Genomic DNA, 53,192 nt, shown 5'->3' with positions numbered 1-53,192 from the left:
TCTTTAAGCCACATGTCACAGCCTCGCTATGGGTTTCACAGGAGGTTCAAGAGACACTTCCGAGACAATCGTGTTCATTATGGCTAGATCAGTCGTTGCTATTTGTGTACAGTGGGCGCTTACTGTAAAGGAGGAAGGTGAATAAATCTTCTTTAGTATAGGTGATGTTTTCTGTAGGTTTCTATGTTTCTTTGGTTCTTGCACTAAAAGCTTTTTGAACAAAAAAATAACAGCATTGTTTGTCATGATTCGGTTTACGTAGGCTTGATTATACACTGCGTGCTGATACGATCCCCTGATTTAATCAAATGCAGATTTCAAAGCACTGATTGCCTACTTATGAAAGAAATATCTGTCATTCACCATATTCTTCACTTTTTCAAACGACAAGTGGAACATTTTTTCTAAGCTCGCAGACACTTCACACAGATTTTATCAGCGGACTTGAAGCGCGTGCTCTTTGCTTTGGCCTAGATTTTAGTTTCATGTAAAAGAACAAGACTCCCACCAGTGTGAAAGGTAACCGCCCTCCCTCCTGCTGTCTGTTTGAATATGGTTATTCCTAAACTCTGATTTGGTATTCAACCACAAATACCAGCGGCCAGGTAACGCTGATCCGAGGTGACGTCAGAGACACGGGAGTAGCCGTGTGAATCAGCGGTGTTTTCACCGGGTGACACCAACATGTCTCGTTTTGCTGTAAAAGGTCAGACGCCTGAGCAGTGAAAATAACTGAGGTTCAATCAGGTATTCGTTTTCTATCACCACCCAGGAGCCTTCTCTCAAACTTTCCCCTGCTAACAATAGAGTGTCGGGAAGCGTAACTACAACGATGTGTCTAAACCTCGTGGATGTGTAGAGTTTATAACAAGGTTCATTATTCCTTTTTATCCCTTTTTTCTTCCCCACTAGAATATAGGGTCTATTGCAGTCCACAGGACTAACGCATGAAATTTTAATGAACACTGTCACATTAATTGGAACTTTAATAAAGGTCAAACCGCAGTATAATGCAACAACTTCTTGTAATGACATCTTCAGTCCAAAGTTCAGTTCACATTTTGGACTGTAACCCTTAAAACGTTTTATGATACAGAGGTGGAAGCTAAAATAATGTGGTCACTTTAAGCCAACTCGTCTGGCTACTGAATAATTTAATTAAATTTAAGCAGCCTTTTGGTTTCTCCTTCCACACTCGAGCCCAGTCCTCACATCATTAAGGCGTCTTAGGGAATTTTAATTTTTGGCGGCTACAATGTGCAAGAAAGATTAAAAATCATGCTTTACGAAACATTAGCTGGATCTCGACTGTATTTGCAAAACCAGATCTAAATTGTTTAATAGATGCATTAATCTTCAGTTTGCCAGTGTAATGTCATAACCTGAAAGAGTGTATAAGTGGGGCGCCACATCAGGCACATTTCAGTTGGTATGCAAGGCATCTTAATCTTTTTTTGCACAACTTCAAATGGCATGTGAAAAGGTTGGGGTTTAAGAGTAAGGTCAGGGGTGGGCGGTCCATCATCTAGGCTACAAGGTGCGAAATGACACCGGAAACCCCAAAGAAAACGTTTCTGATAATTCTTGAGATGACTTGCCACTCACACGCTGTCTCACGCACAATCCCTAGCAGAAAAAGCATCGCCCCACAGTTGATATATCAGTTTGCTTGTACTGGAAATAATATTCCTGAAATAATTTGGGATGAAGGCAGCTGAATATGCAGGGTGTAGGCTTGGTTTTATTTTAAGGCTTTTGCCAGATGGCCAGTATTTGAACACTAAAAATAATTTTCGGAAGTCGCACCTGACTGATGTAAAATAAAAATGTTTCAGACAAATTGAGCCAATAAAAAATAAAAATAAAAAAAGTTTAACCTTGCACTGACTAGCTCTCACCGTTGGCTCATGGTGGCTGTTGATTAACATATCTTGTGTTATGGCATGGTGGAGGTGTGGGTGGGGGTGAGCTCCTGATTTCACTTCAGTTATTCAGTTTGCATTATTTAAGTTTCATTTCACCCCTCTCCCACTTGACATTTGTAGTGTGGGCTGGGGGTGGTCTCTTTCACGTCTGCCTTCAATTACTGTCACTGGCCACAAGGATCCATCAGAGTCATCGCATTCAAAATTTTACATGAGCTGGCAGGTTTCCATAAAAATGTAGTGGAACTACTGAGCAGTCAAGAACGTCGCAGTTGTGTAAGTCATGTCAAGCACATCTAAATATTCAAAACATACTTCTAAATTCAAGGCTGTTTTCTCTTCCTTTTTTTTCCCCCCACCGAGACGGAGCATGCGACTGTCATTGTGCACAGCAGCTGAGTGAGCCTCTCTCTCTCTCTGCCTGTGTCACTCTGTTTCATGTTTCATAATTGTATACTTCACGTCGAACCTACAGCACAAAGCTCTCTAAAATTAGCTTGTCTGTGAGTCATCTTTGAAACCATCCCATAAAGGTTGCATGCTTCTCAACAGCAGCAACTGCTTACTGCTTGCTGTGATGGAGGACTCAAACCACAGAGACCCAAGTACAGTCTTGTTCTTGCACATGCTTTCAGTCAAACCTCACCAGTCTCAGTGAATGGACTCAGGTACTTTGAATGAAATGCTGAAGGTGTGTGAGTCAGTGAACTGCTTTATCTGTCACCAGGTGTTATTGTTGTGGTAAGAGGAAAACACTCATTCTATAGTTATGCTCGTTGAATGGCAATGCCAGCGTGTTGATCCAGACTGAAACATCTCAGAAAATATTCAGTTGTCTTTTGCTCTGACTTGGTCTCGTGCTACAGTGATGACTCATGGTGTGCCCTTTGTACCTGAGGCATGAAGCTAACATGTTGGTTGCACAACTGCAGTTCCTGAAAGGACCACTTGAAGTCGGCTCCTGAGTACATGTTCATTTGTTTTGAGTGAATGATCGCATCGGCTGTTAGACGTATCACCATGAAATCTGGTTCAGACATTTGTGTCACTTCAGGTGAAATTGCAATCCGTCTTGGATCCATCTATCTTAGCTAACTCCACTATCATAGAATAGAATGGCCTTTATAGAGGGTGTGCGTTGACTTCACTGCAGCCCGGGGCCACGTCCCCCTGAGTGGCAAGATCATGGTAAAATATGACAGTAAATACAGCGAGACTGGGAAAAATTACGATTATCAGATCAAATCAATTAATATTAGTTGGTTTAAGTCAGTTTTAGTTCATTTCGGTTATGAGAAATGTAGCTAAATAAGAAGTGCTAAGAGCTTCACTGAGAAGTAATGTTAGACATACAATATTGTAGCATCTGACCGGATGTTAAAAGGATGACAAGGAGTGATCACAAAAAATACAGCGTAAATTAATATTACCTGACACTAAATGTGAACCACAACACCAGGTCTCAGTACCTGGATTCCAGTTGTTTCTTCATGATGCAGGGATCCATTTACTTCTCCTTTCTTTGGGAGTTGGAGATATCGATCTTCACCTTTTAGACCAATTTGGACGGCGTTAAAGCCTACGGTTCAAACTACTGTGGCTAATCTCTATGCTCAACTGTCACTTTTTACCACTCACTGCCCGTTACCATGGAGACTTCAGCTGACTGTGACGTCACGTGCATACCCTCTATTGTCATTATACAGTGTACAATGAGACTGGACAGCATACCGCTCAGACAGCAGCAGACATGTGCAAAGAAGACACAAAACAAATGCATAATCTCATTTTTGAATGTTAACTTTAAAATGGCACCATGTACTAACTGCTACACATCAGCATGCTAGGACTGTGTTGCTGTGCACCATGCTAGCAGCGGTGTAGGCCAGTGCTGTTCATTACGATAAAAAGCAATTATTTTACACTAATTGTTGCCTCCCTTTGTCTTTTAAACGATCAGCTGACAATAGAAAAGAGATTTCAGGAAGATGTGATTCACATTTAAATAACTGTAAAGAACTCTTGTTCATGTTCAATGAACTCAATAAGTCACTGACGCCTTCTAAACCTACTAATAGACTAGTTCTCCATGCATTCTACAAAGAGCACGTTTACCATTAGGACAGTGGAAACAAGTCCCTGTATCATGTTTTATGTTCAGTTTGTGCAGTGCTGTTTTGGTTACGCATTAGTTTGTGTCCTAGGTTTGGATTTTCATCGCTGATGAGACCGACAAGTTTTCCTTTCTAAAGAAAACATCAGAAAGAAAAGAAAGAATGTGAACACATTTCCTCAAACTGCAATGACGTCAGGCATGTCCCGTCGCAGCACAAACACAAGCAGGGCTCTTAACATTAAAGAGGCAGGATTTGGTCCCTCCACGCAGCTCTAATTTTCGATGCAAAGTCTTTCATTACTCTTGTTACTTTGGCAGCTGCACGCCATTTAACACCTTTCTGAAAGCACTGTAACACCTTTAAAGCTCCTGCAACTATCGCAGCATTGCTGTTCACTTTACAATTCCTGTGGTTTTTTATCTGTTGCCCCATGCCTTTGATTTTACTAAAAATGAGGACCCTGACTGCATGAAGGTGATTCTTATGTATTATTCATCTCTGCCTCTTCCACTTATATTTACAGTTGGCTGGAGTTGTATACAGTGAAAAACCTGGTGCGTACTTGATGTGAGACAGCTTGCGGCACACATACTGTTTTTCCATGTTTTGTGTTACGGGTGCTTTATGTTTTGTTATTCGACACTCTAATGGATTATTAATGTTTCGCAAGACACATTCGTTGCATTTCCTTCTATTAAATTCCTTCTATTAAAATTTGAACTTTGCAGTGCTCATAATTTATGATTCAAACGTTTTAAAGAAATATTCGACTCTGAAGAGAAGAACGCACCAGGTGAATCGAAAGTCTTACATGACATGTCTGCCGCTGTCTGAGCGGTGTGCGTCCATGTTCCTTGATAGATTTACAGCGAAATATGTCGAAATGCTGCTCTGTGGCCTCTGAGCCTGTCATGGAGGAAGTCATTTTTCTGCGGCACCATTGCTTTCAGATGTGGTCAAACGGCATGGTCTCCTGATGCAAAAAAGAACACACATTTTCTGAAAATGAAGTGTTTTGAGAGAAATGAGTTGCGGAGGGAGAGTCCCTTAATGGAGACAAGTAATGTAAACTCACAGAGAGAAAGCAGTGTGGGAGACAAGAACCAGTTTCATAAAGTTTGAAGTTTTCCATCAGCAGGGACCACCAAATGCAGAGTTGACAAACGACCAGTCAGATAGCATGTGCACATACAGTACTCCAAGCAAACGCTATCACTCAGTAAAATGACAGCGCATCTAAATATCTGCTGACATCCAGCAGGCCCAATTAAAATTTGTGTGTGAAGTAATGAAATAATGTAATCGCCCCAAACTAAAACTCTACAGCACATTGTTTAATAAATCTTCCTGATAAAGCCTCATTTGTTTAAACAGTCAACTTTGCGGGCAATCTGACTGAGAGAACGGTAGGTATTTTCGAGCCTTAAAGAGCAGCCTCTTAAGTAATAATGAGAGTGAGAAATGCAGTGCATTTAAGTGAAAACCCCAATTAATTATGTATGATTAGAGGACTCTTAAAAGCTTTGGGGAGAGAAAAGAAAGAAACTACATAAACAGAACATGGAGTCCAGAATGGCTGGATGGATACCAGATGTGAAATTGTAAATGAACCTTAAGTATACAGGTGACTGCAGAATGATGAGGGATATTGCTTCTGCATGGCTGGACACTGGCTGGCCGTGTACAGGTTGTGCTGCACTCTGTGCTCAGATACCCTCCATTGTTTGCGATGCCGTGTTTTCTATTTGCAGTTTAGAAAACTGTACTTTTGTCTTCTGTTCCGAGTGAACGTCTCAATGCAACCTTTTTAATAAAATATGTGATTATGGTGCATTTGCGAATTCTGCAGTAAATATTTCATTTCACTGCTGTTGATATTTAACCGTATAACTGAGAAGAAGATGATACGTCTTTACTGTCGTTGAAGCTACTTGTTTTTACCCGTGAATGAGTCACAGAGCAGAGGATATTTAAAAAATACAATTTCACCCCGAAAATGCATTCAGACTCTCAGGTCAAGCTACGCACACGTAAAACTTCTGCAAACCTGCCCTGTTCTTCTTCCCCCCCCCCCCACTCTCCCTCCCTGTCAGTGGCATCATGCATGTTTTCACCTCTAAAGTGATTGTACCTGATTTATATGACAGGCCTTTAACCCTGCGTGTTCTTGTCCATCAGCATCAGGCAGAAAACACCCAAGGGCATGTGTAAGTAGGTCCAAATCTGGTTCTCTGTCATTCAGTGGCTGTAACCTCCAACAGGAATGCACTCCAACAAATCACATTTATTCCTGCTTGGTTAGGAGATGTGAGTCAATCACACAAGGTGAGAAGTGCTGCAGGAACTGCACATACAAAAACATAATATTCTAATACTTTATGAAAACAGTATCTGTGAACGGTTTATGTTTGTGTATATACCTCTTTTGGGTGTGTGAATTAGAGACCATATACTGACTTGACATGACTGGTTGTTTTAACACAGTTGCAACGTTTGATATATGCATTTCAGCTTATAACTAATGATTATGAAACAAATTCTCTAAATGTATTATGTGGAAGAATTAAACGAGTACAATCAAATGATAGAGCAGATCGATTTTTAAAATGCTGTGATGAAATCAAATGTTACAAGGAGGCAAACATTAACAGAATATTGTCTCCACCTGCAGTTAGTATACGAAAACAAAAGTGAATGTTTTTTTTTTAATGGTATAATGGCGTCACCTTGTGGGCGCAGAGAGGAGTACAGGCTACAATGGGTAGAGATAGGGAAATTAGCTGGTGGAAGATCCTGGCTGAGGTTTTCCCACATTTGTGGCTGAGGTGATTAATGTCAGCAAATAGTACCAGGAGCTGGAGGGCCACATCTGTCAAGCTGGCAGTTTACAAATTCCCGGGAAGTGGAATCACTGTACTGAATTATAGTTTTAAAGATATAGGGGTTATTTACATCTCAAAATACCATGTTAAATGTTGCTAAGTGGCGACTCAAACTACTACTTCACTTTCTGCATTTCATAATCTTAGCAATAATATTATATTACAAGTCAATTTTAACTACTATTCCACACAGTAGCCTATACACAGAATATCTCTATATTTCTATTTTCCTCTATGTGCTTTGTATGTTATTTATACTTATTTACAGATACGGTTTTATATGTTTTTTATCTAATTCCGCGCTATTGTGAAATTTCTCATACATGGCATTAACAGACAATGTCTTATATTTATCGAATAGTCTATATTTTACGGTTTTAAATTAGCCACTGGAAAAAAAATATGAACCTAGATATTTCTGGCATTTGTCAAAACAAATCAGATCATGACTTGATTAATGAATAATAATAATGGTTAGATTGCTGGATTGAGTCCTTATAGTCAGTCATTGTTCATTTGTGTTGTGGTCATTTTGCTCATCCGACACTAATATCGCAATACAGACGCTGAGATTTATGCTAAACTCAATTGCGAGACGGTCAAATGAACCCATTTGTTTATGATGTTGACATTTCGTTCGTTTTAAAATGCGGATCAAACACAGCGTGGGCCAAAAATACAAACGCGGCATTTTTTTTTTCCGTAGCCTCCGGAAACGAAGCGCTCTGCAGTCACGTGACTCCTCTGTTTACAGACATCCGGAAGAACATGGAGGACACCACTGGCACTAATCCTCAGTCTCTCGGATTTACAGAGAAACTGAAGTCCTGGCTCTCCTGGTCATGGACCTACGTGTGCGTCATCTGGTTGGGCATGGTGCTGATCATGATCTACGTCCTGTGGAGTCCGCTGAAACTGCAGGAAACTCTAACCTCAGGTGAATTCAGGCTGCTGCTACCTTAGCTGTTGGTAGCCTCCGGGCTACAGATCTTTGACTGGCTGCTAACGGGAGCTGCTGGTCTTGACAGCTCGTTGTCTGAGCCACTGAGACGCAAGGAGAGTGGGATGTATGGTGGGCTTTACGTCGAGGATGTGAACATCTATCGGCAGATGCTAACTGCACTTTCTTTCAACCCGTAGCGCGTACTACAAAGACTCTGTAGTTCATTTTTGTTGCCATGTTTGCTACTTGTGGGTAAAACATGCCATGCTCTGCAGAATGTTGCTCTGGTTTTATGGGACTGCTTACAGCTGCCCTGAATCCACTGCACTACAGTATTTATTCATTCACAGAGTATATGGTGTTTGTTTAGGGTATTGCTAATTGGCTTTTTATCAAGGTACTAACTGTTTTATTTTATTCTTAGTGCTGCTTATGACTTATTTTATACACATCGAATGTCAATAAAGTAACGTTAACCTTGACATGTGACTTAGCCAAGTTCAATCTGCTCAACATCACCCGTCTCCTGGTACGTTAGCTGTTATTGTAGATAAGGTTTCTGCTTAATCTGAGGCACTAATCTTAAACGTTTGTTTTCTTGTGTTTCTTTCAGCCTCAGTGTTTCTAAATACCCTGACCCCCAAATTCTATGTGGCTCTCACTGGAACCTCCTCTCTCATCTCTGGACTCATCCTTGTGAGTTATTGTCGTGTTTCTTTTATTTCTCACTCTATAGGTCAGAGTCTGATGCTCCACTTTTGCACATGTAGTAGATTAGGTCATTACATGGGTGCAACTAATACATGTCCTGCTGTAATCGATGAGCTGTTCCTGTAAACCCAGGATCAGAAAAAACTGTGCCGTTGCAAGCGGGCAAATGCACTGACTTGCCAGTTTCATTAGGTGCACTAGTGAAAACAAATTCGCCATAATATAACGGTTGCGCACTAAATCTTCACTTCATAAAGGCTATGGTGTTCAGCATTTGTAAAATAACTGAGTGCGCTGTTGATTCATCTGTGTTTTAAGTTTGGAGGCTGTCCCTTTTAGAACTATTTAATTTATCATGTAGCCCCATTTTATTCAGTGAGCTAGGCTAAATAACAGAAAAACGTTTGGGTTTATTTCAGTACAGTCTAAAAGCACTGCAACCTACATCCCCCAAAGAGATCATTTAGTTGGATTAAAACCTTCCTGACACAGTCTCAACATGAACTGAACAGTATAACGGACGTGAACGTGGATGAAGGACTGTTTTACATTTACATTTTTCATTTTCACCAGTGTACCTAACAAACTGGTGTGTGTGTTAATAAATTAATCTGAATCGTTTGAGAATCACACAGATTTATTCTGGCAAGATTTGTTCAGACAGGAACGTGGGCAACATTTTTTCCAGACATAAGAGGAAATGAGCACAGAATAAAAACGTCATCCCATCGTCATCTAGATTACAGACTTTCATGGCTCTTTACAGACAGAAGTTACATCATGTGTAAACACGTATCCTCCCTACAGATATTTGAGTGGTGGTATTTCCGTAAATATGGGACCTCGTTCATTGAACAAGTGTCCGTGAGCCACCTGCGTCCCCTGCTGGGTGGCGTGGAGAGCAGCTCCACCACTGGCCTGTTCTCGTCAGTGAACGGAGAGGCGGAGCCTAGACCCAGCGTCTCAGGTAAACATGTCTTCAATGCAAACTGTAACAGCAATACCACAAATAATGCTATGAGCACTAACGACAATGTCTCCGTTTTGGTAGAATGCAAGGTCTGGAGGAATCCTTTGAATCTTTTCAGAGGAGCAGAATATAACAGGTATGTGCAGCGTTCAGAGGTCAGATTTGCATATTGTGCTGTTTTTTTTAAAATGCAAATGTTTAATTGTAAAGATGTGTTGAATATACTGTTTTGTTTTTGTTTTGTCTTTTTCTGGAGACCATAAAACTGTAGCTTATATTTTTACTCTGTGTGCTGCAGATACACCTGGGTGACCGGGAAGGAACCCTTAACATACTATGATATGAACCTGTCTGCTCAAGACCATCAGACCTTCTTCACAGGAGACACTCAGCAGTTAAGGCCAGAGGATGCTGGTGAGTTATAATGATGCAGTGGTACAAAAAAAAAAAGAAAAAAATGGATGACTTTATATGTCAAGGCTCTGAGCCTACAAGTGTACTAAGCCTGAGTACGTCATCTTCTTACAGTGATGCAGAAGGCCTGGAGAGAGAGAAATCCTCAAGCCAGGATCAGAGCAGCTTACCAGGCCATAGAAATGAACCACGAGTGAGTTCCACTCTCACTCCAAACAAATCTCCTTCCATCCTGAAGTTCAGACACAGAAAGATGAAAGTTGTTCAGTTAAGAGTCTGATCTAAACTTGTATTTTTGTATTGCTTATTAATAATTTGGAGAGCAGTGCTGATATATGGGCCGATGTATTGGATAGATTCACGTGTGCACACAGGTGTTATGTAAAAAACATGTAGTAAAAACATAGTACAGCCAAGTTATAAATTCTAGAGACACACGTCCACGTTAATAGAAAGTTTCTTGATTGTGCTATCTGTAGTTAAAAGCATACATTTCTGGGCATTGCCATAGTCGGTTTATCGCCTTGATTACATTATTATGCAAAGAAACATTGTCTTCTTCTGCATCACAAAGACTCTAAGTCTGCGCCGCTCACATTTCTGTCTCCGTGTGTGCAGATGTGCTGCAGCTTATGTGCTTCTAGCAGAGGAGGAAGCCACAACTATAACAGAAGCTGAACGCCTCTTCAAAAAAGCATTAAGTATAGGTAAGGATAGATACGAATGTACAGTATTTGCTTGCGTTCTTGTGTGGTGCTTCCTTGGACTGCAGCGTCACGTCGGAGGTGGGTGTGGTTACAAGTAAAGCAGATGTCTAATTATTATTTATGCAAAGTGGGAAAAGAATAAACCTTCATTTCACTAAAATCCAACTTGGACCATCTGTTATTAGTCACATCCCTTATCAGTGGTCACTGATACAAATAGGTTTTGCTTTCTTAACACCTCACATGTTCTCTTTGTGATCCACAGCTGGAAAAGATATCAACTTACTCGTGTACATTAAACGCAGACTGGCGATGTGTGCGCGCAAGTTGGGAAGGATCAAAGAAGCTGTGAAAATGATGAGAGATGTGAGTTTCTGTCAAAAAAAAAATGTGTCGGGGCATCGACCCGTGGCTTAAGGCGAGAGATGTAGTTGTGTTATGTTATCTCTTCACAGTTAATGAAGGAGTTCCCATTGTTGGGAATGTTAAATATACACGAAAACCTCTTGGAAGCACTTCTGGAGCTTCAGGCATATGCTGATGTCCAAGCAGTCCTTGCGAAATACGATGGTGAGACTTTTATCATCACTCCATGACTGAATGTACAGAACAAGTGCGTCACGTTTGTCGTGTAAACACAACGTCCGTCTCCCTCTTAGATATCAGCTTGCCAAAATCAGCCACTATATGCTATACATCTGCACTGTTGAAAGCTCGGGCTGTTTCAGATAAGTACGTTACCTTTTCTTCTATATCATCTTTTCTCTGGGATTTATCTGCGGCAGTCTTTCACGTGAGGTGTGTTGTCTCAGGTTCTCTCCAGAAGCAGCGTCGAGGCGAGGGCTAAGCACAGCGGAGATGAACGCTGTGGAGGCCATACACAGAGCCGTTGAGTTCAATCCACACGTGCCAAAGGTCAGTCTTACGTCTCCATAGCGGCTGTGGATGTTTAAGAGCTGCTGACTGTCGTGTGACTTCGGCCTATAAAGGAATAATATACTTGGAGTATGTTATTTTAAGACTCTCCAACTCTGAGTGTTTTTATTTTATTTTTCATTAGTTTGGAACAACAAAAAAAAGCCTCTGCTGTTGTAATAGAAAATGGAAAGCAGGAGGCAGGTATTTTGTTTACAATTGTCAAGAACATAGGCCTACATTGGATCTATTCTGAATTTTATTTGTTTAGTTTTGTTATTAAACACAGTTCCGCACACTAAATAAAACTAAAAAGTACCTTATGAATCACCGGGGGTGGAAATTTAGGTCATTTAAAAAATATGTGCACAAAGAAAATATGTTGGGAATCGGATCACTGAGGCATCCATAATTTAGATTATCGTACTTTGTGTATTTTTAGTGACTGGTGTGACTGCCATCTGCATATAGTCAAAGCGTGTTAACAGGTAATTAATCGTTCACACAATCCAACACAAGGTCCGTTGGCTCTATGAGGTTATACAAGCAGAGCAGCCGTTGTTCCAACAGTTCTGCCGGCCGACCAGGAGATGTCAGTGTAGGTCTTCATAAATAAACACTATCATAGCAACTCAAAGTCATACTGTAGCTTGTGTCAGTGTTCATAACTTTTTCTCTTGAGTCATTTAGTTTAAAGTATATATATATATACAGTTGGTATTTTATATGGGACATCTATATATTTGATGGTCATTTTACACCACTTAACTGACAGCCCTCTTATAGCACAGGGTTTTTATATAACAGCTTTTTATTTTGTCTGTTTTTACTGGCAGTTTAGTTTGATTTTATCTTAGGGAAATTCAGCGTCACGATTATGAGACTGGCCGCAGTGTCGCATAGAACTGTCTCTGCGGCCAAACCACAAGAGGACCACATCTCTCTGGGCTTTCACATCAGTTCCCACAGGATTAGATGTCACACATGCAACAGGACTGTTTTGGCCCAGTTCAGCCTTTGTAGTGTGACTCGTCTTCTGAGCAAGAGAAGAGAAAGAGAGTCGGTGTGTTTGTGTGCACGGAGGTGGAAGACGTCGGCCAGCGCTCTGATCCAGCCTTTGATTTTGAAACGAGGGCCCTCATCTTCATTGTCTTTCCAACCGCTCGGAGGCAGCCGTCCTCTCTCCTCTCATCACGTACCCTCATCCCGTTTCTTATCCTCTCATGTTGCCTTATCCCCCCTCTTATCCCCGTTTGAGCCGAAACAGACGGCCCGAATGTAACCACCGCTGCCAACTTTGTCAGAGTTGCCTCTTTGAATTTAGGTGAATGGTTAAATGACATTATGAAATTTTAACAGACCTTTCATGGAGGATTAGCGGAAGGCTCGTCTTTCAACGTTCGACTCTGGAATCTGGTACATGCCCGAGCGCTGGGTATGAAAATGTAACGGTGGGGTGGGAGGGGGCGTCGCTTTGTGTTGTCTGGTATGTCTTGAATGATGAGTGCACCTGTGGCTCTGGCCTTTTTTTTACGTGGGCTGGCCTGTTGTCACCGCATGCAGATTTGGTCCGTTGGGCCTTTCTCACGTGTAGGTCTTGGTCTAGTTTTCTGAACAGTGGGGAGATTTTAGGAGCGTTTCTAATGCAGGAAATGCATCTGGAAGTGAACTAATGAATGCTTTAATTACAAGTATATCTTAAAATAACACGCATCTCCATCATATGAACACAGAAACTAAATCTGGTTGCTGTAATAATTCCTCCTGTTCACAGTACGCCCCATGAAATCCCCTCTTAAAGCACTTCCAGTGTAATCAGCCATAGAAAAACTCCTTGTCCTGCGCGCAAAGAGCTAATATGATGCTTCAGAAGCCTGTTTAAGTGAAATTGGTGTCTTAGAAGGTTTATTCTATCTTTAGTCTATTCTATATTTTCGATACTAATTCACACAAAAAGCTGCAACTTTCAAATACTCTTCAGTAGACCTCACTGTCCAATAGAACAAGTGGTTTATGCAAGAACTGTAGCTTCACTGACAGTGAGAGGGAAGTAAAGATTCGGGCACAGGTTTGCACCTATTGGAAGTTATCACTGAAGTTACTAAATAACTCACCTAATCTCATGTGTTTGTGTTGCTGTAGGGAATCCTTGACAAATACTAGTGCCGCTCTTAGCTGAACCACACAGAGTATAGATCTTTCATTATACTGACTGAGTGTTTTTTTTCTTTTTTTTTTTTTCATCTCTCAGTCATTGTGAGCTCATCAGAGGACAGTTGTGTACCAATTTACAGAAATGTGCTCGCGAAAGAAAGAGTTCGAACTGCCGGTTAAACCTGAGAGAAAGAGCAGCGGCCGACCCTCCCTCATTACCAGCGCCGAGGTGCCCTTAAACAACAGCATTAACCTCCGACTGCTCAAGTGGAACTGCTCAACAGATCAGGCGCTGCTTGTCCTGGGCAGCCTCCAGGTGTGAATGTGTGTAACTGTGTGAGAATTGAGTTTTTTTTTTTAACTTCATGTAGAAGCAAAAAAACAAAACAAACACAGGCTCTGTTTAAAGGCCTGTTTCGAGCTAAATGCTAATAATTAACTATGTGACATACCCAAAAACACTGAAGAAGAGCAACTGGACTTGTAGCGTTTATTGAAGGCATTTCACCACTTGGGAATGTAGCTTCTCCACCACTAAAACCCTGATGGAGTTTTGGGGTTTCACTAGGGGCCAGTAGATGAGTGGCGAAACGTCTTCAAGAAACGCTGCAACTCCAGTGGTTCAGTGTTTTTAGATGTACCACGACTTGGAAAACCGAGAACAGGCATCACTGTCTGTTAATCATTTAATGATACGAAACAAACGTTTAGATGAATGAAGTGTAGACCTAATTATGAAATATGTTCTTTACTATGTTCTGCCATTAGGTGACAGAGTTTTGAATGTGATTTAACTTCAGTAGTTTGTGCTGATTGTAACCGGAAAGGCGCATGTGTTACTTATTTTTTAAAAGGTTGCTTGCACAGGCCTTTTGTTTCATACGTAGGTCCATGTGGGCAAAACCTTATCGCTTGCAAAGGGCCTGGAAAGCTGCGCGGCCATCGTAGCCATCAGCATCTACCTACAAAATATGCGCAATGCTTTGTGGTAAATGCCAGTGGTAATATGTAGAAAAAGCTGCGCTGAATCGGATGAGAATCATTTTTGAGAAATGGTGAGTTTGGTAAAAAGGAAAAGTACAATTTTGACCTGGTGGTGGGACGAGGTACTGTAGATCTCTGCATTTATTAGGACAGAGAAGGACGGGACGGCTTGTCAGGAATTTTAGGGCCATCCGTCGATTTCTGGGTGAAAATTGCGAAGTGACTACTGATAGACTGAAATTATCATCCCTCCAGAGCCGACCCAGTCACCTCGGTCTCCCTTGAACAGGTGGAGAACTGAAGGAGCATTGTTCGGTGGAGCATTAAATGGTGCATTAAATGGTGGGTGTGTTATCAAGCATGCCAAGCAGATTATATATGAATATCATGCTAGGCTGCATCACATGAGTTCATTTAGACCGCTCAATAGGCTACACACACACACACACACACACACACACACTTCAGTCCCGCAGCTGTTTCAGTGCACACCATCCTCCTCCCACACGACCCCATTCCTTTTTCCAGCTCTCCATCTTGCCTCTAATTTCCTCCTCTTTTGCTCCCTTCTATTTTCCTCTCCTCCTCATCTTCTTGTCCTCCTCTATTTATCCTCCACCCATTCCTACGCCTGTCTGTCTATTCCAATTAGCATCTCTATCAGCCAGCGGTTAGGAAACTGACAGCTTCCCAGATGCTTGGAGAGCTGATCGAGTATCCCTGCTACCTAAATCTGCTTTACATTTACATTTACAACCATTTTGGTTAATATGCGTTCGTTTTAAAGCAGTCGGCCAGGCCGGATCCCATTTACTCTGCCCCGTTTGCTCCACTTTGGACGGCAGTTCCTTATCTCACCCCATTCTGGTTGACGTTCTCTCATCTAGATTGCCTGTCAGGGCTCAGAAAGGCAGTTTCTTTTCTTTAGCGTACCTCTGAAATTGGCTATTTGGTTTGTAAATTGAGACAGAAAGGCAGTGTTGGGTTTTCTCTGAATTAAGATGGATGAGGCTTGATACAGACAACAAAAAGGGGGTAGTTAGAGGAATCGCTGCACATTTCGGGATCGGCCCACTTAGGGAGAAGTATTGTGAGTTTTTCTCTGCGTTCCCTTCCAGCTGCAGAACACATCCAAAACCTACTATCTGCGTTTACTTAAATGTTGACATCCATCTTTGCATTTTTGCAGCCAGCGCCTGTTTTTTTTCTTTCTCCATGATCATTCCCTGTACACGTGTGTTTGTTCAACAATTACACAGCTACTACAAGGCTGATGTCATTGTTGCCCGTGTGACCCATTGTGAAGAGCAAAGTGCTGCAGATTAGAATCAGGAGGAAGCTTATGAGTTATGCTCTGGGTTATGACTGGCCAGGGATAAAAGGAGAACACATGAAACTCGATCCCTTCATCAAAGAGGCGACAGGGAGTGGAGGCGCAGACCGCAGAGTGGGGAGGTGGTGGTGGCAGGGGGGTGTGATGGAGGTGTCACCAGGTCTAATGCAGTGGCATGCGAGGAAGGACAGCTGAGCAGCCAGCCTCTCTAAATGGTTAATCTTAAAACACAGAGGACCCAGGCCTACTTGTGTGCCTTATAATGTCCGCTCATTATCAGCAGCAGATTAAGAACAAGATGTCTAAAACTGTAAAATATTCTGTTTGTGAATTATCCAAGAACATTTTTTGGCTTGCATACGACTTCTTTAAATGATAAAAGTCAGAAAAGTGTGGGCACCAACTAAAGCTTGCTTCCCTAATTGTCATTCAATTCCTTGGACATGCCCACCCAGCTTAAAATATTACATAAAATGATTTGTCGGTGTTCTCCTGTGTGAGTGTGTTTGGCTGGTCGACTGCCTCGCCGCCGGTGCTGGCGAAATGTTTGTCCTCCGACTAAAGGAGACGGAAATGTTGAAGAGGAAGGCAGACAGTCAAGGGCCTTGGCTGGAGCAGAGATACCTGATTTAAGTGAGTCAGACAGGATAAGTGAGAAGTAGCAAACGGGCAGCTTCTGGATGGCTCCAGCAGCCTGTTCTTGTAACGACTACAGAGGAGGTTTGATGCAAACACAAAAGGCTACAAGACAGACGGGATAGGGTCGCGGGAGGTTTTTTTACTGGTGGTTGCCTGCTTCGCACATATGCATTGAGAGGCTCCTGAGGTGGTACGGGACAAGATATGTCCACAACACTGCACTGAAGTAGAGGCAGTGAAGTGAGGACGCAAGAGGGGTTGCAAAATCTTTGGTTAATTAGATATTTTTACATATATTTGTTTACCGCCACAAATTTAAATTTCTTTAAACACACATTAACATGAATCCAACGTATTTTAGTAAAGGGACAGATGGAGGCAGAAGACCTGTCAATCTGAGCCTCCTGTACACGGTAGGACCCGCCCCTGTGGCTGCTGAGCCAATCACGAGGCCACATATTACATGTTGAAAAAATAATATTTGAACCTGCGTATTATTCAAATAGCTTAATATTGAATGCAGAACGATCATAATAATGTATATTTGCACAAGCCCCAGTTTAGTATAGTAGGTAGGGGGTCCCTTCTTAACCTCTCTATCAGTTTAAGGCTCCTTGGCCTGAAAACCTTTGAAGACCCCTGCTCTACGTAATGAGCTACAGCCGCTCATAGGACGAGAGAATCGCAAAGCACCGATTAATTTTGTGGCGATAGGGGTTTGTTTTCTGGTAGCGATAAGGGGTGTTGAGGCAGGAAACCGATCTCAGAGCGCGGACTTGGTAACAAGTCTTTTTGTTTAACACATTAAAGGTATGCTACAAGGAGTCAGAGAGCCAGGTTAAGAGAGCCTGGGCGGGCTGGAATCATGGCGGTGAGGGTGTAGACGGGGGCTTAGGCCAGGGGAGATGGGAGAAGCAGCATGGTCCGGCTGGTCGGGTAGATGGATGGATGGCTGGCTGAGCCTGTGACCATGGAGGGGATTAGACAGGATTAGCTATGGGGTAACCTTCCCAAAGTGTCAGTCTGAGACCCAGAGCGCTGTGAAGCTGGCCGCCTGGGAATCTAGCCCAGGGGGCCTCAGCCGTGCACATGGGTTTTTGTTTAACACAGAGTCCTACCACAGTGACCACCACAGAGATAAATGAAATAGAATGTCAGGCTGGCCAGCGTCACAGTGCATCCATTAACGATTTCAAAAAAACCCGTTTAATGCAGAACGACTGCTAATTACTCATGTTTTTATCAATAAAAGCTTAGTCTGTGTTCATTCAGATAGACTGGTCGTTCTATAGGTTGTAACTCTAGGATGTGGGCCTTTGTCAGCACAGTGAACCGAATGACTCACTGGGACAAACTTACACAGTAGGCAAAGAGAGGAGGGGTGAGCGGGGGATGTTACACATTTAAGGAATGAATGTACTGTACTGTAGCACACACTCACACAAACTCACACACACACAGCCTTGGAAAGCCTTTCCCTCCCACCTTGAACAATTGCAAAATAAGTCTCTCAACAAATACCTCACATGAAGAAAATATGTTTCCAGCCAGCAGGGAGTTAGCCGGGGGAATTACACAACAGGACAGAGTAAATAAAGTGCTGACCGAGATACGGGATCATGTGAATGAAACTATTAAAGCTGCATTTAGTGATTATGGACCAACAGGGGGCATAGTTTGAAGACCAAACTAAACTCAGAACAGTTTAGACTCATTGTCTAGTGCATCCAGTTTTGCACAGGCAACGCAAGACCTCACCAACATTTATTCCCTAACAATGTAGTGTCCAGTTGTCGGGGTTCATATTCTGTCAGAACATGTTCGCTTTTTGATTCTGAACACGGCAGGAAGGAAGTCTGGTGAGACGGCACAATGATGGATTCACTGGACAGAACAGACACTGAACAGAAATGTGTGTGTGTGTGTGTTTTTTTCCACTTCCTGTCTTTAGTACTTATTAGAGATGAAGAGCCTCATCCTGCCTCCAGAGCACATCTTGAAGAGGGGTGACAGCGAGGCAGTAGCATACGCTTTCTTCCACCTGCAGCACTGGAAGAGAGCAGAAGGAGCCTTAAACCTTCTTCACTGCACCTGGGAGGGCAGTACGTATCACTCCTACCTACCTGTTTTCACCGCTACGTTGGGACGGGCTCAGGCTACAGGAGTCTCCGTGTCTTGACGGTTTTTGAAATTGGGTTTCACATCTCATCTCTCTAATCGCAAACATGCTCACAATTGACTATTGACTGAAGACCGTGACTTGTCACACACTACGGGGCGTCGTTAAGGCGAAAAGGAGAAATCAGGAATAAGCACGAGTGATCTGTTGTGAGGCTGTGGCTCAGTAACTTGCTGTAGCGTTAATACTTTACACTGAGCGCAAGCAAAAGGAGTAGACTAAACAGTCTAGAGGAGGTTGAGGAGGCAAGGTCAGGGTGGGGGTGTCTGGTCTTCAGAGAACTGGGGGTGAGATTTTTGCTTTCAGTTAACCTAAGCTAGCTAGTGTTAGCTTCACGGTCTAGAATGATAATTGACGCTTAGTAAAGACCTCAAATTCTCAGTCTCCTTATCCTTTTTAACTATGTGCAGTTTGAGTTTCACAATACAAGATTTTCAGATCTCAGATAAGATTCATCCCCCAATCGTCAGAAGGGCTGACTCAGGTATAAATACTCCTAAAATCCACGCAGCATGAGCCCAGCATCAGTTATTTTAGGTGTTCCTTTTTTTCCCCCCGAATATTAATAGTTTTTAAGTCACAGTGATACACCCATGACATTACAGACTTACAGAATCAAATTATTTTCCCCGGACGCAGCATTTTCTTTGGAAAATTAAATGTGTCATGGGTCTGTTTGCATTGCACACTAACAAATATTCCGCTTGTGATTATAAAGTGAATGAGATCATCGACCCTCACAAGATGAATATTAGTGTTACTGTCATCAGGTCGTCAGCGTCTCGCTTTCCAGCAAATTTAGTCAATGTTCTGGCAAACGTTCGCGCTGTGTTACTCAGCTTGATTCAACTTCTCGTTTTCGTCCTTGTCCACGCAGCCTTCCGGATAATTCCTTACCCTCTGGAGAAGGGCCACCTGTTTTACCCCTACCCAGGATGCACAGAAACAGCAGATAGGGAACTACTGCCCTGTAAGTACAGTAGCCTACATTCATGCAATGCAGGTTGACAGTTAATAAAATATCCATCTATTTATTTACTTTTCTTTATTTATTTATCTATCTGTATCCATCTGCCTGCATCTATATCTATCTACCCATCTGGCGGCCCCCTCCCCGGTATAATGGCGCTAGTTTTGACTGTGTCTCGCTCTCTCGTTCTCTGTTTTTGTGATTTCTCAAGCTTTCCATGAGGTGTCGGTGTACCCAAAGAAAGAGCTTCCCTTCTTCATCCTCTTCACAGCAGGCCTTTGCTCTTTTACTGCCATGCTGGCCATGCTCACGCATCAGTTCCCCGAGCTCATGGGTGTCTTTGCCAAAGCAGTAAGTACTATCACTGCACATCTCCGTCTCATCTCAGAGGTGGTTGGTCTTATTTCAGATTGGTTCAGATAACTACGGTTTTATCCATCCATTCTCCTTATTCCTTACAGAACTTTAAAAATAAATAAATAAATAATAATATTCTGTGCATTTTATTTGTAACCTGACCTTCTCTACCCTCGTGGTAATTGCAGCCTTCCATCGCTGTCAGCAACACTGGAGGCTCATGGGAGATGAAGGCCCGTGAAGTCCATGTTTAGCAAAACAAGCTGTATTCCAACTTAAGCTATCAGTGACAACAGCTGAGCAAATCAAGCTTATCGCCACAGCAAACTTAAACAGCCTTAAAGATTTAGAAGCCATGAATGCGTGCGGTGCTCCCTTTTATATTTATTTATTATAGAAGTGTTGTGTTATCTGTTTTTAACTCATTTGGCAAACTCTTGACTTTGGCTAATCCTTTGTTTATGTTGAGCCTGTTTATTAGGGCCTGTCTTTACATGGACTCACAGACTCGTAGCAAAAACAAGGCCACAGGGAACATCTAGTGCTCTTGACTTTTTGTTATGGGAAAGATCGGGGGGCAGATTGGATTCTTACAGCAGGCACGCCGAGCCTCTTGTGCAGACAAGACAAGGAGGATGCCTCGCTGCTGCCTTCCGAGGAGCAAACACATTAGCGAGTATTTGATTTACACTTGTCTTACCGGGATGATACACGTATTTATGAGACTGTTAAAAACTCAAGTGTGTCAAACATACAGCAAATACTATATTGCAGATATATTGTAGTGTTGTTGTCGTACGCATATCTGCCAAATATACATCCTAAAGTGGCCGTTTCAATTCAATTCATTATACTATAATTGTGAGGACTTTCATATTTTTTCCAGTGGGCCATAGGCTCAACCCCAATTTTGTTTCCTTATTTAGCAAAAGGCAAAATCTCGTAAACACAAACACATTCTCTTCTGTTTATCAGAAAAACATAAATACAAGAGTATCTCTGTATTTATCAGGCGTCGTCATCGTTGTTGCTCCTGTTTTATATCCTAAACAGAGTCTTTGCACACTTGACAGGTGTGTCGGGGAGAAATACACTGATCAGCCACTAAAGGGAGAAGTAAATAACATTGGTCATCGTGACAATTCAGTGTTTTGCTGGGAAACTTTAGGACCTGACATTCATGTGGATGTTACTTAGGCATGTAGCACCCACCTAGACCAGACCAGACCAGAGACCCCCACCCCATAGCAATGACACTCCATGATGGCAGCAGTCATCCCCAGCAGGATGTGGACACACAAAATAGGTTTAGGAACAACTAAAAAAAAAAAAAAAAACAGACAAAATACAGAAAAACAAGGTGTTTCACTAGATCCCAAACCGATCAAGCATCTGTGGGATGATCCACTAACATCACAGGACACTTTATGACTGCTTTGGAGGGAAACATTGGGACAAATAAAGCCAAAAAATAAAGACACAAATAAATTACAAGGCAGACTTAATTTTAATCATCCTTCATGCTCATCCTGACAGATTTAAAGGATGATAGTCACCCTGCCTTTGAACTGAAAAGCAATTGAATTGCGTATTGTTTGCCTTTAGTCAGTGTTGCTCAAATAAGATTTATTTCTTTGCTTTATATGTTAAGCCACAGAATATCTCATGCTCAATAACTATTCACCTTTCATTTGGTTATTTAGTGAGTGTGAAGCAGCAAGAGTGAATTGGATTTTGATTCATAAGAATGTGCTGACATGTAAATATAAATTTTATTCTAAGATCACTATATACAGTGTTGACACTCAATATATTGGGCTGTCAGCGCGGTTTCTACAAACCACACTAGAACAGCTTTGGCTGTGTTTGAGGAAGCTTCTGGATTATTTGTATAAATATAACAACTCATTTCCAGCCAGGATCAGACAGGCTCAAGCTCAGATAAGTCACACTAACAGAGGCCTTCTGCACGACTGAAGCATTATTTTACATTTTAATGTTCCCATGCCTGCAGGCCAGCCACCTTTAAATGGGGTGAAGTGGATGACAATGATCTGGTATCTCTTTAAGGATTTTCTTTTATCCCACTTTATACATGCCTTAACCTCAGACTGTAAGATAAAAATACATAAGTTCCATTACACTGTTTGATTGTGAGATGGGGTCTGTGACTGAACGAGCATTAAACATGATCTTAAAATGGAAGAAGTTTTACAAACATTTAACGGGAGGTCTGTTCTGCTTCCTCTCCCTTCCAGTTCTTCAGCACACTATTTGCACCTCTGGGTTTCTTCGCAGACAAGATGGAAAGCTTCATGCCGTCCAGTTTTTGGCACCAGCTGACTCGGATCTGAACCCCATCTCGCACACACTCACTCACACACACACATACACACACGTGCGCACACACACACACACACACATACACATACACAAACCAGTACCACTCCAAACCTTGGGACAAAAAGTGTTTGCTCTCCTGTCTTCAGCATTACTGTCCACTTGCTGCATTGTTACTGATTATGTTGGCTGAGGTTGTATCAACACATCAATAGCTCTCCTAAGATGCTCTCCCACACTGTTCCAGCGGCCAGACTTTTTCCAAGAACACATTTGGTAAAATACCATTTGCAACGATTTCACAGGGTCATTCACTTGTCATCATGTTAGCATGGGGAAATTCAAAAATTTTTCAGTATCCCACAGAGCCCGGCTCTAAATTTGGTCAGAGGCGATCCTCCTGTTTATTCACAACAATGAATGAAGCCACAGGACCCTGCATGCCGTCTGTGCTCTTTTCTTTGTTTTCACCGGTGGAGAACAAAATGTGTACATGAAGGATTTAACTTACAGAAAGGTATGTTTGTGGATGCAGCTTATCCTTGTCCTCTCCTTTCTCAGCGTAATAATGTGAATTCAAAAGGATTACGTTTCTTTGTCCTGCATCAGCCCTCAGTGCCCCACAGTCATCCAGTGCGGCAGATATGGAGCTCCGTGAGACCTCCTAAAAGCAGAGCTGTGATTTACAGCCTCGGAGTGGCTGCAGTGTATACAACGCCTCTGCAGTCTAGCGGCTGTTACCAAGGCATGACACCTTGGCACTACATCACTGGGGCAACCGTCTACCCCACGCCTTCAAAATGTAAATGGGCTCATCACTGGCCACAGCCTGCTCATGAGTCATCACTCATTATGCTGATTGCACTAAGGACTCTATAAGTCAACGTCTTGGTCAGGTGGAAACAAAAATTGCAGAGGCACAAGTCATACTGAGAATTGCGCAGTATGGTCAAATTATTTAACTACAGTAGTTTTAATTCTACTGTATTCGAACTGTTTATAAGGTCACTAAGGGACATAAACCCTTATTGGTTCTCATAATGCACAGAGAGGAATGGAAGATTTGCTCTTCTCTGTTTCATGGCGGGACCTCAAGTGTTTCTACACTGTGCACATGACAATAAACTCCTCGATTCTTGAATCTTTGAATGGAAGTAGATACGTATAATGAGATACTGATGGAATTTGATCTAAGAATCAGTGTAACAGCTGCTCAGAAACCTAGAAATGTGTGTGTTTCGATGTTCTTCAGCAACGCAGACGTCCAGTAAAACTGTGAAGAATGTATTAAATTAAATATTGAAGGTAAACCGCCAGTAGCAGTGTTACAAGACTTACAGTGATTTTGCGATGCGACGCCATCCTGACAATTTATCAAACGGGCAGGTTTTTATAACATTTAACGTGAGTGTGTTACCGCAGTCTAGACCAGAATATGTGATGATATTAAAGTGCCTTTTTACTACATCACAAACACCAATTTGGAATTTATTTCACCTCCAGTTCTGATCCAAAGCTTAGTGGCAGCGATTTTAATGGGCTTCAGTTTGGTAAATATATGCCTTCAAAAAGTGTGATTACTAACAGAAGGTTTGACTGACTTGACGGTGTTGAGAAGTACAAGAAACAAAGTAATGGAAAACATGCTTATGAGGAAACAGAGAAATGATGAGCTGGGTATTATGTAATGGCACACAAACGCTTGTTATTATGGTATGAATTTGGATTTTTACTGATACAAAGTAGAATGACACTGTTTCACGCTGTGCACTCTGTAGCAGTATAAAATACAAAATGTAAGAGTACATGCTGAAGACAGGAGTATCTGTAACTACTCTTGAATGAGTTTGAAAGCAAAACCCACGATAAATAAATTACTGTTTCAGTGCAGTTTCCTTCCCTGTGTGATTCTTAATTCTGATTTTATTGTGATGGTTGTATTTTTTTCCTTTATGTTTATGGGTCTCTGCATGCAAGCAGGACAAACAAGCACAAATAACAACATATTGAGGCTTACAGTAATAGATATTGCTATATGCTGTCTTCTATAAAGTAGATATCATTTCAATTGCCTTTCAAAATATGTATTGATGAGCGCTTGAGTCGTGTTCGAAACTTCCTCTGGTTTCCTGCTGCTGCTTTATAAAGAGCCATCGTTACGATTATACCACTCTGCCACCACCAGCACATGCTTTTACGTGGCATGTTTCCAGTGAACCTCTGGTGGTATAATCATACTTCATGCACTCATGCTTAAGTGGTGAGCAGCTGTAATGAAAATCACTGTCAAGGGCCGTTGGCGGGACCTCAAGTGTTTCACTCACTGCATGTAGAAACTTGAATTGCTCACTGACCTCCATGCTGTCAAAGTCAAGAGAAAAGAATTTCAAAAAAAGTCAAGGGTAAAATGACACAGAGGACATACAGCAACTATTTCGTTTGGTGCATTTTATGATGAGATGAGAAACATTTATAGCCATCAAGGGGTTCAAGAAAGGTACAATGATCAAATGGTTAGAGGTGGGAAAGCCATATACGCTGATCAGGCATAACATTATGACCACTAACAGGAGAAATGAATAACACTGACCATATTGTGACAATGCAATGTTCTGTTGGAAAATTTGTACCTGGGATTCAGTGTGGGTGTTACTTAGACGTATATCTGTGGGGTGCATTAGAACAAGTCTGATCCACAGAGGCCCCTCACCTCAACCCACAGGACCCAAAGGCCCCATGTCCTGTTGTGAGACACCACCCTCAGAAGGCCCATGTCCGCTGGCTGACAATATTAGGAAGGTGGTCATAATGTTACGCTTGATCGGTGTAAGTGAAAAATGGTGTCAGACACTTTAATTCTCTAGCGGAAAGAGGCAGTTCTGTCAATTGATCCACTAAATAAGAGGTTTTAATACCCCAGCCTAGTAAGCTCACCAGCACGATGAATTCATGAACTCCTCTGACCTGGGATCTGTGCCAACTGTGTCCCCGAAGGTCATATACAGTCTGAAGTCTCCTGCCTCTGCTGCTCACAAGGTTATGTGTGTTATGTCTGTCCATGTCTCTCTTTCATTGCGTTCACACAATGAAGGAGAAACAGTCACGTGAAACGTGTTGCTGTGAATTCTGACAATGTGAGGTGTTTCTGGTTAGCGTATTTATATTTCTCAATGGCCACCCACTGACTTAGCAATCTGGTGACAATGGAAAACTGTATCTGGGCCATTTTCTCCAAAACATTGTCCATTATATCTGACATACACTCACATGTGGCACTCTCCATTGGCTGCAGCATGTATCCAATGCACACTTTGAGGATGGGTGGGCTATTTAACCCATCAGTATGTTGCAAACGTTACACTTCACCAAGAACTTCACCTCCCCACAGACAGATGATGTGCTTTATGAGTAGTAAGTTAGTTAAATGAAACTGTTGAGTTAGTGATTCATTAGCTGTAGGCCTCAAAGGCCTTTTAAAACTAAAGCGGATTTACTGTCATCATGTCAGCCATGAAGACCAGGTGACTCAACCCGCAGGTTTTAAACTCCAATGAGACACTTCACAGGTAAGAGCTGTGCTGACTTTTTGCTAATGTGCATATCTTCAGTGATATTCTGGCCAGGTTTTTCTCATGTCACTTCTGAGGCTACTATCTTCTTTGCTGCTAGCTGCTAACGCATTTGTCGCTAACTGCCTTATTTGTCGGTAACTGCTAGCCGCTTTGTTGCTAATTGCTAACTTTTCCTTGCTAACTTCTCTGTTGCTAACCGGCTCGTTTGCTTATGATCATTGTCTTTTTTATTTGGCTTTCATCTGCCCATGGAGCGACTTTTGTAGTTGTTTGCTTTTTGCGCTGGTTGTGTAAAATGATGAAATACTCGTGTTTCAGTATTTTGAAGCCTGAAGTGGTTTTGTGGCCTATTTCCCCACAGGCAGGCTGTTGTTTTGAGTGGTTTCCTGTTGGCATTGTAACATTATATATTTGCTCAAGGGATGTAAACATGAGTGTTTTTCGCTGCACACAGTCCACTCATGTTGTTTGTGTTGCTTGTAGGTTTCATGATAAACTCAGCATTTGCTCTGTCACACATATTACAATCACCTTCACGTTTGTGTCAATGCACTTTATTTGCATCTGCTCCACTCACGTCACAACTGTGGCACTGTGTCTCTGATGTAAGATGACATTGTTTGCTCAACTCACAATTTATTATTTTTTTTGGTGAGTTTTAGAGTGGATACGATTTGTGAGTTGATATAATTATCTGCTGCGTTGTTTGTGTTGGTCTGCTGACCATGAGGTTGCAGTTGATGATAAATTCTCATGCAAGTAACAGCAGTTATGGAATGAATTGCCTTTTGCAACGTGTCTTTAAATGTTCCTTCTAATTTCTTTGACATGGTTGTACATTGCTGGCTGCGCTCAGTATTATGTAAAGTTTAAGATTAACCTGTTGATACACTAATCCTCCTCTCAGAAGAGCAGGCTGCAAAAAAGACATAAAAGTGCAACAGTTAAACTTACAACTCATCAGCTCTCCACATACGTTGCATTCGCACAATAAATCCACTTCATGCGAGTTGGCTGAATGAATTTAAGGATCATTATGCATCGGACCAATGAACATACAATGTGTGGTAATAGCCGTGTGTCCTGTGTAAGTATCCTAGAGAACGTCACTGAACTCTGTCGTTGCAGACTGACTAGTGCGTCCAAAAAATCATTGTCATGATTTTTGCGTACGCTTCAAGCAGAGCTGGTCCCTGCATCTCAGCAAACACACAACATGTGAGATTTATATCTGGATCTTACTCTTTCTCCCACTAGCATGTGCATGACATCACTTGGCAAATCAAAATGTGCTACACTATAGAAACTACAGTCGAGTCCACGTCCACGTAAAGCTCTTTAATTACACTTGATGGGGTTGTGGGGCCATCGTGTCTTCCAAGAAAAACAGTGAAATTACCGGCACATTTCACCAATGGATTTTCAGCTCATTTACTAAATAGTCCAGAGAGCAACAATTTCACAATGCATACATATCAGTATATCTCCCATATTGCTATAAATCACAGATATCAGTCGTGTGAGTGGGTGGTGTACAGGGAACTAGTAAGATAAGGAGAAAATGGACTGATGTTTAGCGTAAACTTGACACTGAATTGTTTTCATATCAAACTTTGAAAATGGATTTCAGCGTTTCTGTCTTCTGTCTGTCTTCCCTTAATGTGAAAGCACTCTGTCCCCTGGGACCATTTTAGCGCTGATGTGTTGTTTAATAGAGATGCCCATTTGATATCACAGTGATGGCTGAGAATGCCTGCGATGCCTCTCCTGTTATTTTTACAGGCTTCGACTGGATGCTGGAGGACAAAGCTCCACAGACACTATGACAGATTTAAAGATCAGTAAAGTATTTATAATCTACTCTCGGCGGGCACGACTCTGATAATTTCTTCATGACAATTGTAAAAGAAAGGAAAGTGTTTTTAGGCTACTTTACAGATAATATTTGAATATTTTGCAATCCAGTTTTTCTCTTCCTATGCAAGTCTCCCATCTGCCAGTGTTGTTACGCTACTGGAAAATCTACTCTAGAATTACCTGACATTGAACTGACTGAACTTTAAAACACTAACCTGGCTGGCTGCATTATTTTTACCCTCTCCGTGCCATAGCTGAAGCAGGACTAAAGCACGGGAGACCATATAAGCTTGAAGAGAGCGGAAGACCTCTAATAGGAGTGACAGAGGGTGGATCAACAAGGTTTAATATAGAGCTAGGAAGATATTTTAGGACCTATATTTCCAAGGTGAAAATGCCTCCGCAGACGGCCTTAAAGGGCAGTGTTGGACCGAACCTTGACAGACTAAAAGACGAATTAAGAAACGTGACTGGGGTCTTGATTGAAAAGTCATTGTTTTGCTTCCAGAAATGGAACAAACTTACATCTGAAAATGAATATACTTTGATATTAGGACCGATAGACAAGAATAAAGTCCTCAATGAGTCCAAATCTACAGTTCAGATCAGTGCCATTTTGCAACGTACAGAAATAATTGTGCAATTGAAATTATCATTGTTATTTTTTCGCGACGCTAATAAGTGCAGCCGCGGGTCGCACCCTACAGTGCAAACAGCTTTCACCTTCATAATCTTAAAGAAAAACACTGTCCTCATATTCTTAATTTACATTCTAAATAAGCTCCTTCGCTCGCAGTTAATTTCCTTACTCGGTGCGTCGCTCGACTTTGTTCGCAGAGCTTTACTTTGGCTCTCCCGATCATTACGTGGACTCAAAACAATTTGTTGACTCTCTGCATTCGCGGCTTGTTGTCACATTCATTTAGATCTATAAACCCCTCTGAGGGTCATGTCTCCACGGGCATAACACGATGTCTGGCTGCATTACCGGATGTTGGAAAGTCAAATTTGAAGTCCGCAGCTATTTCACTGCTCTCTTTGCAACGTCTTGGCCCTGCTACATGAAACACTTCACTTATCACAAAACAGCCCGGGCTAGTGGATGTGTGCACCACGGACTGAAAGCACGGTTGCATAAGATAATTTAAGTGTTCTGATACAACAATGTGATGACAGAAAAAACATGCTGTTGGCTTTCGGACAAATGACAAAGCACGTATGTGTAAGTATACGACAATTTTAAGTGGATTTAGGGGCAAAACATGGAATATATTATTAATAATTTAGTTTATATCAATGAATACTGATTACTGTTACCACAAATCTTTGTTTTTAGAAGAGCTTAGAAGGAGCCCTTTGTATCCAACATGTTGCACTGCCAAGTTTCTACAGCCTAGAATGAACTAACCAAGCACTGGCTCAAGAACGTCCAGAGCCAAGCAGCGGCCACCTCAGGTTTCTCTACATTGTTAAGAGTCAGTGGATTGCAATCTGGAAGCTCACCACTATAAGCCACTTAATCATACACATTGAAAATCCATCGGGATGGAGACCACAAGGAGGTTTGAAAGTGGTAGAAAAAAGCAGAATTCCATTCTCCATTCGTCCGTGCTGATGCGAGTTTCCCGGGGATACAGGCAGCGCCATCTTGCCACATTGGAGCCAGAGTCTGCACAGCACGGTCCGAGAGTGGCGTCATGCAAAGCCGCATTATTGATGACTTACCAACACTTCTGCCAGACTCACTCGCATTTCTATTTGATTAATATGAGTGGTTCGCTTGGCAACTTGTACTAATCACGATGCCTCATTCTGTTTCTATAGCTTCAAATAACTGGAAAATGGACACTTGAGTATGCATCTGTGTTATATTAACTACCTAAAACGACAGCAACCGTCCTTGAGAAAAAAATACTTGACCTTTGTTTTAGTGTTTTAGATCGCCCCAAGTCCCGTCCTCTAAAATGTGAGTGGAGCTTAGGATTTATGCTGCAGCCGGCCACCGGGGGAGCTCTACTTCCTTTGGCTTCAGTTTTGAGGAGCAGTTCCTTCGTCCATCTTCAACAGTCTATGGTCTGAACGTACTAGAAGGCGTCAGTTAAATTAGAGGCAAAGACAAACAACAAGAGGTAGAAATTAGGAAGTTTTCATCAACACAACATGTGCCGGACTTATTACAGACATTAATTTCTTTCAAATAATAGTCCCAAGTTTAAATGGAGTTTAATTTTTCTGTTAAAATATCCTATTTCTTCCAAACAATCTACCACTTCTGTAGGAGGGGGGATACTTTAACTGAACATCCTTGCTCCTACTTCTGCTCGTGTTTTGTTTAGTTTTTTCCGTTCACAGTGTTATTATCTGGCCTTGATTGAGAATGAAGTTTTCATAGACCCTCGTACGTTTTGCTGGTTTGATAGTTGCAATAATTTTACAAGCAAATTACAAGTATTTTGAACGCTTTGTTGCAGTATCGTACAATGACTTGGTGGGTGTCATTTTATATGATACAATGTCGGCGTTTTCACAAAATCCCCCCAAAAATCTCTTTTACCTTTTCTCTCGTTTCAGACTAAACATTACTCTTTGATCTGTTATGCTCACACGGTCTTTACATAATAGAACAAGCAGGTAGTAGCTCAAGGGAGCATGTACAATTGAGTATAATATTCCACCATTTTGCATCAAAGTTTGTTTCATAAATGCTGAACCAAATGTTTGTTTAAAAAAAAACAAAAAAAACCAAAACATTTTTAATGGAGCACATGGTGATTTCCAGTTTACCATCATCAAATGAAACTTTGTGAAGTCTCTGTCTTCAAGTGTCAAAGCGTGGAAAACCAGAGGTATTACAGTTACGGGATTCCGACTGAAACGTAGTCTATAGAGCAGAGGTTAACGAGTCGGTGGCAGCTGCTTCAAACTGGTCGGGTCCCCTCGCTAGGTCACGTCCAGCCAATCGGGTCGCTTGTGGGGCTTGCAGGTGTGAACGTCCACCATATCCTCACAGTCGTTGCACTCCACGGCGCAGCACCACTTGAACTTGCACTCGCACTTGGTGACTCGTTTGACGCGCATGGTGTCGTAGCCTCGTCCGCAGCACATGACCTCACAGCCGTCTGTGCCTCTTGAGGACTTGTTGCACACTCGGCCTGCTGTGCCCAAGGAGCCTGTAAAGAGAGGAAAGGACTTTTAGATGACCAATTTCCTAATATTGCACAGGTCTCCCTTGTGCCTCCAAAATAGTTCTAACTCGTAAGAGGACAATGATGCCAGTTACGTGTTACTTAGCAACGCTGTGCCTCTTGAGGATTTGTTACTAAGTAACTAATCTGACCCCTTTTTTCACTGTGCGTTACTATTTTTCCCATTTTCCTGAGTAAAAATATAATAAAGTAATAATAAAGTAACTTATAATCGAACATGTCCTCCTCCTCCACACTAGGTGGCGATATGTGTCTTTTTAGTGGGTCAATACGTATGACCTATTACGTCATATAATAGTCGTTCATGCGGCAGACCGGCATTTCAAACAACAACCAGGTGGATAATAGTACAGCTTTTTTTAACTCGTACTTATGGTGCAGATATGGTTTGCGCTGTCCCTCAGGTGGTTCTTCTTCTCTGTCTTTTTCTGCGACCGTCTTTCGTGGACGTTTTTGTTCCATTGTCATACTGTAGTGCAGCAGTTGTGGAGCAAGCGCACACGCGTTGTCCAGTCAAAGGTTTGATTAAGAGTATACATGCCGGATAAAACTGCATTATCTGGGCGTCTTAATCGGATAAGGAGAACTCCAATTTTAGTTAGACTAGCATGTTTACATGCATTTAAGCTGTCCAGTTAAAGTCGGATTAAGGCAATAATTTGATTCAAATTTTCACCAGCATGTACGACTGACTGTAAGAGAACAGACCTTCGGGACCCTTCTGAGGGAGTCCTGTGGATTGTTGTTCGTGGGGGTTCTATGGGTTAAGGGGGAGGAGCCTCTGTGGATCATACCACAGACACTTGATTAGTTTGGGATCAGGTGAATTTGGAGGCCAGGTCAACACCTTATGTTGTTCTTCGTTTGTTTTTTTTGTTTTTTTACAGTTGTTCCTGTACAGCGTTTTTGTGTGTGTGCCTGGGTCAGGCCAATATTTTCCAGCAGAACATTGAATTGTCACAAGATGGCCAATATTATTCACTTCTCCTGTCAGTGATTTTAATGTTGTGGCTGATCAGTGCACATAGTTATTGTTGGTACAAAATAAATTCAGCTTTTAAAGAATTAGAGTTCACCTCTCTTCATGTGGGAATGTAGCTTTTCTCTTACAGTAACTTTATATTCACTGCATGTTCCTCTTATGGTTGGCTACCTTTTTGTTGCCCTAATGCTTCAGTTGCTAATCCTGTCAGTTGACCATCTCTGAACAGCAGCTGAGATGTTGATGCTGAAAACAGAAACTGTTTTTCCAAAGTCAAATTTCTCTCTTCCCCCACTCTTCAGCAAGGTGTAGGCTTCCAGAGTCGGACCCAAACACATTTGTTGCCATGTACTCAGGTGTAAAAATCTAAGCCTCAGATCAGATGCCAGGTCTAATAACAGGGCAAAAAGAGAAAAAGGATAAGAGGAAATATTCCCTTCAGGCTGAAGGGAGTGGAGCTTAATACTGACCAAAGGAAGGATTTGAAAAATAAGCCTGCATGTATCCTAAGGCTGTGAATTCCTATACAATGGAGATTAGTGGCGAGGAGGGTCATATGCATTTTTAAGATCACCTTTTAACAAGGTGGGGGGGGGGGCAGCCTTTCCTTTGAGTGAACGCACCTTCATTGCCCCTTCAGTTGCAGTTGTGTAACCAGGCTAACATCAAGGAGGAGTGGAAGAAGTTGTTAAGTCTGCACCGTCACGTCTCCCTGCACATGCTAACTTGCCTAACCCATTAACCGTGAGTTGGTGGGCTCGTTCACGCTCTACTGAAAGGGCTGGATCGGAGGAGGGAGACGGAGCCTAACAAGGCACAGCAAACATCAGGAATTAAAGGAGATGTTAAAGGTCGACTCATCGAACTTTAAGCTGTGAAGGAATGCAAGCCCCCAGTGGACGAGATCCTCATAGATTTCGTAAAACTATGACACATAGGGTCAAGTATCTGTCTGTTTCATCTCGTAACAATATACTGAGAGGTCCTTTGAATAAAAATGAGACCAGACGCTGCCTGCCTTCACTTCCTGTTTGGTTTAAATTTAGTATTTTTGATTTAAAGTACCGGGGGACCACAGGGAAATATTGTCATAGTGTCAATAAAAGATTTGATCTTCAGTCATAGCAGTGAAACCTAATTCTCCATTGAGTCACTCACCTGCTGCACGGTCCATGAGGCAGTAATCTGGGGAGTTCTCAACATAGACCAGCTCGTTCTTGGTGGTTCCCTTGAAGTCCCTGTCAGCCACCATGAAGCCCGTCCCGTCCTGGTTCATGGTCACCTCGATGGCTGTGTTGTACTTCTTGCGGAGGTAGTCTCCGGTTCGCCTGAAGTCAGACATGGCCTGCCAACAGGTTCTCAGAGAACAGGAGCCGCTGACCCCGTGACACTTGCACTCCAGCTTCATAAAGCGCTTCACTGCCTAGAGCAGGGGTCAGAGGTCACAAGGTGTTAAAGCTACAGTGTTGCCCTCAGCGTGATGAGTATGTTATCAGCCCTACTAGCACAATATTCGTCGTTTGATTGTCCGTTATGTTCCTCCAGAGAACAGCCTAAGAGTTGAAGCTCCATTTGGTGAAAATCTCATAGTGTACTCAATGTACGGTTGTTTCTTTGCCTGTTTTCTTTACAGAACTAAGGAGGATCATTTCTGTTTCTTCTTCTTTTCTTCTCAGTTGTGTTTGAGATTATTGTACCTTTTTATTGCGTATTTCATAATAATATGTCTTGTAAACTGAGACTGGACCCACAAGAAGAAGCCATTTAATTGGAAATTTTATCAGTTCTTATAATTGATCACAAAAAAATATAATGAATTGTATTATCTTTCTTGTCTATCAGCTTAATGTTGCCTTAGTATTACATTATTGCAATCTGAATCTTTTAAATTCAAGAAATGGACAAAGAAGATGAAATTTTAAAAAATAATATTTGATTATTTTTGTACTAGTAATTTTGCGTCCAACTACATATATGTGATATGAGTTAAACTGTTGGAAATGTAGTACAGTACTAATACAAAATATAAACTCATTTTTGTTGTCTACACTTTATGAATGTTGATATAAAACCATGGTTCCCAACTGGGAAACACTGTAACAGAGAAAGAACAGAAAAATCTCTTCTCAGTGTATTCAAATAATTAATGGTGTGTGTTTAGGAGGTAAATTAGATTTTAAGGGAACATTTATTATCCATAAACCTTTTCCGCTCTTACAGTACAAAACTGTAGATTAATGCCATTTTTTTTAAGTCCCTTAACTGCAATACGGCACCGCTTAAGCTGAACTTAGTGTTGACAAGTTGTAACAAGCTTAAAATTAAAGCTGCTCACCATCCGACCGCAGCGGTTGTTGTGCAGGTTCATCAGCGCTCGAGCGTCTTTCACCATCCTCTCTCGAGCATCCACAAAGGCCTTGGCGAATTTTATGCCGTAGTTGATGTTGTCGCTGCATCCGCCCCAGTCAAAAGTGCCCTTGTCGTCGCTGGCTTGCCCGCGTTTTTGACCGTCACAGCTGCAGATCTTAAGTTCCCCCTGGCTGCAGGCTCTGGTAATGGCGTAGACCACTCCTGCTGAAGAGATGGCGTACACAAACGCTGCCTCCCGGCTGCCTGGGGATACGGGAAAGATAAGAAATGATGTACTACTGTTTGAAAAGACAGATTAATTTGATAGATCTGACGTTGGAAATGCTGTTGTCACGCCATAACCCATAGTTTTGTCGCTTTATATGTTGAGATTTCAGCTTTTCTTCTAATGGCCTCGTTCACTCTGTTACTGTCGACTGAAACAGAGCACCCGTATCAGTCCATTTATGGTGGATGGCCCGGACAGAGGTAGCAGCTATAACATCACAGTCCGGCCGACTCTCCTTTCACCTTTTAATTTGCACAGATGGCAGCTTTCTCCGCCACTGAGCAGTGTTTTCATTTCAGACGAGAGGAGATTTTGGGGGTTATTTGGGCTGCCTGTCCCACCCTCCTCCTGTTCTCATTCCTGCTCAGGCAATGAAGCAGAACGCAGGCGATATGTCAGGGAGTAAAGCTTTGTCTGGCTGCCAGAAACATCTACCCAAATATTTACATCTCCTATTACTGTTTATACATCACCAGTGTGGATCTCTCAATCTGCTACTTGTTTTCAGAGAGCATCCACTTTCCCAATCTTCCCTCATTCCTGAGAAGGTAAAAAACACTTTCTCTTTCTGTTTGGATTCCAGGGTAAAGTTGATTTAATAGGACACCTATTAATTCTCCGCTTATCTGCTAACAGAGGAGACATTTACGAGGATGATTAACTCGAGTGTCACTGACACACACGGCCACGGTCGCACAAAGAACCACACAGATCGCCGGTGCGGCGCATGTGCAGAACTCACTTCGCAGCATCACCCTGCCAAACACCGTGTGGTCCCGGTCCAGCGTGCTGCAGTTCCAGCGGTGGTGTCTGAACTGGTGCTGGCACTCTCTGATCCACTCCTTGGCTCCCTCGCTGATGGACTGCATCAGGTCCGGGTGCCGCTGGCAGAGCTGCCGCTGCTTGTTCACCAGACCGGGGATGTTGTCACAGATCACCCGAGCACCCAGCGCACCGATGTACCTGCACACACAGATCCAGCAAACAGAGCTGACGATCACTTAAAGGGACACGGGGATAAGCCGCGTTTGAGAAGTTCACTCAGTGGATGCTCCGTTCTTCTCTAAATACCGTGAGGGCCGGACACATTTGCTTTCAATCACAGATTCAACCGAGTCTCCCAATCACAGCGAATTCTGGCACACACGACTGTGAGGCGCTCCAATGTCTAGCTGGTTTAAGAGAGGGTGGAGACTGGCTGCTCATTCAAGAAATATAGTTTGTTTGTTTTTGGTTGATTACTTCACAGTGGAAATAACAGAAGCAGCAGAAAAGAAAGTATGCCGTTTGGCTATGGTAAGTGCTAGGATGATAGTGGAGCAACAAGAGGGCCTCAATTCCCAAGCTGTCAACATTAAAACCACTGACACGAGAAGTAAATAACATTAACCATCTCGTGACAATACAATGTTCTACTGGGAAACTTTTGGACCTGGCATTCATGTGGATGTTACTTAGGCATGTACCACCTGTCTAGACCAGACCCCAACCCACAGCAATGTCAACAGACATCCCCAGCAGGATGCAGCCTGACACACACAAAAAAGGTTTAGGAGCAACTTAAAAAACATGAAGAACAGCACAAGGTGTTGACCTGACTTCTAAATTCACTAGACTCCAAACAGTTCAAGTTTCTGTGGGATGCATTGGAAAAAGCCTGATCCACAGAGACCCGTCCTCTCAACCCATAGGACCCAAAGACCCCCCCCCCCCACTAACAACACTGTGTGGTCAGACAGTACAGGACACCGTCAGAAGACCCATGTCCATTCTCTGTTGAGTCACAACTGTTTTGGAGGCACAGGAGAGACCTGCACGGTATTAGGAAGATGGTCATAATGTTATGCCTGATCGGTGTATGTAAGCAATAATGGTGAACAAGGTGTTCATTATCAGGAATTAATGGATGACATTAATTTCACAATTTATGATTATGGATCCCTCAAATATCATTATTTTGCTTCTATCAGTCATTTGTCAAAGGAAAAAAATCCTTAATTAAATTACAGTGGTAACACCTTAGGATGTAACTACTGTGTTAAATAAGACTATTTAACAAATCAACATCTACTGTGCTCTCCTCTGAATCCCAAAGTAATGACTTGAATAGCGACTGTCCGTGTGACACGATCCGAACTACTGTTGAGCTCCGAAGCCAGCGAGGCCTTTTGCAACTCACGTGTTGCATTTGGTGTCATATGGTGTTCATCTCATCTTGTGAACATGTCGGAGTAAATAGGGATAATAAATCTTGCGTCAATCAGACCATAGGTTTCGTCTTTCAGTTCGGTGAAATCTGACTGCAGCGTCGCAGGCTCCACATTTCCAACAGAAAGTCTGTCAAACTGGAGGCAAAACCAGACGTGGACGCTCGGGTCAAATAAGTGTATTGTCCATCATTTTTGTGGGTACTGTAATATGGTGTCCATCATTTTTGTGGACAAAAATTTTAGTTTAACCTCTGCTGTTTGTGTAAGAGTAAAGTTTTAGTTTTGCCTTTTAGAGGAGGAGGTTATAGACTGAATATGTCCCATAAATAGACAGTTCTGTTAGGATTAAACAACAAACATATGACATTGGATGTTAAGGAAATACCTTTGGATTTTCAGTGTCTTCAGGTGTTTGTCTTAAGCCTTTCTGGCTGCTAGCATTACCTTAATAATTAGCGCACCAATGTGAGTGGCATCACATTTAACTCAAGACATTTTCATTCAGACATTTTCCAAAAAGCAAATAGACTTTTCCCAAAGTGTCTGACTCGAGTTCAGTCTACATTTATTGGATTCCTACTATATTTTTTCTTCAGTTGTTGTCATGTTGTCTTTTTCAGACTCGGATATTCAGGGCGCAGAAGAGATTATTAAATTCCTCACGTTCAGTGAAAAGCCTCTGCTTCCTAATCTCTAACTTTGTGAAGGTGGATCACATGCTGGCGGCATTGTGAGGCTGGGGTGGCCTCTTATCAGCGGGACACGGGGACGGTCATCTACAGTACAAGTGAGCACTCAAGCCTTTTTTTTTTTTTTTTCTTTTCTCCTTTTCCCTCCCTTGCCTCACAGAGCGACCATATGATGGCGCCGACCCCTCCTCGCCCCTGCTTCTCCCTCCCTCCCTAAGCCTGCACGCTCCACTCTCCATCCGGATATCATTATAGTCCCTAATCGCAGCCACATTTGTGTCGCCTGGCCACCGACACAGAAACAGACGTAGCGGGCAGTTTCCACTCCTGTTATGGCTCTCCCGGCCCTGTTAACTGCAACTATCTGCCTGAGCAGTAAAGCAGAACAGAAGCACTACTTGTGTTTATTGTGTGTTGTACATACCGGCTGAGCCAAAGGACCCCTGACTGTCTCCAAGAGGACACACACATAGAGGGAGAGGGAGAGAAGTGGCGCTCATCTAAATTATTACAATGGTTAAAAACAGGCCCAAACTATACAAACTGATTTTAAATAACTATTAATCATCCTGACACACGGCTGCCAGCCGTCTCCCGGTGAAGTTCTTCTCCTTTTCTTAGAAATTTAAACAATTTGATCACAGTTTATTCATAGTGCATTAGCATGAGGAACGATGGGTTTGCACAAATAACGACATTGTGTCTCTCTCGGGAAATTAACCGTTTGTGATGTTATTTATAGAGGGCGCCTTTTCGATTTAAATGAATTTAAATACGTAAGATACCCAGTCCGGGGTTAAAGGAAGAGACAAAGGCTTAAAAACCCACATCAGTGCATTTTCTTTACATGTGACCCGTAACTTGAGAACAGGCTCAGGTGACGTGAGGATGGAGGGAGTGCTAAATCTCCAGCATGTTTTTATTTCTCCTTCTCCTCTGGGCCTTTAAAACCTCAAGAGAAATCATCAAGGAGCATTTACTCATGCACCAACGCCTGCACCTGCCACTTACTCTGGGCCAGACGTATGGATAGGGGAGATTCCCAGCAACACCATTAATCTTCATACACCGGTGACACGCGTTTCTGTGCTCAACGCCTCATTTTTGCACTGATGTTTGGGGGAAAGAAAATCTCATCGCAACACATTTAGAAAATTCCCATACAGAGGCAAACGAAGATGAAAGTGTTTCATCTTTTATGGAGGTGAACTTTGGGTATAGTGGATTTTTTAGGTGTGCAGGGTAATTGTGGTAACAAAAGTTACATATATTTTTATAAGAGAATTTTCCACTAGCTTCACTTTAAAATTCATGACTGATATATGACAGAATGTAGTTAAAAATTAGAAATAAAATTGGAAAAAAACAACAAAAAACATAGGTGCATATTTAAATAAATGAAACCACGTCTTCTCTACATCTGCTCATTAAACGTGAGGCTCTGTGTTTGCCGTGTGTGTGTCATATTAGTTTTATAGATAGTTAACACATTCCCGGTGATCAGTTCAAGACGGCCGAGCTTCAAAGATGCCACTCACCACCACGACGAATCCACTCTCGGGGTGAAAATGAGCAGGAGCAAGATGAATCTGAAGTACATTTTAGAGATGGGCTTGGAGCGACTTTTGGCCCCATTTCTGATCCCCATAGCCCTGCCGCCGCCCGGTAAGTCCCGAGATTTCATCAGACGAAACGCGCTTCTTCCTCTCATGTATTTAAAAAAGCCGCACAGTCAGGTGTGAAAGTCCTTGACGTCTGTCCGCCGCCCATCATCGAATAACAAACTCACTTTAACTCGGGGTGAAAGTGCTTTCCATCAGTGGGCTTTTCTGTCAGTGTATCCATATTCTTCGTTGGCCGTGGAGATGAATGAGTGAGCTGAACGGTGTCTTCGATAACATAACTTCACATTTCCTCCTCAGCTGTTGATTTAAAAAAAACCCTCGAAGTTGCAAACTATAAAATCCGAGCAGGCAAGCCTAGGAAAAGTCAGAGCCCAGTAGAAGAAGTGTCTCCGAGGATGGGACGGGCTCTGCGCTCACCTTTCCTCCCACAGCCGGGAATGAAGATGCGCATCGAAACGCGCGGCGCTGTTCTCCGGTGCGTCAGCTGTCTGCGACCCCCCTCCCTTATTCCCACACCCACCCCCTTTTGGCAAAAAAAAAAAAAAAAAAGAAAGAAAAAATCCGACAGGCTAGTAGTTGTCTGTACTCCATGAATTCAACTTTTTAAAACAGCCTTTATATAATTACCTCCCATAATATGTCCATAGTGAATAAGGACATATACTATATATCCACATAAATCACCAGTTTTTTGTCACTGAATCAAAATAAATGAACACACAAAAAGATTATAGATGTGTGCAGTTTTTTGCTCTGTTTATATCTATTTTTAAAAATCTATTTATGTGACAAACTAATATTCAGAAGATCAATTAGCTGTCAGTTAGAGAGGAAACACTTTGTCTGATGTAGATCTCAATCAATTTAAGGGTCAATATTTATCATTTACTGATTTACTACCTTGTGCATCTTTGTAGCACAGTAGAAAAAGTTTTGCTTGGTGGACAGATATGGACTCGTGTATGCTTTTACTCAATATCTTCCTCCTGTATGGCTTGGTGTTTCCATAGACCTATATGGTCCTTAAAGGGGCATCCTCTCTGTGACTGTCTAAAAATCTAGACTATTGAAAACCAAACCAGATATTCCAGACTAGTATTCAGCAGATGCTGAACATACTGAGATCCCAAAAGTAAAATAGTGAACTTGCACAGGACGGTAATGTTAGAGGCATGTTTCCTAAACTTGCACTGATGATAACATTATTATATAATACTGCGTCTCCCTTGTGCCTCCAAAAGAGTTGTGACTCACCAGAGAATAGACACTGCTAGTGAATTGTTTGAGGCCAGGCCAACAACTTGTGCTGTTCCTCATGTTTTTTTTTTTTTTTTGAGTTGTTTCTAAACTGTTTTTTGTTAAACAGTGTGTCTGTGTCGGGCTGTATCCTGCTGGAGATGGCTGCTGCCATCAAGGAGTGTCATTGCTATGGGGTGGGGGTGTCTGGTCTGGTCTAGGTGGGTGGTACATGTCTAAGTAACACTAATGCCAGGTCCGAAAGTTTCCCAGCAGAACATTGTACATTACAGTAGATGGTCAGTGTTATTTACTTCTCCTGTCAGTGCTTTTAGTGTTGTAGCGTTGGTGTATATTGTTTATAGATACCCAAACCCATCATTAGGGACGACCACAGAGGAGGTGTCCGACTGGTCCAAAAGTCACTTGCTCATACTGCCAGAGATTTATTTTCTGCAGAAAGTAAAACAAGTGTGGCCGCCACAAGAGCCATGATCAAAATGTCATCAAATCCTGAAGGGACTAATGAGTCAAGCTAAATCAAAAGAAGAACTATAAGAACGCGTCCAACCTTGAAAACGAATGAAGACAATTGATGCATAAAGACTAAAACAGTCCGCACTGAAGAGGAGAAACTTAAGGAAACCATTCACACATGTGAGAGGCGAAATGTGAAGTGACATGACGAGGGAAAATCCACATCCAAGACGTCTGGACGAAGGCACCAAGAGGCTTGAGACTGGAAGAGTCCTCTGCAGTTACACTTGAGGATGGAAAAGAGTGGCTAATAAACCTTGGTAGTAATTTTTACCAGACTTACTTGTCACTGGTTTGAAGAGAGAGCTCGGCATACAGTAAATGCAGCTCAGAGGTTTGCTTTTGACACGGCCTATATCTGTCTGTAATGTCTGGTTTATTCAAGTTTGGTATGGCGCCCCGTGTAGTCTTTTTCTGAAAATGATTAATACGTTAATAAAGTTGCCTTCATGCCATGTGAGAGGGGGGGCGGGAGAGTGAAATATCTCCTCCTCAGTTCCAAGCACTTGAACCTCTCATGTAATGCCGCTGGAGTGCATGTTTGTAGTTCAGCTCATATCAACAGTCCCGATCCAGAAACAGGTTTGTCTCATTGAGCCAGTGTGGAAACATCTGACCCACCTCAAGGACATTTCTGGCTTGTATCCCTGCGACTTCAGTGAGTCACTCGGTGCTGTGCGGGTCTGGCTGGCAGGTAGAGGAACGGAGACCGACGGGACTTGTGGATGAGGTCATTTTAATGAGTGCAAATCCTGGGGTGTTAGCTGGGGATGTGACTAAAGGTCAATAACAATGCAGCTGCCTAAAAATACCACAGCAAATGTAATGGTGTGTTACGAATGTGAATATAAGCTGATTGTCATCTGGGAATTCAGAAGAATTCTCAAAATCATTGAGGAAGTAATTACTTTTTTAAATAAAATAGACTTAAATAATGTAATATACTTATAAAAAATTGTATTTAAGCGTCACAGGCTTTAAATCTGTGGCTCTTCCGTCACATTTTTTCTTGTTCTGTATCAACGACACCGACACACACAGCTGTTTGGCCTCCCGTTATGTCATATCTGGATTTGGAGCCACACTCGGATCCTCATTACATGTGACCCTGTCTTTCTTTACCCCGGGACAAGCTATGGATTTTACAGTGACAACTCTATAACAAATTGCTTTACAAGGAGCAGGTGATGGTGGCGATAACACTCATCATCTTGCCCTCCCTCTCCTCCTGTCTCGCTTTGTGCCAGCTCCAGCTGTGGTCTTTAAGGGGCTCAGTCAGAGGGCCCGGGCTCCTATTTTAGGCCCATCTCAGTGCCTGGGCTAATTCTGGATGGAGAGAAAGAGAAAAAGAAAATAAGAACACAAGTGGATCTGAGATGGAAGCGATTATAACGTTGCTGCGGGTCGAGTGCTGTGACTGCAGCCGTCACCGATCGACGCGTGAAAACCGAGCGTCTGGATGGACACACGGTGCCGTCCGCTGCGAGAAAGCTGTAAATTTGCGGTTCGACTCCTGGCAGGTTATGCGCTCCCTCCTTGACCTCGTTTCCGTCATCTCATTCACACAACACGACACTGCAGCCGTGGGCCTCTTCTGCCTTCGTAATAAAGCACCGGGAGAGAAATGTTCAAGCAGCGAGTTCAAGATCGTTTCTTTGTAAGCGCGCGTCGTTCTTTATCGCGAGCAGCTCTTGCGCAGTCTTACCAAGAGCGGCTCCAACAAATTCTTTTTGTTCAGTCCAGGAAAGAAGCAAAAATTCTGAGGCTGGGCACTTAGAGAGAAATATAATCGGCCGCTCTGAGATGTGTTCTTAAGAAGAAGAAAAAAAAATAATACTACTTGTTATTAGAATCCTAACAGAAGTGGAGCCAAGTCTCATTTTGGGTCATGACCCACAGATGGAATAAAGGTTTTAACAAAAGCTTTATGTTTTATCCAAGTCATGCAGTCCAAAGACTGGAGTCAGAGTTTCACTATTAAGTCAGTCTTTGAATATTAATACATACACAAAAGAAAAAAAAATCAGGCCACTTCTTATGTGTGTAAGACATCAAACAGCAATGAAACTGGCAAGTTATTTTCCCTTTATGGCAAAAAAAAAAAAAAAAAAGAAACTGTTAAAGCTGTTGCAAATTATGGTTTCCCCAGTCATGCAAAAAAAATAAAACTTGTACAAAGATAAAACGTGCCATGGAATAAAATAGTTTTATCCGAATGCCAAGATTTCATAACAGAAGGTTTTGATAAATGGGCTTTTATGTCTTTTCCCCCCGTCTCCCCGCGCAGAGTGACATTAGAGCACAGTGCGGGGCGAGTGTGACAGCAGCTAGGACGTGGCCCCTCACAGCTCATCAACCTGAGCCTGTGTTTATGGAGGCTGAGAGAGATGGAGCTTTGCTGGAGGACCAGGCGTGCCGGTGCTGGATTTGGGATGCGGCTCTGCTGTCCTACACTGGAATGTTAATTAGGTGAGCTGAGCAAAAGAGAGGTGACCCGTCCAGTTAACCAGCCAACCCTTCCCCAACAACAACCAGGAGGGGAATTCAGTGTGCTGGAAAAGCCAGAGCACAATGTCAGGCTATGTCTGAGTGTGTGTGTGAAAGGAATGGAGACGCGTAGTAAACACTGTGGCATTAAAGAAAGCATGTTTAGTAAATGCATCTTTGCTTTATTCACCACGTACTTTTTGCAAACTTATGATCTCAGCCTAGTTTTTATTAAAACGCGTCACTTACACAACATGAACGGGGTTTCAAGCTGTAACATTTCAGCCAGAATCAATTCAATTTGTTCTCTGCATTAAAACATCAGCAAAATGGGACAGTCTTCTTTATGGCGTCACATAACAGGCAGATATCACATTCAAGATGAAATCTATTGACACGTGATATCAGTGCCTCTGACTTTTTACTTTCAGATGATAGTCAAGTAAAGTCAGTAGGTTATGTTTATGTACGCAGTCTCTGTTGCATGCAAGCCCTGCACTAAACTAAGACGTGTAAATGAATCCACAACACTGGCAAACACAGTACCGTGATTAGTTTCCTTATTTATTGCTGCGCTTCTATTGTTAGATTTTATAATGCACAGAATATGAGGTACACACTGAAATAAAATAGAAGTCGCATATTTGAGTCCCAACTGATGTTATTTAGATTTATTTCAGGAAGCTGTGTGACTCAGTGTTTTTATTTATCAAATACTGACCTCTGGGGGGCACTCTGTGGCAGTGCAATACTAAAAGCGTCATATTTTTATGTACTGCAGGGTCATGCGTTTGCCAAAACCCATATCTGATGGTTATATAATGAAAGAATTGACTTAGTGTATATATGTTATTCTTTTTTATTTTATTTTATTCATTTGTGAACATAGGACACAAGCCAATAGAGAACATAAGCAGTAAACCACTACCTACCTACCTACCTCAGCCCCACAGCACAGAGACGCACACACATACATATCCAAAAAAGACAGGGTTTTCTCACTGTTGTTCACTTTTCTAAACTTCAAACATTCAATTGAAGGAAAACCTTGAACAAAGTCTACAAAAGGGCTCCAGGTCAAAGACAATTTCTTATTGTTTCAGCCTATTTTGTATGTGACTTTTTACAAAAGGTAGAAAGGAAAGCATTAGATTGCATGTTCCTAAGCTCACAGTTGTGGGGGAACAGCTGTATGAGAGGCAGGAGCTATGGTCTGTTTACAGATATGCAAGAATACCTCAAAATGTATTCTCTCAGTAACTGCTCAGAGAGGGACATGTCAAAAACCCGTGCTCCACTGAGGCTGGACAGTGTTTTTGTTCTCAGACAACCAGGATATCTGCAATGTGAAGGACTTAAGCCAACTTTATATCCTGAATGGTGAAGAATATGGAGCACATTGGCCTCTTCTGAGAGCTCTGCCCCAGATCCCTACTTAATTCTTTTAAATAGTTAAACTATGCATGAAGTAACATTATCGTTGTCTGCTGAATATACTGTACATGATATTGGTGGTAACATTAGTAACATGTATCAATGTCTGGAATAACAGCTGAACTAGTTGAAATGTGAAACAAGATATTACTCGTCCACCAATAAATTAGGTGTATCATTTAGTAAAAAAATAATCAGCAGCAGTCCTAAAAATCCTAAAAGACTGGTTTCAACACTAAGGCTGAATATGATTATTTGACAGCAAACACTCTACACGCTACTTGGGCTTTTGCTGGACTACTTCAGCTTGTATTAGGCTATGGTAATACAATCAGGCTGACATTTTCTGACATTTAAAAGAATTTAAGAATAATTGAGTTCAATTAAATTCATAATCAAATGACTAGTTACACAAATAGTCTAACCTCCTAAGGCTCGTGCTGCTATTGGCATTCAAACCTGAAACGCAGCATATTCTTTTGAATGTAAAAATAAACAGATGAACGCATTTTTAAATGGTAAGCGCCGGCCACACTATCTCCCTCGTGAGTTGACGCCGGTATTTGTTACGGCTGTTTACGTCCCGCCAGATGCTAAAGCTTACGACGCACTGAAGAAGCTACACATTAACATCAGCTCGCGTCGGAACAAGCACCCAGAGGCATTTTACGTGGTGGCCGGGGACTTTGACCACGTCAACATGACTGACACTCTGCCAAAGTTCTGGGTGTCTTAATGGGATAAGGAGAACTTATTTTAGATTTTAGTCAGAGTAACGTGTTTACGTGCACTTGAGTTCTCCAGTTAGAGTCTGATTAAGGCAATAATTAGTTTTTGTCATGTGCATCCTCTGCATTAACATGGAGAAGATGAAGGAGATGATTGTGGACTTCCCACAGGGCAGTCCCCTCCCCCTGCACATCGGAGGATCTGCGGTGGAAGTCTCCAGCTACAAGTACTTGGGTGTCCACCGAGTGACGTAACACTTCCAGTCTGGTCAGGAAGGCCATCCAGCGCCTTTACTCCCTCAGACGGCTGAGACATGCTGGACTGGGGAGGTCAGTCCTCAAGTCGTTCTACGGGCGTGTGGTGGAGAGTGTCCTGTGCTCCTGCATCACTGTGTGGATTGGCAGCTGCTCATCTGCAGAAGGTCTGCATAGGGTGGTGAAGGCTGCACAAAGGACTGTTGGAGTCAGCCTCTCCATAACATTGGACGTTTACACCTCCAGATGCAGGTAGAGGGCAACCTGCATAAGGACCCCACCCACCCAGTATACAAGTATAAAGAGCAGTACCACCAGACTGAGGAAGACTATTAAATTCTGGTGGAGCTGTGCGATTAGCACAACTCAATTGTTTTGCACATTTATTTCCCTGCACAAACATGAATAATTCATCCTGCTCCTCTGTTGTTATTCATGCTGCTTGTTGCCATTTTTATTTAGATTTCTACTTTATCTTTTTTATTTTGTTTAGTCACTGTTTACTAGTATCTATATAAAGTTTACTAGTATCTATATTACAGTTAGTATCTATGTATTGTAGTTATTATGGGTAACAATCCTGAGTGCATAATTTCATTCTATCTCATGCTTCTGTGTGGTTGCGAATGACAAATAAAAATCTTTGAATGATAATCTTCAGGATAAATTTATTAAATATGCCATTTTCCAGCTTACAGACTGCTGTGAAGTTTCAGATAAAAGCAGATACAAGCAACACGGCAGCTGGGTTCTGATATTAATGCTATGATTAACAAAAAAAAAAAAAAAAAGACTCATTTTATAATGGTTCCTTTTAAATGATAAAGGCATGAGATTCATGCATGACTAAAAAAAAAACATCTGGCGCCAGCATAATCTGAGCCTATATGATTGTAACTAGGCAACATTAAAATAATACATACAAAGTATGACACAATAGTACGACACTGGTCAGATCATCTGCAGTGTAACATGATCTTACATTAATAACTGAAGAACATTTATCAAAGTAACTACACAATGATATAAAAATAGAAACATGAGTGCAGACTGAAATAAGATACGTTGGTCCAATGATTATGTGTTATAATACCAAAGCAACACACTTCAGATCATAAAAATAAAACACCTCCGGTTTGTATTGTTTGTAAAAATGTCACCATAGAAATAAGAATATACTGGAGCAGTACAGTGTGCCCATTCTACAGTATTGGCACCTTATAATTTCTCATTAGCATCACCCTTGAATAACAACCTAACGTAGTTCCTCTGTGTATATTTAAAATATATCTAATAAATACTAAGAGTGTAACAGTGTTTGAAGGGACCTCTGTTTGTATACGCAAATGATATGAATCCTGTCAAGTACAAGACAATATTTCAGTCTTATTACTGAAATGTTGATCAAACCATGGTGCCATAAGCAGAGCAGCAACTGACTCATAAACCGCTGGATCGGTTAATTGGATGAAACCACCACGTCCAGTTCTTTGACTCCCTCCTGGCTGGAGGTGAGGCCACAGCTGCCTGGGAGGGGGCTGTCAGAGAAATGGCTGGCAGACCTGGGCACGGCTGCAGGGGAGGGCGGGGCCTGGGCTAGACCGGGCTTCTTGGGTGGGATGGGCGGAGGGTTGCCTCTGTCTGCCCTGGGGATGGTGGGCGATCTGATTCCCTGGGCCGCTGCCCCTGTGGCCCTTCCGATGACCGGAGACAAGGGCGCTGCCAGGCTGCGGTAATCCGTGCCGAAGGGCGAGTTGTTCGGGGTGGCGAGCTTTGGCGTGGCACTCTGCTGGACGGTGGTGAAGCGAGACAGAACTTGAGTGACTGTGCTGCGCGCCATCTGCTTGACTGGGCTGGCCTCCGGGAGGGGGCTGCTCGCCACAGGAGAGGGCTCCTTCGGCGACGGTGGAGGAGCAGGCTGTGCGGGCTGCGGCTCCGGGTCGGTGGTGCCCTGAAACTTGTGGCGAGCAGCATGGAAGCGCTGGTTGATCCCGGCCTGGTACGGGGACTGATAGCTTCCGGGACTCGGGCTGCCAGGGGGGCGTTTGGCGAGAACAGGTGAGGCGCAGGGGGAGGAAGGAGGGAGAGTGGGGGACACGGCACTGGAGGAGGAGGAGGCAGCAGGTGATAACTGCGTCTGATGATTTGGAGGATTTTCATTCACATTCTGTTGGCATGTCTTCTCTGAGACGGCGCTGTTTGGACTATGATGCCCGTTGGTCTCTGCTGGACAATGGTGACCGTTGACTTTTGGCTGCCCAGGTGGCTTGTTTCTGTCCTCCTCAATGTCCTCCACCTTAATAATGTCTGCTAATGTCTTTCCCGGAGGAACTTTTGTTGCCCACTCGCTTGCTTCTGCCTCCACTGGAGCTGTCGCGGCTCCTCTTTCTTTCACCACGTTCACCTCCTCCAGTTTCCTCTTCAGCTCTTCCACCTGATCATCATCAAAAAAAAAATTAGTTTTTATGCAGAACTTTGTATGATTGAGATAATATTCCAAACTTTATAACACTTTTTAACACTTTGTGAAGTGTGTCATAAGTCGGTGTTCACACCTGCTGTTGAAGCTGACAACAATGAGCTTCCTCCTTCTTCAAACGAGAGCGGAGCTGTTCGCGCTCCGTGTCAAACTCAGCCAGCTGCTCCTCCACCCTCGCCTCCATCCTGAGAGCTCTTGTCCTCTCATCCTCCAGCTCCTTCCTCAGGGCCTGACAAGCCTCTTTTTCCTAAATGAGAAATAAAAAAGAAAAATTCAGTGAAGCAGCAGTGGAAAACCTGACGTCCCTAAAACACAATATACACAGGGAAAGTTTGCTACAGAAGAAGAAGTCGCATAAATCGAAAATGTTAATACCTTGTCAAGTTTGCGGCCCAGCTCAGTCAGCCGGTGACCCTCCTCCAGAGCCCTGGCACTCGCCCACTTGCACTCTTTGGCCAGAGCGCAGGAGAGCTGTTTGTGTTGAGCCCGTTCTTCCTCTAGCTGGTCAGTAATCCGCCGCTGTTCTTTTTCCAGCCGTCGGACCTGGCTCCGCTCGAATTCCAGCTGAAAGTAAAAAGCAAAGACAAACAGACGGAGACAAAAAATTGGTCAGAAGTGATAAACGCTGCTGCTGCTGCTGCTGGTTCTGCCACTGACTCCTGTTTGATTTACACAGCACATATAAATATTTGTGGTGCAGCCCCTGTCACTTTTAATTAAAGAGCACCTGCTGTTGTAAGCGCTCCCTTTCCTTCTCCAGGATGTAGGTGACGTCGTCTCCCTCGGCTGTGTCCTCTGCATGCCGTCTCTTCTCCTCCTCCAGGTCTGCAATGACCTGGAAAAAAACACAGAGGGGAGAAACTGATTGGAAAATGGAATCATCCCAGCATTGTATAATAGCTGTAAACACACAGATGTAGATGGAAACTGAGTGAAACACTGCATAGTTTATAGTTTAGGGTTTTCAATCCAACGATGAAATGTTTTATGTTTGAACTTCCACTACAAAGACAGACTAGTATTGCACGTCAGCAGCCTATTTCACTCATGTTCTGTTTCTCTGCAGCTGATGTTCGTTTTTTAAATCTACATCAGTAACCAGTTCAGTAGTAAGTAGTAAAGACCTACACATCCGGACTCACCCTTCTGTGTCTGCTCTCAGCTGCAGCCAGCTGGGCCAGCATCTTCTCCTGCATCCTCCTGCAGTGGCTCACCACCAGTTTGAGAACCACCAGAGGGTTGGAGGTGGAAGAGGAGCAGCTGGGCTCCTTGTTCTGGCCGCCCACAGTCTCGCTGTCTCTCTGCAAGGCCTGGAAGGGGTCGCTGAGGTTGTACTTTCCATAGCGCTCCTGGATAAAAAGCTCTTTGCGCTGCGCCTGAAGAGATTATTAGACGAGAATCAGATTGTGCACTCAGAGAAGCAGCTTTTATTTAAAGTTTAAAGTTTATAACCTTGGTGTAGTAGGTGAATCTTCTCAAGGATAACTTTACTAGCTACTCAGATGTATCCAAAACACCTTATTTGCATGTCTAAATGAACTGCCATGAAATCTGGGGGAGACCATCACCCACATCGCTCCCTCTTCTAGCTCCGTCATGAGTTTGCTGTGCATCTAGTATCACTGTCTATCATCAGGTCGACCTGGTTATTATGGAGTGCATATTTTTGTGCTTATATGATATAAGATGATGAATATGCTAAACATCAGCTTTACCACTGCTTAGCACTTAGCACACACTTCCCCTGTGTGTAAGAACAGCATCAACTATGCAACCTTCAATCCCCAGCGGTTAATGATTATGATTATTATAATGCCCTGGGAGTTGTGATTCTAGTCGCTGCCGTCATTTCTCTCTTTTCAAAACTGGAGTTCTAAAGCTGTGTGCGCACCACGATCACCATCTCTCTAAATAACCAGCAGATAAAAGAATGGGAGAGGAAACGCATAAAAAATACAAGCGCGCTAGCAGGAGGAGGAAGGAGCAACAGATGGTGTATGTCTGGCTATCTTTAGTCGGACAGCTGCTCCAGACTGGGCCTCGGCCAAGGTAGACCTCGTCTCTGTTTAACTCATGACAAAAGAGGGATAATAGAAGCAAGACATTTCAGGTTCAGCAGATGCCTTTAGGTCTGAAGTGAGGGGGAAAAAAACAGAGGGAGAGATAGGAGGGCTGTGGCAGAGCTGGCAGTGTGTCTTAGTGAGGTTTCAACAAAAGAGGATCAAGAGATTGGAGAGAACTTCATCCTCTCTGGCAGGGTGAGGACAGAGCTCCTGATGACTGATACCAAGATTACTTGAGAGGTTTAACGTGCAGTCAAAAGTGTGGACAGGTCTACAGAGAAACATTTAACCATCCCCATATTCTTACATGACTTCTAGACAAGAGCTATTCATTTTAACTATTGCTGCACCAACCCATTGTTTTTTGTCTATTCTAATAGTAAACCACTAAGCAGGACTCAACACCACTGTGACAGAAACTATAACCCATTTATGTAAATTAGCATCAAGCCATCTGATGTGGAATATAAACTCCCACGGTGACTGGATTTAACCGATACAGAGAACTTCATAATGACACGACAAGAAACCAGTTATAGTGATGATCAGCAATCACGGCGGATAAAAGCTCTGCTCGATAAGGCGTGCAATGTCTCCGAGCTCCCCGGCTTTAAGGTGATGAAGAAACTGAATTTATGAATAAGTTCCTCCGGCTACACATGTTCCTCCGGCTACACATAATTGACTCAAATGTCACATTTGTAGTGGTAATTGAGATTCTCAGATGTCTGACATTTCACACGCAGAGATGCTGATTTATGCTCAACGACTGGAAGTAACATTGAGAAGGAAGCATTGACTACAACTCTACAGAAATCAAATCAAATGAAAAGAGTTTTTACAAAGTCTCGGATTCTGATTCTACTAGGTTGTTTTATGAAAAACAGTCTTGGTTTAGAGAGAAGTACAGTTCCAGTAATATTCAAAGATTTAGAATTGTCATTTTCTAAGCCTTCAGTATTGGCACGATGCGAGGAGGGCAAAGCTTGTGAGGCTTTTCTGCGGTTATTTGATCCAGTCCGCTGAGGATGGTGGAGGCAGATCAAGCGGCATGAAGGGGGGAAACAGGAAAACACAGGGCGCCCAGGAGAATTCAAAAATGCCTCTCAAATGTGGCCGCTATCAAAAGTCCAATCATGATTCAGCACCTCTCACTGTTAGTTATCTCCTGAATACTCCTTGTACTCACTGTGGTTTATTGCACAGTTGTTTTGAACTGAAATACTGATTTATACATGGCTTAACATAGTAAGCTTTAATTGAAGCTATCACTTAATGTTGAAGACAAGTGCCCAAAGAGAAGTCTCTCTTCAGGCCTGACTAAATTAAATCAGCTTAGATCAAAGTTTGATTAAATCAGCTTAGATCAGAGTTCCCTTTGTTGACACCTACGTCAAGAACGTACACCTGAACATCATTTATAAATCAGGCAGCTGACAAATTAAGCCAGCATGTTCCTTCATGTGCCACTTGAGCCTAGTTCAAAAATAAAGGTTTTGGTCTTTAGAGATGCATTTTCCATTGGTGATTTTTAAGTTTTTAGGTGATTTTTTTTTATCAAACTTACCCAATTAAATTGTACCGAGGCACACATTTATGCGTAAGGTTAACAGGGTGCCCTCAAAAGTTGCTCGCTGTCTGTCTGGTATAACCTGCTCTACACACGTGCCGCTGCTCAGCTCATCGTTGGATTAGCCTGATGTTGCAGTTAAGCGGAGTCAGGCACCAGCGGAGCCACAGCTGAGCTTTGAACCTGCTCCTACTGGTGGACTTATGCGTGTATCTTTATATATACACGATCAGGCATAATATTATGACCATCTTCCTATATGATGCAGGTTTCTCTTGTGCCTCCAAAACAGTTGTGAATCATCTGTCAGAGTGGACATGGAAACGGGTCTTCTGAGGGTGTCCTGTGGTGTCTGGTAACAGGATGTTGTTAGTGGGGGACCTTGGGTCCTATGGGTTGATGGGAAGGGTCACTGAGGATCATCCCACAGATACTTGTTGGGATATAGTCCATGTAGGCCAGATCAACACCTTGTGGTGTTCTTCATGTCTTTTGAGTTGTGTAAGGGGTGAGGGTGCCTGGTGTAAAATCTAAGTAACATCCACAATTTACTGGGTCTTCACAGTGCACACATTAACATAACTAGATAATTAAACCTTTAAATTATCAGGAACCCTTTTACTCAAAGGTTCACTCATAAACTCATAGACTGTCTCTCTCTTTCTCCCCAGCCTTTAAACACTCTGACAGATGCACACGTCCACCACACAAAGAGGGGCTGTTTTTGTAATGCCTCAATCCTCTGCAGTTGCAAAGAAGTGTAGGGAGTGAAAAGAAGGATTACAGGAAACATTTGTAAAGTTACTTAATACCTAGCAGCACCCAGAGCTTATTCATTACACCACGCTGAACGTGTAGAACACCCGTAACCGCTCAGCGCATGGCTGTTATGCATCACAGTCTAGCTTCATTATTCATGCCTTTTGTCTGTTGGCTACGGTTCTTGGCAACCTGTGTGCTTTTGCCTGGGAAGCTGTCTTTGTGCCTTGGCTACAATGGTTCAAATCCAGCTTATCTTTTACTGACACATGCCTGGAGTCTTTCAGCTGTGTGATGTTGGTGACAAGATCTGTGTAAATACAAA

General features: G+C 42.5%; 3 protein-coding genes across 3 annotated transcripts in view; 1 reads left to right on the top strand and 2 right to left on the bottom strand.

The window, feature by feature from the left end:
* The first annotated feature begins 7,681 nt into the window (after positions 1-7,681).
* On the top strand, positions 7,682-24,430 carry st7l (suppression of tumorigenicity 7 like). The gene is made up of 15 exons (XM_047582313.1): positions 7,682-7,861; positions 8,481-8,563; positions 9,386-9,545; positions 9,630-9,684; positions 9,847-9,962; positions 10,077-10,155; positions 10,581-10,669; positions 10,935-11,035; positions 11,125-11,239; positions 11,329-11,401; positions 11,482-11,584; positions 18,646-18,796; positions 19,751-19,843; positions 20,055-20,194; positions 22,459-24,430. Exons 1-15 carry the CDS (start codon positions 7,693-7,695, stop codon positions 22,552-22,554), a joined length of 1,623 nt encoding a protein of 540 aa, XP_047438269.1. The 5' UTR covers positions 7,682-7,692; the 3' UTR covers positions 22,555-24,430.
* A 3,004-nt stretch (positions 24,431-27,434) lies between these two features.
* LOC125006357 (protein Wnt-2b-A-like) lies at positions 27,435-39,806 on the bottom strand. Its single transcript, XM_047582314.1, has 5 exons — positions 39,233-39,806; positions 35,538-35,758; positions 34,493-34,770; positions 33,316-33,580; positions 27,435-31,139 (listed from the first exon to the last, which is right to left on the bottom strand). The coding sequence occupies exons 1-5, from the start codon at positions 39,403-39,405 to the stop codon at positions 30,910-30,912; spliced, it is 1,167 nt and encodes a 388-aa protein (XP_047438270.1). The 5' UTR covers positions 39,406-39,806; the 3' UTR covers positions 27,435-30,909.
* A 6,838-nt stretch (positions 39,807-46,644) lies between these two features.
* LOC125006355 (CTTNBP2 N-terminal-like protein) overlaps positions 46,645-53,192 on the bottom strand; it is a 13,971-nt gene continuing 7,423 nt past the window's right edge. The window contains exons 3-7 of the mRNA XM_047582312.1: positions 49,618-49,851; positions 49,203-49,310; positions 48,851-49,039; positions 48,552-48,722; positions 46,645-48,430 (exon numbers count right to left, since the gene is read on the bottom strand). Of these exons, the coding sequence (XP_047438268.1) occupies positions 47,456-48,430; positions 48,552-48,722; positions 48,851-49,039; positions 49,203-49,310; positions 49,618-49,851 (1,677 nt within the window). The 3' untranslated portion in view covers positions 46,645-47,455. The remainder of the gene's footprint in view (positions 48,431-48,551; positions 48,723-48,850; positions 49,040-49,202; positions 49,311-49,617; positions 49,852-53,192) is intronic.

The sequence above is a fragment of the Mugil cephalus genome, chromosome 4 (genome assembly GCF_022458985.1).
Source record: "Mugil cephalus isolate CIBA_MC_2020 chromosome 4, CIBA_Mcephalus_1.1, whole genome shotgun sequence".
Classification (NCBI taxonomy): Eukaryota; Metazoa; Chordata; class Actinopteri; order Mugiliformes; family Mugilidae; genus Mugil; species Mugil cephalus.
This window is presented reverse-complemented; position numbering and strand designations above follow the sequence as displayed.

What these genes read in the sequence shown, in the direction of transcription:
- LOC125006357 (XM_047582314.1), bottom strand. Translation starts at nt 39,405, where the DNA reads ATGAGAGGAAGAAGCGCGTTTCGTCTGATGAAATCTCGGGACTTACCG. An exon ending in AGAGTGGATTCGTCGTGGTG is followed by an intron (nt 35,759 to 39,232) that starts GTGAGTGGCATC and finishes CTGTGTGTGCAG; the next exon opens with GTACATCGGTGCGCTGGGTG. An exon ending in CCTCATGGACCGTGCAGCAG is followed by an intron (nt 31,140 to 33,315) that starts GTGAGTGACTCA and finishes CTCTCTTTACAG; the next exon opens with GCTCCTTGGGCACAGCAGGC.
- st7l (XM_047582313.1), top strand. Translation starts at nt 7,693, where the DNA reads ATGGAGGACACCACTGGCACTAATCCTCAGTCTCTCGGATTTACAGAG. An exon ending in GCCTAGACCCAGCGTCTCAG is followed by an intron (nt 9,546 to 9,629) that starts GTAAACATGTCT and finishes CCGTTTTGGTAG; the next exon opens with AATGCAAGGTCTGGAGGAAT. An exon ending in TCAATCCACACGTGCCAAAG is followed by an intron (nt 11,585 to 18,645) that starts GTCAGTCTTACG and finishes TCCTGTCTTTAG; the next exon opens with TACTTATTAGAGATGAAGAG.